Raw genomic sequence first — 72089 nt, 5'->3', positions numbered from 1 at the left:
TCTTTCCGGCTCTTTCCCAGATAGCCCGTATGTGTGTAATTTCCAGGGTGTTGTTAGTGAGCACATGTGGGTAAGTGATCAGAGTAGGTTGAGGTGAGTCTTGGATGTGTTGGGGGGTCAAATGTCTGGCTTTCAGGATCTTGAAGAGCTCTTCAGACGGCGGCTGCTCGCTGCTGTTCGCAGAGACAACTCAGGACAAACAACATGTGGATACGAAGAGGAGCTCCACCGACAAAGAAAATTGCTGCAAGTGATGTTAACACCTGAAATCAAGCTGCACAGAGCAGGTAGGTTTTCTTTCCACTGCTTGAAAAGGTGTTCCAGGGAGCAGAGTCTTTAGTCCATAGACGAACACAGAGTCACAGTGTTAGCCGCAGCTAGCTGACAAAAGTGCTATTTATTTTTCAGCGTACCAACGTGAACCGTGACACCATTGAATCGACTTTTAAATGCCTCACCATAAATGTTTTCATCCCTGTTCAACAGTAAATGTCAGTCATTCTACCTGTGAGCAACTATTTGAAACCAAACCGTGTTGAATCCATAGAAGTTTGATAACTGCCATGATGTATGGCTATAATACATTTCTGGAAAACTCTGTAAATGTAAGTTTGCTGGGGAATAGTGACCAATGAGCCTTTTTAACTTAAGTGATCGTGTAGTGGAAGTCTACTGTCTTTGAATATCAAATAAGAGCATTTTGAATGTGTATCAGTATATAAACATACCAAAATCATTTTAACCATCAATGAAGTACATTTGATAGCTTTTTACAATTAACACAAACAACGTGAATCCACAGTTAACTGTGCCTACTTGGTGTATAAATAAAAACATCACACGAATATCACATTTGTATAACACAAGAGCATTAACATTAGCATCACGGCCACGAGGTAGCAGCTAACTGGTAAGCTAACTAGCATTAGCTCGGTATATAAACTAACTGAAACTCGTAAAATACTATAAACGTTTCTCCACATAAATGACAGAAACTCTAAAAGTACATGCTTAACGGCTTCATGGTCAAAATGTGTCGGTTAAAGTTTTTAGAACAGTTATAAAACATTAAACACACAGGTATGATAGCCGGCTAGGAGCCCTGCAGTTGCGCTATTAGACCACCAGGTGGTAACAAAAAGTAACATAAAAATGACAGAAATTCTAAAGAAGTTCATTCTAACTCTGTCACATACATGCATACACAGCATAGTGGCCATAAGTTGTTTGAAGAGTGAAATCTCAAACATGTAGTCTTGTTGTAATAACTATATGTCCCGCCCCTTTTAACATATTGGGAATGCTACAGTCAGTCTGAGTGTCCTTGCTACAACGAGCCAATGGGCTTGGATCAGAGATGTCTTTGTCTTGTGATGTCACAACACACATTTTCGACGAGGGGGGCAAGGGACTGAGCATTTCATGTGGCTAATGCTACTGCTAACAGGAGGAGGTAGGAGAAGACGTGTTTCCAGGGACTTTAAATATTTGCAAATATTTATGCTTAAACATGCTCAGGACACCTGAAACACACTAAAGAGCAAATAAATCCAGAAAAAGAAAAATATGGGAGAAAAATCAGGTCAAGTATGGTTAATGTTTGTTAACTGTGTCCTGCAGATCTCCAGCAGTTGTTGGTGACTAAAGAAGAGCTTCCACTTGAGCAGCAGGAGTGGAGCCACGTTCTGGACCAGGAGGACACTAAGCCCCAACACATTAAAAAAGAACATGAGGAAGTGTGGATCAGTCAGCTTCAAGGACTGGAGGAGGCTGATACCACCAAGTCCCCCTTCACTCCTGTCTCTGTAAAGAGTGAAGATGATGAAGAGAAAACTCAGTCCTCACAGCTTCATCACAGACAAACGGAACAGATGGAAACAGGAGCTGATGGAGAGGACTGTGGAGGAGCAGAACCAGAGAGGGACTCAGATCCAGAGAGACCTTTACAACCAGAGACTGAGGTCAAGACTGAAGACTCTGATGAACCAGAGACTGAGGTCAAGACTGAAGACTCTGAAGAACCAGAGACTGAAGTCAAGACTGAAGACTCTGAAGAACCAGAGACTGAAGTCAAGACTGAAGACTCTGATGAACCAGAGACTGAAGTCAAGCCTGAAGACTCTGATGAACCAGAGACTGAGGTCAAGCCTGAAGACTCTGATGAACCAGAGACTGAGGTCAAGACTGAAGACTCTGATGAATCAGAGACTGATGACAGTGATTGGCAAGAGACAAACTGGAAAAAGAAGAAACGAAAGACTGGAAAGAAACTACATAGTTGCATTGAGTGTGGTAAAAGTTTTAACCAAAAGGCCAATCTGACCACACACATTTTAGGTCATACAGGAGAGAAACCTTTCAGCTGCTCTGAATGTGAGAAAAGATTTACCCATAGGTCTAGTTTGACATATCACATTGCAAGTCACAGAGGAGAGAAACCCTTCTGCTGCTCTGAGTGCGGTAAAAGATTTAACCGAAAAAAGGTTTTGACTAGACACATGTTAAGTCATACAGGAGAGAAACCCTTCCGCTGCTCTGAGTGTGGTAAAAGGTTTCACCGAAGAGATCTTCTGAACAAACACATGTTAGTTCATACAGGAGAGAAACCCTTCAGCTGCTCCAAGTGTGATAAAAGATATAATGAAATTGGACTTATGATGAGACACATGATGATTCACACTGGAGAGAAATGCTAATGCTGTTCAATGGAAAAAGTGATCCAAAGGAATCCAAGTGTATTGACTGCTGTTATAAAGAGATATAAGACAGTTCTATCAACAGAAATCTGTTGTTGCTGACTTATGAAGCAGTAAGTTGGGAGCAGCTATGACATTTGAATGTAAAAGGTTTATATTATACAGTTACAGTGTAAGGATCCTTCTTCTCTCCTGATATCTTCAATTCTTTCTGTCACTCTGTTTCCTTGGAGGCCTCTGTGTTGGGTAGCTCAAGTACGTGACGCAGCCCATGTTTAACCTTGTAATAAATAAACTGAGGGAGAGGGCTGTGTGCTGGTCTCTCTCTTTGTATTTCATGGTAATTCCCTATCCCCACCTGTGTCACACTTGAGATTAATTTGTGCCCAGGGTGGAGGGGTGGATATAACGGAGTCAGGTGCATGAGACGAGAGTCACAAACTTTTGGGAGAGCGGTGTGGTGAGAGTTTTTTCTTCACTGTATTTCTTACTCGTTCATGTCTAGATTGCTGGGTTTGGTTATTTTAGCTGAGACTGGGGAGACCAATAATTACCTCATTTCAATTTATTCAGTGGATTAGTTTTGTTCAGGCAGTTTTAGGGGAAGGTGCTGAGAGCGATGGCCCATTACGTGGTTGGCACAGCACTTTCCTGTTACGATGCACACTCGTGTAAGATGTTTGAACTTAGAGAGGGGTATTAAATACAGCAGTGTTCTTTAATGAACAGACTATGGTGAACAAATGAGGGTGGTGAATGGTGCAAAGTCCACGGTCTCCTGTGAGTGGTGATCCTGGTGAAAATCCTGAAGTCCAAATGCGTGAAGTGAGTGCAGAGTTGAAGAGCAGCAGGCAGGCAGAAAAACAGGTGAGTCTTGTTGTCACTAATGAACAGGGGAAAACACAAAGAGGATGAGAAAACAATACATTCCCTAAGATAATTAAAGAGAACCAAGATACAAGGTATGATCCCGCTGGTGTAGTCAATAATCCGGCGTTGAAGAAAGCTGCTCTGTTTGTGATGGTCAGAGCTGCAGTTTAAATATAACGTCTCACACTGGGGCCTGACTATGAAGCGAGTTCAACATATCCAGGGTCTCTTTTTGTTATGTAGTTTAACACACCCTGACATAAGAGTCTTGATTGTCAGTCCTACGAAGTTGGTTATCAACCTGATCCGGTTACCAAGAGTGCGTTCACGTAAAAGGGGCGGAGTTAGTGTCACTTAACCAATCACAATCATCACCACGTCTGCCGTCAGCAGATCGTCATATCTACAAACATTACATTTACAAAAACTACAACCTATATTATTACATTAACAATATAAAGTTGTTAAGACAAACAGGCTCACAAGAGACACAGCTGCAGTAACACCAGTTATAAGAGTCAGAGCAACACATTCAGTTCAGAGAAGAAACTGGAGTTATTATAGGCAGTTCTAAGGCAAACAAATGATGGAACAAATAAAAGCTGCAGTTTTTACTCACAGATTCGTACACTTACAGTGTATAACTTTATATATCCTGTGGATACTTTTTCGTGTTTTTGGGAAAATAGCAATGGAAAACTCACTCCAGACAGCAGGACAAGCCGGCATCGTTCACCCGATACCTGAGGAGCTGAGACAGAGGTACAGAGGCTGCAGAGCCGGCGTTAAGGTAAAGGCTAGGCTAGCGGCTAAGCGGTGGAAGCACAAGCCCTCGGTTCCGGTGATAGTTATGGGGAACGTAAACTGTCTAACCAACAAGACAGACGAGCTGGCTGCTCTTGTGAGGAACAACCGGACATTTAGAGAGTGCCTCACAGAAACCTGCCTGACTCAAGACACCCCGGACGCTAACGTGGATCTACCAGGCTTCACTACAGTGAGAGCGGACAGAGACACTAAACGCAGCAGCAAACGGAAAGGAGGAGGACTCGCGCTGTTTATTAACACCAGATGGTGCCACCATGGACATGTTACTGTGAAGGAGGCAACGTGCAGAAAAGACATCGAGCTGCTGGCCGTCCATATTACATGCCCAGGGACTTCTCCCACGCCGTTGTTGTTTACATTCCTCCACGTGACGTCATCCACTTGAACATCTCAAGACTACAAACACAGCACCCTGATGCTTTCATTGCCATCTCAGGGGACTTTAACCATGTTACATTGGACTCTACACTACCAGACTTTCACCAGTTTGTAAACCGTCCAAGAAGAACAGGACAATAGACCTGCTCTATGCAAACGTGAAGGACGCCTACACTGCCACCCCCCTACCACCTCTGGGGAAGTCCGACCACAACCTGGTCCTACTCAAGCCACAGTAGAAGACAAAGATCCAGAGACAACCGGTGACAACACGCACCTTCAGAACAACAACAATTAAATTCCTCCCCCTGCTGTCTTGATATCCTGCAAACAGGTTTTTTCAAAAAAGTTTCAAACGTCATGGCCCCAGATCTATTACAGATTGTAAACATGTCTCTTTCCTCAGGTGTCTTCCCACAGGCGCTGAAAACAGCAGTCATCAAGCCACTATTAAAAAAGAACAATTACAGGCCTATATCAAATCTTCCTTTTTTAGGTAAAATAATCGAAAAAGCAGTTTTTTAACAGTTAAATAACTTCTTGACATTGAGCGACTGTTTTGATGTCTTCCAGTCAGGTTTTAGACAAAATCACAGCACTGAGACAGCTCTGGTCAAGGTGTTTAATGACATCCATTTAAACACAGACAGTGGCAGACCCGGGCTCATGATGGAACAGCCATCTGCTAAACTGTGCTGGGCTTGAAAATGGATGGGGGAGATGGGACAAGATGCAGAAAGAAGAATAGGATAGGATAGGTGGGGGGGGGGGTGTGATAACTAAAGGCTCTACCTCCCATAGTACTTTTAGAGACTATAGGCACCACGAGCAGGCCTTCATTCTGGGAACGTAATGTTCTTGTCGGATAGTACGGTACAATTAACTCTTTAAGATACGATGGTGCCTGACCGTTTAGAGCTTTGTAGGTGAGAAGAAGGATTTTAAATTCTATTCTAGATTTTATAGGGAGCCAATGGAGAGAAGCCAATACAGGAGTAATGTGGTCCCTTTTCCTAGTTCTAGTCAGAACCCGAGCTCCAGCGTTTTGGACGAGTTGAAGGGTCTTTAGAGATTTACCATAGCACCCTGCTAAAATAGAATTACAGTAATCCAACCTGGAGGTAACAAATGCACGAACTAATTTTTCAGCATCATTTTGTGACAGGATCTGTCTGATCTTAGAGATAATACGAAGGTGAAAATAAGCTGTCCTTGAAATTTGTTTAATGTATGAATCAAAGGACATATCCTGATCAAACAGAACTCCTAGGTTCCTAACTGTGGTACTAGAGGCTACGCTGATACTACTAAGGGCCGTCATATCGGCAGAGAAAGTCTCTCTGAGGTTCTTAGGTCCAATCACTATAACTTCAGTCTTGTCTGAGTTGAGCAGTAAGAAGTTTCTGGTCATCCAGGTCCTGATGTCCTTGAGGCAGGCTTATAGTTTACGGAGCTGGTTGGTGTCTTCTGGCTTCATTGCTATGTAGAGCTGAATATCGTCTGCATAGCAATGAAAGTTTATGGAGCGTTTTCTCATAATACTACCTAGAGGAAGCATATATAATGTAAATAGAATCGGACCAAGCACTGATCCTTGAGGCACTCCATAGCTAACTTTGGTGTACATAGAGGACTCATCATGAACATGCACAAACTGAGATCTGTCTGATAAATAGGATCTAAACCAACTTAAAGCAGTCCCTGTAACTCCAAGCAATTGTTCTAGTCTCTGTAACAGAATCTGATGGTCAATTGTGTCAAAAGCAGCACTAAGATCTAACAGGACAAGCACAGATAGAAGTCCCCTGTCTGAGGCTAACAGAAGATCATTTGTTACTCTAACAAGTGCAGTCGCAGTGCTATGGTAAGCTCTAAATCCCGACTGGAACTCCTCAAACAAGCTGTTGTCATGGAGAAAATCACACAACTGATTAGCTACCACTTTCTCTAAAATCTTGGAGATAAAAGGAAGGTTAGATATAGGTCTATAGTTAGCTAGAGTTCATGAATCAAGAGTAGGCTTTTTAAGGAGCGGTTTAATTACAGCTACTTTAAATGACTTGGGTACATAACCTGCCACTAAAGATATATTGATCATATCTAGTATGGAGCAGCTAACGAGGGGAAAGACTTCCTTAAACAACTTGGTTGGGATTGGATCTAAAAGACAGGTTGACGGTTTAGACGCAGAAATAATCGAATTTAGTTCTGAGAGGTTAATTGGAAAAAAACAGTCGAGGTTAGTATCAGAATTTGGAACCGTTTCTGCCGAATCGAAAATATAGGAGGAATCTGCACTAAGTAAAGGTGGTAGGTTGCTAATTTTGTCTCTAATGTTTAGAATTTTATCATTAAAAAAGCTCATAAATCATTACTGCTAAGGGCTAAAGGAATAGATGGCTCAAATGAACTATGACTCTCTGTCAGTCTGGCTACAGTGCTGAAGAGGTATCTAGGGTTGTTTTTATTTTCTTCAATAAGAGACGAGTAATAGGCAGTGTGGGCCTGCCGTAGAGCTTTCATATATCTATTATGACTATCTTGCCAAATTAAACGAGATTCTATCGTTTTGGTGGAGCGCCAATTTCTTTCAAATTGATGTGACGTTAGTTTTAGAGTATGGGTTTCTAAATTGTACCATGGAGCTGATCTCTGTCGTTTGATTGCCTTCTGTTTTAGGGGGGCGATTGAATCCAGAGTAACTCTAAGTGAATCCACTGCACTATCTACAAACTGATCTAGCTGAGAGGGACGAAAGTGATTATAGGAGTTTTTAACTGGGTTAGAGGATGGTACTGAAACAAAGGCAGCTGAAATAGCTTCCTTAAATTTAGCTACAGCATTATCATTTAAATTTCTAGAGAGCACTTTTTTATTAAGAGGAGTTAAGGTTGGTAAGAAGAAATCAAAAGTTACTAGGAAATGGTCTGATATCAGAGAATTTTCCAGAAAAACCGACAAATTGTTAATTTCAATACCATAGGCTAAAACAAGATCCAGGGTGTGGATAAATCGATGAGTAGGTTTGTTTACACCCTGGGTGAAGCCAATAGAGTCCAATAGAGACATGAAAGTCGTGCTAAGACTGTCATTAACAACATCCACATGGATATTGAAATCACTTACAACAATTATTCTATCACTGCTAAGAACTATGTTTGATAGAAATTCTGCAAATTCAGATAGAAATTCTGAATATGGGCCAGGAGGGCGGTAAACTATGAACCGCCCAGACCACTCAGGTCGTCTGGTACAGGTCGGCTCTCTGTCCCCAGAGTCAGAACTAAACATGGAGAAGCAGCCTTTAGTTTCTATGCTCCGTATATCTGGAACAAACTCCCAGAAAACTGCAGGTCAGCTGAATCTCTCACCTCTTTTAAATCAAGGTTAAAGACTCACCTGTTTACTGCTGCCTTTAACTAAAATATTTTAATAAAGGTTTTAATCTTTTACTCTGCACTGCAACTTTTAAGTCCTTTTTTAAATTCTTCCTTTAATTAATTTAATTTGAATTGTTTTTACTTGAACAAATTTTAAGTTTTAATAATTTCAGTGATTTTTAACTTTTATGTGTATGTATATTTTCTTTCCTCTGACATGATGCTTTTGATGTCTTGTGTAAAGCACTTTGAATTGCCTTGTTGTTGAAATGTGCTATACAAATAAACTTGCTTTGCCTGCATTGTCTCGTGAGGCAGAGGAGGCTCTCAGAGACTGTTTTGAGACCACTCAAGCCCCTCAAGACATCGAGGGGGTCACACACTGCACAACTGACTACATGAACTTCTGTATGGACGTTGTGGTTCCCACTAAAACTGTGCGCTGCTTCCCGAACAACAAGCCCTGGATCACCAGCAATGCCAAGGAGATCCTTAACAGGAAGAAAAGGGCATTCAAAGGGGGAGACCAGGCAGAGCTGAAGCGTGTGCAGGGGGAACTCAAGGGCTGACTCCAAGAGGCAAAGGAGGAGTACAGAAGAAAGGTAGAGCAGAAGTTGCAGAAGAACAACGTGAGGGAGGTCTCGGAGGGCATGAAAACCATCACAGGCTGCAAGAAGAAAAATAACAATGCAGAAGACGGGGACCCTGAAAGAGCAAACCAGCTCAACTTGTTTTTTTAACAGGTTTGATTGCCCCGTTGCTGCAGCCAGTGCCTGTCCCCCCAGCACCCCTCTACACACCCCCTACCTCTCTCTCACTCTCTCCATCCCCTCCTACTGAGAGACAAGCTGACCGAGATGAGAGTGGACTCGCACCTGCTGAGGTGGATCATGGACTACCTCACAGAGAGACCACAGTACGTCAGACTGAAGAACTGTACATCTGACACTGTGGTCAGCAGCACCGGAGCACCACAGGGGACCGTGCTCTCCCCTATCCTGTTCACCCTGTATACCTCTGACTTCCAGTATAACTCTGAGCTCTGCCACATGCAGAAATACTCGGACAACACTGCGATAGTTGGTTGTGTCAGGGATGGACAGGAGGAGGAGTACAGGAGCCTGATCGAGGACTTTGTGACGTGGTGCAGTGCCAACCATCTGCAGCTAAACATCTCCAAGACCAAGGAGATGGTGGTGGACTTCTGAAGGAACAAACCACATCTAGAACCTGTTTCCATGGGGGGGGTCGACGTGGAGGTGGTCAGGACCTACGGGTATCTGGGGCTGCAGCTGGATGACAAGCTGGACTGGTCGCCTAACATGGACACTACCTGCAGGAAGGGACAAAGCCGTCTGTACTTCCTGAGAAGGCTGGGGCCCTTCCACATCTGCAAAAAGCTGCTGCAGATGTTCTACCAGTCTGTGGTGTCCAGTGTCCTCTTCTACGCAGTGGTGTGCTGGGGAGGAAGCTGCAAGAAGAGGGACGCAGCTCGCCTGGACAGACTGGTGAGGAGGGCTGACTGTGGTGGGTACAGAGCTGGACTCCCACCTCATCCACTGGCCCTGTTGGCTTGAGCCACTGCCTCAGCGCATCTGTTGGACTCCTCCTGCCGACAGATTTCGGAGACAACCATCTTCCTTCTTTCTTTTGGGGCCGCTTTGCTCCAGCGGGGTTGTCGTTCACCAAGCCCCAAACCTCCTCTTCCATGTTGGACTTGGCCTACAATGTCCCCAAAATGGAGGGCAGATTGTGCTTGCTGGACTGCAGTTTTTGCGGCCCATTTCCTCCCGGTCGACAGTACTGGAGCAGCTGCCTGAATCATGATGTCCTTTGATTCGTCTAAGGACACCTGAAGCCTCACTTTGGCACATTTAAACGGCTCCGAGAGGCTCAAGAGAGGCAGCTCAAGCAGGCCATGGCCATAGAGGGCAATGCGGCTCAGACAGACCCACACCCAACCACTTCCTCACATAGGAGTTGACCATTCTCTCTATCTTTTCAACTCCTGTAAGGGTGATGTCATACATCATGAGTGGCCACAAGATGCAGGGTAGTAGTCCAAATTCGAGGCACCAGATCTTAAGTTTACCAGGCAGCATGGATTTGTCGATGGTCTCCAGATCTTTCTTGAGTCCTTGTTGCAGTTGGTGAATCTGATCAGAGTCCTTGAGTTTTGAGTCGTACCATCTTCCTAAGCTTTTGACGGGTTTTTCAGACACTGTTGGAATTTCCTCTTGGTTTATATAGAACCGTTGCTCTGTCAGTTTGCCTTTAACTATTGAGATGCTTCTCGATTTGGATGGCTTGAATTTCACCCTGGCCGCATTAATGTTTTCTTGAAGCTTCTCTAGAAGGCGCCTGGTGCATGGTGCTGTAAACCATGTTGAATGTTCTTACCTTGTGGGACCCTGTTGTGCCTCCGAATGGCTCTCGTAGATGAAGAAAAAAAAAACTAATTCTATTTGGTGTGAGTCTTACAATGGAAGACTCCCTTTTATTGAGTTTTTAGTTATACACAACAATAATGAATCCAGCAATTGGTAATAAGTAAGCTAAATCCCTCCTGGGTGTAAGCTAATATAAAAAGCTGTCTATCTCTCGTATGTGATGCTCTGAAAGTTCAAGATGAACTGTTCAGGGGAAAAATCTCTGCTCTCGAGGATGAGGTAGTCCCGTAGTCTGGGGTTGGCTCTGGCTGCTCTGACCTTTATTTCTATATATATACTGTTGCAAGCGTGAGTACATGTGTGACATAATAATTTGCATAAGGCTATTGCAAAAGGCAGAAATAACTGCTGCAAAAGGCAGATAAATCTCCACCCGTCTTACACCATCAAAACATCACATCATCAAAACTGGCTCGTTACATGAACACAAGCAAAACAAGCGCTAAGCACTAAGTATGATCTACCTCTTGTCACTTCCTCTGAGCTGACATGCAATGTCTGACAATAAAAGTGTACGGCTATAACACAAGCAAAAGCATGAAGAAATATGAACTTCTTTTTCTGTTGCATCTGGCAGTTGACAGATGACAGGGCTGCGGGCCAGATGAAAGTTCATTTTGAGATCTCTCAACACCCTCCTTCACAAATGAAAAGGTCATCTTCATGAGGGCTGGGTTCTTCAAAGGTTCCTCAAAGGCCACGTACACATTTCCTGTGCCCATGCGTGGTCTTGGTTCTGGCCTAATCTCACACCCGGTGAGTCCAGTCTCGTTGAATCTCTAGATTTTCACTGAACAGGTGGTTTTGGTCCGCCCACAGAGGTAGAGGTTGTCTTTATCCTGCACATTTGGCTCTTCCTCTTTAATTCGTCCCTTCTATCGTCACTTAGGACTTCAACAAAACGATTCCCTGGCCCTAGTTTCACCAACAGGATAAGTTCACAGATGAGAGGACCCCAGGACAACTGTCGATTGTCCTGGCAGTGGGTCTGCCTCGCCAGTTATTCCCGATTTTGAAAAACTGTACTGTTTCCTGTTTCCTAATGCCTTGAATTTCCCTCGGGATCAATAAAGTATCTATCTATCCATCTATCTATCTATTTATCTTTTTTGCTGCAGGCACGTCTTCAGCAGGTTGTACTTTTCGTTTGAAATTGCACTTTCTCGCTCGGTATGGGTTAGGGGTTGGCCTCAATTCATTAATCTCAGCATCTCAGTAAGCTTGCATGAGTGCTGAATATTATGAAGTGTAAAACAGGGGGACGAACGCAACTCACAGCTGGACAGTGCATTTATTACAATCAAAGTCATTCTAACCATATTTTTGACTTTATTTCATTTGGTTTATGGAAATATTGAATGAATGTTTGTAGGTAATTTTACATGACGCTCTAATGCGTCGAATGCGCGCAATGCAGAGTGAGTTTGGGAGAGTGTTTGTGTTTGACAGAGAGAGACATATGCTGTGGGTGGCACAGTCCCGTTAGTGTAAAATATAAACTCTCGAGCATGTTTTAACCTTATCCAGCACAATTCAGACAGTCCTCCTCAGACTCCTCATTATCATCATCATCCTCGTCATCGTCAGACTCCTCTTTAGCGGCCTTTACGGCTGGTATAGCGGGAGCTGCATATTTTGGAGGCGGGGCTTCTTCTTCTTCTGAGTCATCATCGTCCTCGGCAGGTGGTGCTTTAACTGGGGCCTTTGCGGCAGGCTTGGCTGCTTTCTTGGGGGGTAGGGCCTCTTCTTCTGAATCATTGTCGTCTGAATTGGCAGCCTTGGCAGGGGCTGCCTTGGCTGTAGCTTTAGCTTTAGCAGGGGTCTTCTTTGGTGGAGGGGCCTCTTCCTCGGAGTCCTCCTCAGAATCATCATCATCCTTGTGAGACTCCTCTTTAGCAGCCTTTACGGCTGGTATAGCGGGAGCTGCCTTTTTTGGAGGCGGGGCTTCTTCTTCAGACTCATCATTATCTGAATCGTCAGCCTTGGCTGTAGGTTTAGCTTTAGTGGGGGGTCTTCTTTGGTGCTTTCTTTGGGCCTCTTCATCAGACTCCTCCTCAGAATCATCATCATCCTCCTCCTCCTCGTCATCGTTGGACTCCTCTTTAGCAACCTTTGCGGCTGGTTTAGCTGGAGTTGCCTTTTTCGAGGCGGGGCTTCTTTTTCAGAATCGTCTTCCTCATCTGACGACTCCTCTGCAGGTGCAGCCTTCACTGGGGCCTTCGCTGCAGGCTAAGCCTAGCAGCTTCTTTTACTCACATCAATTTCAACTGAAATGTCTGAAGAAGTCAGACAGGAACTTCTGTCTGCTGATGCGTCAAAGTTATTGTTCCACTCCGTGTTGGTGGTGCATTTAAGGAACTTACGTAAGTCATCTTGGGGGGTAGGGCCTCTTCTTCAGACTCCTCATCATCAGAATCGAGACACTACAGGTGAATAAGGTACAAAAATTAGCACACAGATAAACATGAAACTTCTACAGTTGATTACTTAAATCAAGACAAATATTTTTAATTGTACAAGTTTCCTGAAATATGTTTAAATATGCAAATAAAGCATTATTTAATGAAATATATGCTAATTTGCATAGATTCGGGGGATATAAATCTGAACATTGGAAATTGCCAGGTTCAAAATTATGTTTTCATTTTGTTAACATATTAGATAGAAAGGGATTTACAGAGGGGGTTTTAGATATCTCTTTTTATCACTTCATAAATCAGAAAATACTATCAACAGACCTAAAAAAAAAAGAAATTAAAAAAAAGATTTTTCGCCCTGTTTTTTGGAATAAACTGTTACATGAATCAGGCTATGAATGATATATCAACAAACCCCTCTATAAATCCCTGCAGAATATACCTAGGAATAAAACGGGAAAGCTTGGTGGAGATTTATGTGACGGAGTATGAGAAAAAACTCATTTTGAGAAAATGGTGTTTAAAGATTTACACTGTAAAATTTCACACATTTTCTAAAGGAAAACATTGGTAAGAAGCCAAACAACTTGTCAGTACATTGGTTATAACAATGTAGACCATGTCTAGCACATGGATATTAACAAATAAAACAGCACTGCCATGTGTGGCAGGGTGGGCGTGGGGATTTTGGATTTTCCGTTAAAAAAAAAAAAACTACTGACAACGCCACCTTGGGACTTGCGCCCCAGGAAATACACAAATATTGTAACCAAAACAGGAAAAAAAATTAAAGACAAAAGTTCGAAAACCTGAAGAGGCAGAGTTGTTTTATCAATATATATATATATATATATATATATATATATATATATATATATATATAAAGCATTTATTATAGTAAATCAAAAAGGAAAAAAATGCAATGTAGGTTGAACCAAAGCTGTAGGGAGGGAAAACGAAATAAACACAAGGACCACATACTAATTAGAAGTGAATTGAAATAATTGTTTATGTTAATACAAACTCTAAAATCAAATTTACTAGATATATTAAAATACTAATCACAAAAGAAGGAATAAACCAAAACAGAGGACAAACAAGACAGTCTTGTTGTTAGTTCAGCAAGAACACAAACATTGAAACAGTTAAGTCAGTGTTTCACCTGAGAACAGTAATGGAGCACTACAAATCCCAAAGAAGGGCAGTTACGATGCCAGAGGCTCAAAGGAGGGATAGAGCTTCTTGGCAGAACCATTGTCCATCGCATCAAGGACACCCACGCCATTGGCAGGTGGTCATAGACCTCCAAAAAGAAAATTCTTCTCAAACAGGAGAAGGCGCGAAACAAAGTGGAGTATGAAAGACATACCCTAAGCAACAACATCATCGAGGAGATGGAGGAGAAACTGAAGATAGAGCATGAAGGGAAATTAGATGGCAAAGTGGTCATCAGGATGCTCAAAGAAGTAGTCAAGTACCTGTGTCCATCCTTGTCCATGGAAGAGGACATGTCAAGACATTTCTCCAAAACAAAGGAGGAGCTCATAGGTGCTATTGTAGCACTCAAGAAAAATGAAAGTGAAGCCATGGGGAAAAGGATTAAGAACAAGCTACAAGGGACCTTTAGTAGAGAGCGCAAAACTGATGACCAGACACAGGCCTTGATGAAACAGCTCGAAGAAATGACCAAAACGTGTTATGAGCTGTCCTCCAAACTGACTGCACAGGAGGAGACCAATCAGAGCCTGCAGAAGAAGGTGGAAGACCTCCAGAAGGAAATGCAACTCAAAATGCTGACACCCGACAGCCCTGAGAAGGAGCTGGAAGAAGTCACACATCTGCATCTGGAGATCATCACCAGCAGGGGGACACCCTGCAGATTGACACCCTGACAGAAGAGAAAGAGTCCCTGGAACAGGAGATGAAGGCCCTCAAAGAAGAGGCCTTCAGCAGGGATACGATAAGTAAAGCACAGCTGGAGAGCTTGAACAACCAGCTGAAAGACAAGTCAAGCAGCTGTCTGGAGCTCTCCGCAAAACTAGTATCAAACGAGGAGCTCAATCAGATGCTGCAGAAGAAGGTGGAGAACCTCGAAGAGCACTCCAAGAGGGCTGAGACTCTCCAGAAAGAACTGGAGGAGGTCAGACTTCAGCTTTCAGAGACATTCAGCAAGAACCAGGATCTTGCCGATAATCTGGAAACGCTGTGTGCAGACAATGAGGACCTGGAGCAGGAGATGGAGGCCCTGAAGACAGAAGTCTACAGTAACCAAGTGTCCAAAGCGCTGGAGCTAGAGAGTTTGAAGAGCAGCTGTCTTGAGCTGTCCTCCAAACTCACAGTTCAAGTGGTGACCAGTCAGGCACTGCAGAATGAGATAAAGGACCTTCAAATGCAGGAAGAAAAGCAAAGGATAAGGGCGGATGGCCTCGATAAAGAACTACAGGATGGCAGGCTTCAGCTCGTAGATACAACAAACAAGGATCTGGTCACTCAGGGTCTCACACAGGAGAAGTTATCCTTGCAGCAGGAGAAAGAGGCCTGAGAGAGAGGCCATGGAGTTGAAGGGCTTACCAGAACATCTGCAACAAGAGATCAGCAAATTGTCAGCAGAGCAGGAAGCCCAGCAGATGCTGGAGGAGAAATCTGAGGTGCTTCAAACTGAAACGAAGCAGACACAGATCTCTCTGTGGAGGAAGATGAAGAAGGCCTTCACTCCAGCATGCTGCCGCCAATACAAGCAGCAGAAGAAGCAGATGGGGGACGGCATGTGACAACCCCCGACCCATCCCTACCCTGCCCTGCCCCGCCAACACACACAATCCCCCAACACGCTGGCTGTAGCAGGCCAAGCAGTCACAGTGAAAAAAGTCCTGATTGATAGGAGTGCTCCTGTTTCTTTCTGTCAGGACTTCCCATGTTTCCACTGCGTCTGTGTGGTTTTTGTCCAGGCGCTCCGGTTTCCCCACTCATTAATTTGGACTTAATTAAAAGATTTGGCACAAATTCAAAATAAAAAAAAAGAACTATAATACATTCTTGAAATAATTATTCTTTCTGTATAGTTGGATTTCTGTGGAGACTGCTGTTTGTTTGTACTGAGAATATTATTGTTATGACACGTTTTTTAAAATGACATTTGAAGCCATTTTAATTTCACCAAAAAAAAAAAAAAAAAAAAAAAGGACAAAAGAGAAGATGAGGAGAGGCTGCGTTCCAGAGCGGCATGGTTGAACTCTACCACAATCGTAAGACTTTCAACTGTATACAACCACAGAAAACCCCAAATACAGACACACTGATGAGCACCAGAAGAGCAACTATCCTCTGCTTTATGTCCATCAGAAGACTAAATGTCCACACAGATCTCAAAGTTCATCTATGAGTGTTTACAGGCTATAGTTGTACATTCCTACTCCATGTAGGCTGTTTGTATCCTCACTTCAATGTCCTGGAAACAGACTCATGATAAGGTTCATGTCCTTGGTTTTTACCACCAAATAGAAAATCTGTAAAAGTAAAACTGACCAAAAATGATTGAGATGGCACTTTATTCTATTTTTATAAATCCATCCTTATTCCATCCATCAAAAATAAAAAACAAATAGGCTACTGTTATTACAAGGCTATAATATGTTACACAGAGTTTTCCACAGAATGACGCGTGGAGGACACGCTTGGGGTGGACGAGCGCAACTCGCAGCTGGACAGTGCATTTAGTGCAATCAATGTCATTCCTACCAAATTTTTGACTTTATTTCATTTGTTTTATGAAAATGTTGAATATATGTTTGTAAGTAATTTAAAATGACGCTCTAATGCGCCCAATGCAGAGTGAGTTAGGGTGCGTGTTTGTGTGAAACGAAGAGACAGAGAGGAAAGAGAGACTATCAGGCTGTTTGTGACACTGTCCCTGAGAGTATTAAATACAAACTTTGGAGCATGTTTTGACCCTAATCACACACAATTCAGGCAAATAATCAAATAAACAAAGCAGCTCATTCAATTGTGCAAACATAAACGAGCAGCCACGGCTGTGTGGCGTACGCATGACTTTTATATCTAAATCACCCCCCCACAACCACTGTAGTTTCAGTTAGCTACTCGTTAGCAACCGCCTGTTCGCGTAAAAACTTTTAAAGTCACAAGTGGGGTCTTAGCGCACGTAGTTTATCTTGTAGACAAACACCAACATCTCTTCAGCTTGTGTTAACCACAGACCTTATTTCAGGCGTCTAAACACAAACACATTCAAAATCCACATTGACTTTTAGAGGTTAGAACCACGGCGCTAAAATGCTAACTCACTTCCTGGTTTTAGGACTCAAAACTACACCAGTCTATAGAGAGAGAGAGTTGCGACAACGGAAGTTCGAAATACTTGACCGTCATGTGACTCATGTAGACTAAAATAGGTAGATTTGATTCCATTGACTCCAAGTGACATAACCGAGATTTTCGGTAATTTCTCGTCAATAACTGAATTGATTTTCAATATTTATACATTATACCGTTATATGTAGGTGTATATACAATATGTTTATGTAGTTCCATTTAAGAAAATCCAACGTAAATTGGTCTTAAAGATTAGTGTTCATCCTCACAGCTATCATACCTGCTTTTTTTGTATACATCCAGTAAAATACAGGATGTTACTTTGAATTTACTTTAATGTTCTTAAATTGTATGCTATTAAGAGCAATTACATCCCAAATGTTTATTGATATACTAATAACCAACTAACTTCTATTTAGAAGGGCTAGTGTTTAAAATACTAATTTATTGTCTTTCATTTTAGTAATCCCATGGTAATAAAGGGTTTATGTAATCTTAATGATGTAATGTAATCTTTGATTTTCAGATAGTACAGATCAGAGACAGTCACCTGTGAGACTCATTTTGTCCTGGTCTGGCCATAGTCTATCAATGATTGTTACCTGACAGCACATCGGGTCAGAGGAGGACGAACATCAGCAGCATGATGATGTTGTGTTGTCCAGGAAATCCATTGCAAAGCCATTGAATTAAATTTGTTTACAATTTGTATGCAACCCTGAACTTCATAACACTGTATATAAATGAATACATAATATTTACTTCAGAGTAACTTCACTGTCTACTTTCTGTTTCGCAAAAGGCAGAACTACATCTTTGGCTTGCATGTGCAGTAATCTAAAAAAAAGGTGTCATTGAAAAACACATTTATTATGTTTATACATGTATTAAAATAGACATTTGATTTTTACTATGCACTTATGTACCAAGATGAATTCATAAAATAAATGTCTAACAAAGGCAGAAACATTAACAACTTGTCATGCAGAGCAAAGTCATGAAAGCCCTGCTGGAGAAAACAGCATCAGACTTCAAGGAAGGAGCTCTTTGTCATCCCTCCCAAGATAGAGGAGCTCTTTAGGATCACGACTGGTTCCTCCCTTAAGGAGCTCCCCAATGCAGTGAGTGTCTTGGAGAAAGAAGCTCAGTCACTCTCCAGCAGGCTTCCATCATGCTGTGAAGTACAAGAAAAAATCTACAAAAGATCTATACGGCTGAGTGTGCTCCAGCACACAGCCAGCATCACTAGTCTGCAGCGGAACAGAACATCACTTGTCCCCAGCCATCCTGACCTGCAGCATCAGTGGTCCTCACCATGTGGCATCATAGAAGTAGGAGTCCTTGAAAAGTATTTATTCAATTAGTATGATTATTTAAATAACTCATATAACATATTCAGTATGACTGCTTAAGTAATATCACAGTATAATACATCATTGAACACCTTGTCAGGTGTTTTATAACGCACCATGGTCCGTTCATAGGAAACCAGTCCTGTGGCATCACTGCTCCTCAACCACACAGCGCCCTGTGCTCCGACACGAGGTCACTTACACCCTAATTAGATCACATAATTAGTATAATTACTTGTATAATACAGTAATAGCCTATGATGCTTATAGTATTGAATATTGTTCCCCATTTAGCCTAGTGCAATTTATTTTCAACATTGTTTGTCTATTCTAAACTTCTGTGTGCTTTCAACCTCCCTTAGGGCTTCTAACTTACCTTTCCCTCTGCCTTGATCATAACTGTCTGATCTGATACATGACATTTACAGCTAAGAGAATCACAAAGCTTAAAACACCCGGTCCATAAATTACCTTTTTGTTTATGCTTGCTGTTTAGAAATCTCAACTCTGAATTTATACCAATATCACAAAATAGCTTTCTTCGTTGTTGTTTTTGTTAAGTTAACTTTTTCATGTTAGCTTGTTCTCCAAAATCCATTCCTCATTCCTCCGCCGTACAACCAGATGTCCCAATATTATATTGAATTTGTTATTTTAATTTACTACAGCAAAACAACTCACGTTTAAAAGTGTGTACTGTAATTCCACGTCGTTGGATGAAATGGCATTAATAAAATTGAACCTTATGGGTAACGCTGTGTATCACTAACTTTATCTAGTAAAGTTAGCATGTGCTAGCCTTATCTGTTTATCTACTAGTTTAGCGGGGGATAATCCACTAACATGCTTTAATGCACACGTTAATGTGTTTGGGATACGCTGATAGTAACAATAATAACAAGATTCAATATGATTTAAACGTCTTACCTTTCAAAAGTGCATCACAAACTGTCTACTCCAGTCTTGCTTCATTGTGCTGGATAGCCAGCTGTTCACTTCCGGGAATTATTGTGACGATCCATGAGCCGCCATTGCTGTAAAAAAACGGTCCATTGGCGTGAACGGAGATGTCGCAACTCTCTCTCTATATGGCTCTGGTCAAAACCATATATATATATATATATATAACACGAGATGAATCACCTGCGCTGTTCGCCGATGGGGAGCGACGTAGCAACGCGGCGGCCATCTTGGGTCAGGCAGCTGGCCCGCTCAGTTCATTGATGTTAAGGGTGCATGTACTATTTAAATAACCCAAACTCGCTCAATTTTCAACCGATTTTCAAACGGATTGATTTGTGATAAAAGTCAGACACATAGTAGTTAACTATCCCGTTTTGACCGGGAAACACCTGTTCCTTAATATCCAAAACTTGACCGGTATGGCCAGAGATGTGTATTTCTGCATAATTTTAAGAGCCTTTTTGAGCTCCGCCTGCGCTCCCACCAGGTTTGTTCCATTATCGGATCTGATGCGTCTAACCTGGCCTCTCCTGCAAATAAACCTTCTTAAAGCATGAATGCATGAGTCTGTGTCTAATGAAAAGGCCACCTCCAGGTGTACCATGATCTTTCATAAATAAACAGATCACTAAAGCAATGGCTACACACATACAAGGCATTTATTTTAAATCATTATTTCTAACATTTAATTGTCCCAGGTATGTTACATGAGTAACCTGTAGTATAATTATAACTAAATACATAACAGTGAAATATAGCCTCTGTATTTATTTTAGATATAAACATCAGTATTATTTTACCGCTGGGTGGAGCAGAGAAGGAACAGCATTTGTTTCTAATACCTTTAATGAAATAAAAACAATTCACAGAGATATTAAATAATGTACAATTCATTAGCTGAGTTTTTTTTTTCAGTATCCAACCACACCATGTCCATGTTCTCCTGCCGACTCCCTAAAGTAAACAAAAAAACAAAAAAAACCTTATAATTCCAATAATAATAATAATGTTAATAACAGCTAACAATGCACACATACACCTGTAACTAATTATTTAGCCTGACACTTACTGCATTGTATTTTCTTCAGGACCAGCTGAAACATGTAGACAACAGATTAAAGATCTTTAATCAAAGTTAACTTAGTTGACCTCAGATTTACATCTATGTAAACTGAGTCAACTTTGTAACGTAACAAGGTGCACCCAAGGGAGCCTCCAAGCCAAGTTAGACAGCTAATAAATACAACATCCACAGAGACAGTCAGACAGACACCAATGAGGTTGTATAAAAACGTTAATAAAGCCAGCCGTACTTTCGATCTCCGTGGTCAAGTCAGCCGCACTTAAAATTCGAGTGTGCAAGTATTCTCTGCATTATGGTAAATGCGGAGAAACGGCGTGTCTTTTTTTTTTCCGGTTTTCAAAATAAAGTGTAACACCCCCCTCTCAGGTGCAATCAGGTTACTACAGAAATCCCCGGCAGGGGTCGAATCAATGACCAAACAAAAAGGAAATGGACATAAAATCAAACAGAAAAGAAAGGTGCCAAAAGTTTATGGACCATGACATAAAATCACTGTGTCGCCATACAATAGCTGGCTCAATTATTGTCAGGACCACAGGAGCTGCACTGAGGAAGTGGCAGGAACGAAAAAACAAACAAACAAACAAAAAAGGACTAGAAACAAAACAAACTAACCCCAAAACAACATCAACACCAAAACTAAACCCACACAGTAAGAGCAGCAGAGGGAAATCTGCCCGACTCCCTAAAACAGAAATAAAAACATTAGTTCCCCAACCAAAATCCCATATACAATATAAATTAAAAATTGCAAAGCATGTCGGCTTACCCGTCCTCCCAAACTCAGGACAAACAAAAAAACAGCCGAGGGTCGAGTGGTCGAGGGTGTGCACCTTCCCTCTCCTCCCGGCTGGAAACCAACACGCTCCCTCATTGTTCCTCCCCCCCCCCCCCCCCCCCCCTAGCTCTTGTTATAGCGTGGACACCTGCGGCTTATAATCAAGTGTGGCTTATATATGTACAAATACATTTATTTACTTATTTTTAGCCGGTGTGGCTTATATCCAGGTGCGCTCAATAGTACGGAATTTACGGTAAACTATGTATAGAACTTACATTTAAAATCCCCCCCCCCTAAATTTTAGCGTTCCATGTACCCGTGCTGACTAAAAAACACTTTATATCAAGTACCTTTACTGCATCAGTGTGCAGAAATACCAAAAGAAAAGTCCCACATTTATATCACGTTATTGCAGATTTGAATGCATTTGAGATACTGTAAAACCACTTTGCTGAATAATTCTTGGTTATGGATGGTATTTCTGAATTCTACACAACGAGACTGCAAGTAAACTCAATATCAAGCAGTTTTACTGTACAAACGTGGAGAAATTCAAGTTTAAAATTCACACATGTATATGTAGAGATTGCATAATGTACTGTATTTGAGCTCCTGTAAAAATAATCGCTGAATAATTCCTGGCTTTGGGTAAAGCATTTTGATTATATTTCAAGAAGGACGACACAATTTCATTCAAATGTTTAACAAATAAAAAAGTTACACTACACACTGAACACATAATCCTATTTACTTTTGGCTTCACACAAAATGCAGTTCCAGTCTTCTCGGCTCTGCACTGTCCATTTGCAGACACTGTATGTGGAACCACCTGCAACAGCAGTCACACTGAATCTAAGAAAGGGGAAAATAATTGCTTTTAACTAGGGATGCTCGATGTTGGCTTTTCTACCGATTTCCGATATTCCGATATTGTCCAACTCTTAATTTCCGATACCGATATCACCGATACCGATATATGCAGGCTTTTTTACATCAAAACTGTTAGGTAACAACAACATAAAATATCTCCTGTGGAATTAACACATTATGTCTAATTTTATTGTGATGCCCCACTGGATGCATATGTAAATGAAACATGGCTTTCCAAATGTACACACTGAGAAAAATAAGAGAACAACTTAAATGATGGAAAAAAGTGCCATATTTATTTAGTGTTAGAGAGAAACCTCAACAACAAACAGCCTCAAACAACACCACAGACAATATAAAAAAAAGGAAGAGGCATATCTTCAGTCCATTAGTTGTAAACAAACATAGTCAATGAATGACTGGCCATAACTTGTCAAATAATATACTCAAACTGGGCTCAATCTCTTTTAAGAGTAACAAAATCCTCTCTCCTGATGCCTCCAGTACTCCAAAGGGCATCCTTTCGAGGGGATGGCTTCTCCTTGGTATGCATGCACCTAAAGAAAGAATAAAAAAGACAGGGAATAAACATATAATAGAATTCCTCCATTTCTTTAATAGAATTTCTATTATTTATTTTTCTTTGAAGCACTGACAGCCAAATGGTTATTGTATTCATTGCATGTAATGTATATTTTTAATGTGACGCACTCAGCACAGCAGATTAAATTTAGTTTGATGATTAAGTTTATCAATCACTGTCTTTTCCTCATGTGTCTCTCAGATATCATCTGAGAGGAGGCACAAGGAAGACATTCGACTTAGAGGAAAGCTATAGGAAAAAGCACCCAGTTTGTGTATGTACAGTATGTGGGTATGGTCTTACCCCCTGGCACTTGTCTTCACATGCTTACTGTCAACCCCTACCACTCCCCATCATGTCATCAGCCAGCAGTATATGTTCTGGGGTTCTTCACCCAGTGTTGTTGCCAGTTGTTCAGTTATTACTTCGGTCTTTCTGCTTGCTCCTGCTCTGCTAGTATTTGTGCGAACACGTTTGTCTCTCTGCTCCAGGATCTGCCTGCTTCAGGGGTCTTCATTCAGGTCCCGTTTACACGGAGACGCTGTGACATACGCATCGAAACGACCCCACTCCGGATTCGAAGTACAGACCGTCTACACGGCAGTCTTGCCTGAGTGAAAACGATGTAGTTCTCACGCCCGGCCAGTGGTGGGCAGTGGAACTTTACAACGCGACGCACGCGACACTCACCAGTACAACCACTTCCTACAAAACATCCTCTTCAGCAGCTAGTTCTCCCAAGTCTTACCTAAACGCTGCGTATGGTCGCCCTGTGCTCGGGTAAAGGTTGAAGAAGTTGCCGCAAGTATTTGGGCGGCGACAAACACAATGTGTCAAATCAAGGTTCTGTATAGACAGACAGACAGACAGACAGACAGACAGACAGACAGACAGACAGACAGACAGACAGACAGATAGACAGATAGATAGATAGATAGATAGATAGATAGATAGATAGATAGATAGATAGATAGATAGATAGATAGATAGATAGATAGATAGATAGATAGATAGATAGATAGATAGATAGATAGATACTTTATTGATCCAGAGGGAAATTCAGGGCATCCAGTAGCAGTATACAGACAGGCAGGACACAAGACATTGGTTACAATACACACCCGTTGTCCCCCCTCCCTCTGTATACAATAATCCCCCAAACAAGATTTAGCAGCCCCTATGTGACTAAGAGTAAAGGTTAAACCTGTGCAGTTAGCATTAGCATTAGACTTAAAACTTATATAGTATGTACATAACCTGTGAGGAGAGAAAAACGTGTGCTGGTTAAAAGAGACCGGTAAACAGTTAAAGAGCCTTAGAAAGTGCTGACCTTCTAGAAACTAGTTACATGTGCATGTACAGAGGTCTTTGAGGTAGTGCCAGAGGTGTGAGTACAGTCGTTAAACAGTCAATGCAGGAATGCAAATTGGCTCAGCAACATAAAGGAGCAGTGATTAGCATTAAGTGTCCAAAACAATAAGGTGAAACCAGGAGTGATTAGGGTGATTGCCATTAAAGTACCCAACTATTGAGGAACAGATTAGCATCAAGTGTTGAAGACAATAGAGTGAAACTTGACCTAGTTAGGGTGATCATGTCAACCATTACAGATGTAGCTAAACACAACAGTAGGATGAAACCAGACATGATTAGGGTGATTATCATTAAAGTGACCAGTGCTCAGTAAGGTGACTATCAATATGCATTACAGTGTCCAACTGGGGGCTGACTCTGAGGTCAGCAGTGCAGATGAGGAATGAGAAAAAAGTGAAAAAAAGAGTCCAGGGTTCACCGTGTGCTCCTTCCCTGCCGTGACAGTGAAGTGTTGTACAGTCTTATGGCCTATAGGGGGACAAAAGAGTTCTTGAGTCTGTCCGTGGAGCACGACTGTGACAGCAGTCTGTCACTGAACATGCTCCTCTGACCGGTGAAGGTGCTGTGCAGAGGGTGGTGTGTGTTGTCCATGATGGAGAGCATTTTGTCCAGAGACCTCCTCTCTACCACTGTCACCAGTGAGTCCAGCTCTGTACCCACCACAGAGCCGGCCCTCCTCACCAGTCTGTCCAGGCGAGCTGCGTCCCTCTTCTTGCAGCTTCCTCCCCAGCACACCACTGCGTAGAAGAGGACGCTGGACACCACAGTCTGGTAGAACATCTGCAGCAGCTTTTTGCAGATGTTGAAGGACCCCAGCCTTCTCAGGAAGTACAGACGACTCTGTCCCTTCCTGCAGGTAGTGTCCATGTTAGGCGACCAGTCCAGCTTGTCATCCAGCTGCAGCCCCAGGTAAGAAGAAGAAGAAGAAGATTCTTTATTTGTCATTGATACAGTACAGGTACAAGTACAACGAAATGGCTTTTTTTTTGGTCGAGGACCGGTCTGCAGCGATACTTCGCGCTGACCTTCATACGCCCAGGACGCAGCAGGGGGGAGCACAGGGGGAGCACAGGTACCCGTAGGTCCTGACCACCTCCACGTCGACCCCCCCGATGGAAACAGGTTCTAGATGTGGTTTGTTCCTTCGGAAGTCCACCACCATCTCCTTGGTCTTGGAGGTGTTTAGCTGCAGATGGTTGTCACTGCACCACGTCACAAAGTCCTCGATCAGGCTCCTGTACTCCTCCTCCTGTCCATCCCTGACACAAGCAACTATCACAGTGTCGTCCGAGTATTTCTGCATGTGGCAGAGCTCAGAGTTATACTGGAAGTCAGAGGTGTACAGGGTGAACAGGACAGGGGAGAGCACAGTCCCCTGTGGTGCTCCGGTGCTGCTGACCACAGTGTCAGATGTGCAGTCCTTCAGTCTGACGTACTGTGGTCTCTCTGTGAGGTAGTCCGTGATCCACCTCACCAGGTACGAGTCCACCCTCATCTCGTTCAGCTTGTCTCTCAGTAGGAGGGGATGGATGGTGTCGAAAGCGCTTGAGAAATCAAAGAACATGATTCTCATCACGCTGCTCCCTTTGTCCAGATGAGAGTAAGCCCTGTGTAGGAGATAGAGGATGGCATCGTCCACGCCCACCTTTGCCTGGTATGCAAACTGCAGGGGATCCTGTGCGTGTTGGACCTGGGGTCTGAGGTGTTGGAGCAGCAGCCGTTCAAAGGTCTTCATAACGTGGGATGTCAGAGCGATTGGTCTGAAGTCGCCTGGCTCACTGGGGTTTTTCTTCTTGGGGACTGGGGTGAGGCACGAGGTCTTCCAGAGCACAGGAACCTTCCCAAGCCGCAGGCTCATGTTGAAGACGTGCTGAAGTGGCTCCCCCAGCTCAGCAGAGCAGGCCTTTAGCATCCTGGGACACACCTTGTCCGGGCCTGCTGCCTTCCTGGGGCGGAGTCTCTTCAGCTCCTTGCTCACCTGGTCTCTGGTGATGGTGGGGGGGAAGGGGGATGGATTGTCTCTGGAAAATGTGTTTGTCCTGGTGGAGGTGTTGGGGGGAGTGAGAGGGGGGGAGGGGGTGTGTAGAGGAGTGCTGGGGGGACAGGCACTGGCTGCAGTGACGGGGCTGTCAAACCTGTTAAAAAACAAGTTGAGCTGGTTTGCTCTCTCAGGGTCCCTGTCTTCTGCGTTGTTGTTTTTCTTCTTGCAGCCTGTGATGGTTTTCATGCCCTCCCAGACCTCCCTCATGTTGTTCTGCTGCAGCTTCTGTTCTAACTTCCTTCTGTACTCCTCCTTTGCCTCTCGGAGTCTAACCTTGAGTTCCCCCACGCTTCAGCTCTGCCTGGTCTCCCTCCTTGAATGCCCTTTTCTTCCTGTTAAGGATCTCCTTGACATCGCTGGTGATCCAGGGCTTGTTTTTCGGGAAGCAGCGCACAGTTTTAGTGGGAACCACAACGTCCATACAGAAGTTCATGTAGTCAGTTGTGCAGTGTGTGACCCCCTCAATGTCCTCACCATGAGTCTCTTGCAGGGCACTCCAGTCAGTGGTCTCAAAACAGTCTCTGAGCGCCTCCTCTGCCTCGGGAGACCACTTTCTGAAGGTGCGTGTTGTTACCGGTTGTCTCTGGATCTTAGTCTTGTACTGTGGCTTGAGTAGGACCAGGTTGTGATCGGACTTACCCAGAGGTGGTAAGGGGGTGGCAGTGTAGGCGTCCTTCACGTTTGCATACAGGAGATCTATTGTCCTGTTCTTCCTGGTGGGACAGCTTACAAACTGGTGAAAGTCCGGTAGTGTGGAGTTCAATGTAACATGGTTAAAGTCCCCTGAGAAGGCAATGAAAGCATCCGGGTGCAGTGTTTGTAATCTCGAGATGTTAGAGTGGATGACGTCACACGCAGTCTCGACGTGTGCTCGCGGGGGGATGTAAACAACAACAACAATGGCGTGGGAGAACTCCCTGGGCATGTAGTAAGGACGGAGACCTACCGCCAGCAGCTCGATGTCTTTGCTGCACGTTGCCTCCTTCACAGCACCATGTCCATGGTGGCACCATCTGGTGTTAATAAACAGCGCGAGTCCTCCTCCTTTCCTTTTGCCGCTGCATTTCGTGTCTCAAATACAACGCGACACGTTTATACAACGCGAATAGCTGCTGAAGCACATAGCACATAGCACAAGCAAATCCGCCACCATTGTTGTTTATGTTTGTTCTGGACTACTGCGCATGTCCAAATGTATGGGGGGAGGTGTGGTGAGGTCATCGCAGGCAGAGAGTTCGCTCCGTCTCGTTCACATGTCTACCCATGTCAGGCACACCCTTTCATTAACCTCAGCTCCACTCAGCCATCACAGGACAAAGTACTCCTTATCTTTATCTTACAGTACAACTACCTTCCACATATTGCAACATATTTGGTACACATCATTTTGTTTTCTTTTACCTCTCCCCACGACAAAACAACTTCATGAATAATCTATATAAAATGACATCTCACATGATGTGCATTGTTTTGTCGGCACATAGAACAGTAAAAAGTTTCCTCTTGGTTGAGACCTTTTTTTGTCTCTCTACCTTCATTTACTGTCATCTCACTCTAATGCCCAATTTAGATAAAATGCTAAAATGAATCCTTCCCCAGTCAGTGAAGGTGGGTTTGATGCTGTGCACATGGCACAGGTGGCGTCTGTGTTAAACACTAATACAGAAATGCACGTTTTAGAACTTGAACACAAAATGCTTTCACACACCTGAGGCTTTCAGTATTTGCAGAGCTACATGTTTGAGCTGGATTTCCATTTCTTTTGTTGTGGTGTCAAAAGTCCTTATTGGAGGTTGTGGAAGGCCTCCCTGACTGCCTTCACCATCTAAATAATGATGTAAAATGTTAAGACTTCAAATGATAGCTGTCCTCCAAATCTTTAATTTTCATCTTACCATGTTGACTATGACCCCACACCTGCTCCCATCTTGTTGACTGTCCCTTCCGGTTTCATGTCCACCCGGTCTGTTTTGTTGTGGCGGGTCCTCCTCATTTTGAAGTGGTCTTTTTGTGAACTAAACATTTAATGATGAAACTCACACATACAATCATGTTCTCAATATAAGACAATGGTGTTGACCACAGCTTTATGGATTGGATATTGAAAGACTAAAGAACATGTTACATTATAAAGACATTGCATCATGAAATGGGTCATCTCCAAAAGTTGCTTATATGCCCTTTTTGGTCTCAATATGGCATCCTGATATTCATAATTATTTAAAGTCCAAGTATTTCTGTCTTTTTGGGGCACATTTGTCAATGATCCTTACATGCTCTTACTGCGTTGTGGCACACAATCCTGCTCTACATTTGTAATGAGCCCGTCAGTGTCAGTGTGGGTTCAGATGTTTTCTATTATGTCATGATTTTTTTTTTTTACACACAGATTCGGCCTCATCTTGTTTTTTTAAATATGTTATCATTAATAAAAAAAGTCATCATGTTCATACATGCAGGTAATTACATGCTTAAGCAATTTACACTGTCAAACTGATAAAAACAAATAAACAAACCCATACATAAATGTATACTGAATATATGATTTATATGTATCTCACCTGGAGCTGGACATATCCTTCTCCTCATGACAAGGAAGTATTTTCTTGCATGCTCTTTCCATTTCCTTCACTCTCTTATTGTCATTGTGGACAGTTGGGCTTTTTCTGCTGGCAGTACTCTTTATTGTCGTCACTATGATGTCTGCACATAATGGCAGTGGAAAGTTGAATATTCCGGACCTTACTGCTGGAATGGCAACAGAACATAAGTTTTGCTGCTGTGTGATTTGAAGTAGACTCACTACAGCCTTCCTCAAAAAGGGATTTTGACCATCCAATCATTTTTGGTGTGGGATTCCTCTGTAGACAAGGTCCCACCACATGAATTATTTTAAGATAGTCGCCGTTGTCGACAACAGCTTGTCCTGTTTGTAACTGTCTCTAAGGTCTCTCGGGCCTGTATGTCTGGTCCACCAACATCACACAATGCCTGTGCTAGTCCCCTGATGTTTCCAAGATTGGAATTGGCAGCATTCACAACTGCATCAACTTTAAAGTCAGTCAAGTCAGCTTTCCAAACTGACATTGTCGGGAAGCTCTGTTGACACTATCATGCAGTTAGTCATTGTGTCCTCCTAGTGTTATCACATTTATGATAGTCGTTATTCACAAGACAAGCCCTTAAGAAGATGGTTTTCCAACATAGACATAGTAATGATAATTGCAATGCAATGAAATACTAAGTAAAGTTACAATGCAACTACATTATGACAACAGTGCTTCATGTGATGGACAATGAAAGCTAATGTTTTAATAAATTAAAAATACAGAGCTGAGGGAGGCTGAAATACAAAAAAATCACAGGAATCATAACACTAAATGTAAACTGTGTATTTAAAACACAATACATTGAGCTATGTTTTGATATTGGTAAAACATCATGTGTAATATAACCTGAGTTGGAGCATGGACTGGGACGTCTGTGATTGTGTGTCCTCTTCCAGGGTAGCGTCTTTGGTCTTAGATGCTCTTGATTGACACATTGTGTGTCGTCTCTGAAAAAAGTCATGAAGAGGAGACAAATACTTCTAGTATTACAATGGCAAGTTGAGGAGTCCTTTATAAAATGTTATTTTCTGCAACAGCATGTGAGTCTGTGTTGTTTTAGCAATATAAAATGTATATACTTTTATACACGTGACGACGAATGAACCCTTGTTATAATGTAGTCGTGAGCTCAGTGAGCATCAACATGTTGACAGGTGTCACCGCTGGCTGCTGTGAGCATCACTGAATGGTTTCTAGTTGTCTTTGCTTTGTGGCTCTTTTTAAAACAGAAACTCCTCTTCTCTTGTGTCCTCTGCTTCCAACGTTCAAGGTCAACTCTGTGTTTCTTTTTTCAGGAGAGAGTACTTATGATTACCTTACTCTGCATCAATTAAAGTTTCAAGGTTAGAAAAGAAAATACTACAACAATGAACATACTATGTTTGTCATGATCTGTAATTAATGGTTAAAGAACAAATACATTGTACACTGCTTTACATATGTACTCTTTAAGCAGACTAATTCTATACATTATATCCATTAATAACAAAAAAGTCCCTTACAGATATACTTGGAAATCAATGTTTATAGTTTATCCTATGAATTGAACGCAGAGTCCTTGTATTCCCTTAAAAGGACAGTACTGACATTACTATCCCACTGGCTCTTCTACATGACTCCTTGGGATAGGTTGTCCTTTGTGAAGTTCTGTTAGGACCCAAAAATTCAAAACAAACTAACTTTTTGTTATTATTTTATCCAGTCAATACATGTACTGTACATAAGAGCAACACATACATGTATACATACATTCATAATTTAATTTATTGAAAATACCTGCGTTCTTTTGTTTGTACTTCTTTTCTATCTTTTTCTTAGCCTGTCATACAAAGGGCCTTCAATGTGGCAACTAAGGTCACCTAACAAATGAAAATACATCACATGATGAAGCGTCCATCACAGCAATAGTGACAGATCAATGAGAAAAATACAAAAAATAAAATGGGAATGAAAATGCAGAGGATAAACTCGCCTAGCATGATATTAGACCACCTGAGGTAGAAAGTACCTCTCTAGAGAGGGCACAAAATGTTTTGCAGAAATACACATTTTCTTCACCAGTCTGGTCCAGAACGCCATCGTGCATCACTTGCTGAAAGTGCCTTTGGAAGGGTGTTGGTCCCACATCATTCTAGAAGAAAAAATATCGCACTATTAGTTTTGTTGTAGTGTGGAGTACCAAAAAGGTAATGATTTTCTTTTCTTAACTTGTAACCATCTACATTATTCTATTTTACTTACATTCTAAATACAGAATTTTTTATATTATTTTCTTCTACCGTGTACATTCACACTGAGTCAAGTAACATAAAACAAGTAAACATATTAGTGATTAAAATTATCTAAAACTGACTACGGAAGCTTCTAGCTGTTTTTTAAACTTTTATTTACTGGTACAGAACTTGACAACACTAAGCCAATATAGTTACACCTGCCTTGCCTAGAAAAAGCAACAGCTCCCTGTCATAAATATTGTTACTTCTTTCATTATAAGTTTGGACTATTAGATCAAAATGCTATGTGCCATTTGATAATCTACCACAAAGTTTTCCTCCTCTACTCCTCTCTCATCTATTTTAGGGGATCCAGCTCTTGTCAAAAGTCCTTGTAGCTTGTGAAAATGTTTTTCAACATTTTGCCCGCTGCATGAGCTTGAGATCGCCACAGCAGTGCTGCGGACTATATCGTCAAGCTCTTGGAGTGTGGTGGCTTGTATCCTCAGCACAAAGACGTGCATAGCAAAGTGGTAGTTTTGGTAAACACTGTGGGAAAAAAAGAAAATACATAGTCAAAGTAAAATACATTGCAACAACATATCAGGTCAAACAGAAATACACAAACAAACCAGTTACTGCTTCCGGCAAAGGTCTTTAGTGTTTTTCATGATGTGGCTGAGGCATCGGTGTAGATTGGGTATGTCGTAGGCCTCTTTCTGTCCTTGCCCAGTGACAAAGTACACTGACAAAAGTCCTCTAAGACTCCTTCTGTCACGTTCGGAAGTACGAAAACAGGGGAGGAGGACCCAAGTGCAGAAATATTTATTAAACAAAAAGGCAAAACAAAACTTACTCAAAAAACTAAATCCAAAACGTCTCGAAACACGAGTGACAAAAAACACAAGAAAAACCAAAATCCAAAAACCACGATGAGAAACACAGGGAGCAGGGAGATGAACCACATACCAGGACAATGACAAAATACATAAGACAATGATCCAACAAGAGGGTAAGCAAACACAGAGACTATATAGACTATAATCAGACACAAGTGAGACTAATGAGACAGGTGAGGACAATCAGGGTCATCAAGACAGGAGGGAAACACAGAGAGGCAGGGAACCAGACAAGAACACTAGAAGACAAGTACAAAGTAAAAACCAACACTGACACCACCAATACCAGATATACAAAATAAAATAGGAAACACCAAAGACTAGACTTAAAACATAACAGGAAATAAACTTACAGGCAACAGGGAAACACTAAAGACCAAAGCAACCACATACAAGTAACACAGGAAACAATATTACAGACAACAGCGAATGACACAAAGAAACACAGGAAACACTGAAGACTAGACTGCAACTTCAAACTCTGGAAACACTAAAGACTGAAACTAAGAAATATACGGAACTCAAAACTCTGAACACACATCACAAAAGTTTTGTGATATGGCCTCCATGAGGCCAGAGATCCATCACATATGTACATCACACACCTTTTCTTGATATGCCTTCCATGGCATCTGATGCAGTCAGTCATGAATGACCCCAAGAAGAATGACACAGATGATATTGTGTGGTCGCATGTGACAAAGGTGGCCTCAGGGATTGGCGATCCACCTCTCAGAGGGTGTCTGACCACTATTTCATAAATGTAAAATGGTGGACTTTCACCCTTTGCTTTTTTAATGATGCTCCCTGTTGCATCAACATAAACAATGTCCTCCTTTGACCTTTCAGCAAAGAGCTGAATTGTCTCCAGAGACCACAGCATCACTCCCTTTGGATGTTGGAGCACCTTTTTAATTACATCCCTCCCCCCTTCCTGAAGCTCGTCTTCAATGGTTTTCTGGAGGCTAATCATTTCATTCTTGTCTCTGCGTAGTCCCTTCCTTGCACTCCAATAAATAGTCTTCAGGACACCCGTTGTTGGAACTTCGTCCCTCCACCCTGAGTCCTCCATATTCTCATCCAGTTGGCTTAGCTTTTCAAGGTAAAGAGAACGGGGTAGTTTTGAAGTCAGTGCTTTTGCAAGGACTTCCCTTTGTTTGCCAGTGACAGGCCTCCTTTTCAACTCGTCACGATTGTGTCTGACACAGTCTCCCTGGAAGGTCACCATTGCTTTTAATGAAGACTCACTGTCCACCTTCACCTGCACACCTACAGAACAGTCATTAAACATAGAGTTTGCCAAACAGGTGAAGAGTGGGCTGTTTCTAGAGGATGTGATTGGTTTGACATGATGGCGTTTAAATGCAAAACTGCAACAGGGATGAACCATGCGAATCCCTTTTGAGATAACATTTGTCCACTCAGATGTCTTGAACTGATGTCTTTGTTGTCTCTTGCGAAGATATGCCCAGTCCTCTGCAGAAATGAAGAAAAAAAAGCAAGGCTGCTGTGGCAAGTTCTTGAAAAAAAAAATTACGTATCTGAATCTTCTGCATTACCTGAAGAGGGTGTGTGATTGATTGAATTGTCTGACTGACTGAATGTGCTTTGGCGCCGAATAACAATCTGCAGCAAACAGCTGCACAAAACGGGAAAATACATTGTTTGTAGTTGTGTGTTTTGTATTCAAAGACCGAACACTACACGTAGGCCTTTGACAAGGATGTGACCTTGCATAGTTTAAATGTGCTGATTTAAAAGCTATAGGTTAAAAGTCCAAATTCTGATTTTCTTTAAATATATATAAAAAAGGTAACTGTAAAAATAATACTTACCCACTCTTTCCAGGCATTTTCAAATGATAAACGTATAATACACAAACAGGTCAATGAATTATCACTTAGGACTTACCACTCAACTACAACAACAACCTGTCTCAAGATGGGGGATTTTCTGTGAGTGGAAAAACCCCAAGATCTGGGGGAGATAAAAGTCACTGTATACTAAACGTTATAATAAACTCAAAAGAAAGGTCATTTACATATTGTGGTGAGCTGCATAGAAGAAAGACTCTTAGAACGAGATTTGGTCTCAATCAATGCACATTGTCCCAAGCAGGTGCTTATATTATGACAGAACATGAATTCAACAACAACAACACTACACTGCCAACAGCAGGAAATCATGAACATCAATACCCCAAACACTCATGGTTTACACCAAAGTCCCGAACACCCATAATGCTTTGCAGCATCCAGTCCCCGCGATTGGCTCTACGATCGCTACAATAGGTTATATAATATTTAGGTGACAGTTAAATGGATATAAATAAATGTGTTTATAAAAATAAAGTTTAACAATTTTTTACAATTAAATGTAAAGAAATCAGATAGGCTATAGTATGTCACCCATAGCAAGGAACAATGTTTTTACAGTAGCTCTAATACAGTAAATTATGCAATCTTTCTCGATAAATATGGGACATTGATACTTTAATTTCTCCACGTCAGTACAGTAAAAATCAAATACAGTAAATGATGCTGTCTGTGTATTTATGTGTGACTTTTAAACTTGAATTTTTCCAAATTGATACAGTAAAAATGTTTGATATTGAGTTTACTTGCAGTCTAATATGTATAGAATTCAGAAATACCATCCATATCCAGGAATTATTTAGCAAAGTGATTTTACAGTATCTCAAATGCATTCAAATCTGCAATAACTTGGTATAAATGTGGGACTTTTCTTTTGGTATTTCTGCAATCTGGTGCAGTAAAGGTACTTGATATTAAGCATTTCTTTTTTTCATCGCGGGCGCATGGAACACTAAAATGTCGTTTCTTCATATTTTAAATGTAGGTTCTATGCATATTTTACTGTTTTAAATACCTTTATTTTGAAAACCGGAAGAAAAGACACGCCGTTTCTCCGCATTTACCATAATGCCGAGAACACGTGCACACTCGAATTTTAAGTGCGGCTGACTTGACCACGGAGATCGAAAGTACGGCTGGCTTGACCGCAGTATTGAACTTGACAGTTGTCTCAGCCGTGATAACTTGCACAAAAAGGCTGGAAAACAAATATTTGTTTCACAATGAAGTTGTTTTTCAAAAACAAAAGCGGCAATTTCAACATGTACAAACATCATGTGTTATATCCAAGTATAATACAGTTTGTAATACGGGAAACCATTTGTAAATCCCTCTATATTTCATGGGGTTTAGGGTATTTTTGTTTAAGCTTATCGCTTACCTTTACCTTTAGCACGTCGATAGCCTGACCCAAGATAGTTGCCACGTTGCTACATCGGAGAATGAGTCATCTAGTGTTTTCAATGGTAAATGGACTTGAGCTTGTATAGCACTTTTCTAGTCTTCTAGTCTTCCGACTACTCAAAGCACTTTTACACCGCAGATCACACCTACCCATTCACACCCATTCCCACTGATGGCTGGTTATATGCCCATTTAGACATGTTGCTCGCAGGAGCTGGGGATCGAACCCTTCCGATTGGGGGACGACAACTCTACCAACTGAGCCACAGCCGCCCCTGGTCAAAACGATGTGATCGCCTTTTCCTTAGTTCTCTATGAATTCTCATAACACCTTCCCTAAGTCCTTTATGAATTCTCCTAACACCTTTCTTGAACCCCGTGACGTTTTCACGGGGTTAAAGTGGATAGTGAAAGTAGATAGGAGGGGCAATCCAATGCACCATTGATTCTGGTCTGTATCAGAAGATATGAATGAAGTACACACTCCTCGACTGTAGAGGGCAGTATTACATTCTACAGTGTAGAGGCTTTCGGGGGGGAAATGGAAGAAGAAGAAGAAGAAGATGGCGGAGCTGGTGCGGCGTGTTTTTTGAACTCTGTCTATTTGTCCTAATTTTACACGAACTTTACCATCCATCTCAATGATACTGATCGTATGAGTCCCTAATACAACATACCGACGTTTTAAGCGGAAAGTGCTCCGGAAATGACGACCAACAAGAAGCTGTGTTTAAGCCGCAGGAGCACGCTGATTGGCGGCCACGATGACGCTAAGATGGAGGTCTCTACGATGAACTCTTGTGAGTATTTGGATCATTTCTATTCTGAATGCTCTCGTTGTGCTGTGCTGTTCAATAGACTTCAACATAATTAGTTCACTAATATGGTTTCTTTCAGCTGTTGTTTATAAAACACTGCACGTTTAGACACATAGAAGTCATCAAATATCACTTAAAAACTGTTAATTGTTGAACTACTTTCAGGCGAGCTTAGCAATTAGCCTTTTTTTTTTACTACAACGGATAAAACACAATTGTTTATTGAAACTAAAACAATCTGGGGGCGTGTTTGCATTATCCCAAGAGACATTTGTCAAAATTATCTTTCAAAGATAGATTATAGCCATAGACTGTCTAAATGCAAGTTACTGCTGCAGTAAAGAACACTTCCAGAAAATGAGGGGGACGGGGGGAATGTTTACGACATGATAACTCGTGTTTTTAGCGGCAGAAAATGAGTGTGAACCCTACAACCAAAACTTAATAAGTGTATCTGGAGGAAATTACCTACCCTGCCTTTAACTACACTGTTATAAAAAAATAAAGTGAACACTAAAATACCATCCTAGATCTGCACGAGTAAAGTATTCTTATTAAATACTTTGTTCTTTACATAGTTGAATGTGCTGACAAACAAAATTACACAAAAATGATCAATGGAGTAACACTCAAAATTAAAGTGTAAACACACTACAGGCAGATCCAACTTTGATGTAATGTCCTTAAAACAAGTCCAAATGAGGCTCAGTAGTGTGTGTAGCCTCCACATGCCTGTAAGACCTTCCTACAACGCCTGGGCATGCTCCTTCTCCTGATGGATCTCCTCCCAGACCTGAACTAAAGCATCCTCCCCCTCCTGGACGGTCTGTGGTGCATCGTGGCGTTGGTGGATGGAGCGAGACACAATGTCCCAGATTTGCTCAATTGGATTCAGGTCTGGCCAACAGGCGGGCCAGTCCATAGCATCAATGTCTTCTTTTTACAGACACATGAGGTCTAGCATTGTCTTGCATTAGGAGGAACCCAAGGCCACCCGCACCAGCATATGGTCTCACAAGGGGTCTAAATCCCAGTTTCTCTGGACACTACGCTGACAGACACAGCAAACCTTCCTGCCACAGCTCGCATTGATGTGCATCCTGGATGAGCTGCACTACCTGAGCCACTTGTGTCGGTTGTAGACTCCGTCTCCTACCACGAGAGTGAAAGCACCGCTAGCATTAAAAAGTGGCCAAAACATCAGGCAGAAAGCATCAGAACTGAGAAGTTGTCTGGAGTCACCACCTGCAGAACCTCTCCTTTATTGGGGGTGTATTGCTAATTGCTTATAATTTCCACCTGTTGTCTATTCCATTTGCAGAACAGCTTGTGAAACTGATTGTCTATCAGTGTTGCCTCCTAAGTGGACAGTTTGATTTCACAGAGGTGTGATTGACTTGGAAATACATTGTGTTGTTTAAGTGTTCCCTTTATTTTTTGAGCAGTGTAGTGTCTTCAGTCTAGCACGAGTTCCTTCTTTTCTTTCAGAGTAAAGGTAGGTTTGTATCCAAAAAGGAAGTAAAAAAGTAAGTAAAGTGGCATAAGCTTAAAACAAAGTTACAAAATAAAAGCATTAAAAACTTTTTTTAAATGCAAAATAAGTGAATTGAAAACATGACTAAAATGTGATCAATTCCAACTCACTATTCATTTTCAGTCATTAAAATGAATTAATTTGACAGGCCTTATTAATATTGTCTTAAATATGGTTAATGTTTGTTAACTGTGTCCTGCAGATGTCCAGCAGCTGTCGGTGAGTAAAGAAGAGCTTCCACCTGAGCAGCAGGAGTGGAGCCACATTCTGGACCAGGAGGACACTAAGCCCCAACACATTAAAAAAGAACATGAGGAAGTGTGGATCAGTCAGCTTCAAGGACTGGAGGAGGCTGATACCACCAAGTTTACCTTCACTCCCGTCTCTGTGAAGAGTGAAGATGATGAAGAGAAACCTCAGTCCTCACAGCTTCATCACAGACAAACTGAACAGATGAAAACAGGAGCTGATGGAGAGGACTGTGGAGAGGCAGAACCAGAGAGGGACTCAGATCCAGAGAGATCTTTACGACCAGAGATTGAGGTCGAGATTGAAGACTCTGATGAACCTGATACAGATGACAGTCATGATTGGCAAGAGACAAGAGAAGATCTGTCACAATTAAACTTTAAAATTAACAAACTAAAGACTGGAAAGAGAGCACCACATAGGTGCTCAGAGTGTGGTAAACAATTTAACCAGAAAGGGTCACTGACCATACACATGATGACTCACACAGGAGAGAAACCCTTCAGCTGCTCTGAGTGTGGTAAACGTTTTACCAATAGAGGAAGTCTGGCCCCACACATGGTAGTCCACAGTGGAGAAAAACCCTTTAGCTGCTCTGAGTGTGGTAAAAAATTTACCCATAGAGGAAGTCTGGCTAAACACATGTTAGTTCACAGTGGAGATAAACCCTTCAGCTGCTCTGAGTGTGGTAAACATTTTACCCATAGAAGAAATATGGCCAGACACATGTTAGTTCACAGTGAAGACAAACCATTCAGTTGCAATGAGTGTGGTAAAAAATTTACCCATAAAAGAAGTCTGGCCACACACATGTTAGTTCACAGTGGAGAGAACGCTTATAGCTGCTCTGAGTGTGGTAAACGTTTTACCCGAAGAGGAAGTCTGGCCAGACACATGTTAGTTCACAGTGGAGAGAAACCCTTCAGCTGCTCTGAGTGTGGTAAAAGATTTAACGCTAAACAACATCTGGCCACACACATGTTAGTTCACAGTGGAGAGAAACCATTTGGCTGCTCTGAGTGTGGTAAAAGATTTAGACAAAAGGGGGATCTGAAGACACACAACAAAATTCACCAACGTGAGAAAGCAAAATTCTCGTCTAGTCTAATTTGACTCTTCATGTGTCCCAACTTGGCAGGCAAACTAATAGACGATTAATCACTTTATCTTTGTACCCCCTTGAATATTGGTAGCAGGTCTAGATACTCTTTAGATAATGAAAGACAGAAGAGTGGGACCTCTACTGTGAAGTATCTTTGAATGCCTATTTAACTTTTAAATGGATGTACTCTATGATGGCAGTGTAGAAGTGCACCATCATGCTCTTTGGCAGGTTGAACTTCTTCAGCCGTCACAGGAAGTACATCCTCTGCTGTCCTTTATTGATGAGGGAGGCGATGTTCAGCTCCCACTTGAGGTCCTTAGGCAATGGTGGTCCTCAGGAAACGGGAAGACTCTAGTAGACAACATGGAGTGATGGGGCTGGCGGAGGCTGCATTTTTCCTGAAGACCACAACCATGTCCGCTGTCTTCAGAGTGTGAAGCGCTAGGTTGTTGTTGCTGCACCAGGTCACTAGATGGTCAGCCTCCCACCTGTAGGCAGACTTATCCCCACTAGAGATGAGTCCAATGAGGGTGGTGTCGTCTGCCAGTAGTTTTCAACAGACTAGTGACTGGAGGTGCAGCTGTTGGTGTACAGAGAGAAGAGCAGAGGAGAAAGAATGTAGCCTTGAGGCATTCTTCCCCAGCTTCACCTGCTGTCAGACAGGAAGTGTGTGATCCACCTGCAGGTGGAGTCTGGCATGTTCAGCTAAGAGAGCTTGTCCTGGAGCAGGGCCGGGGATTATTATGTTAAAGGCAGAGCTGATATCCACAAATAGGATCCTGACTTAGTTTACTGCTGAGTCCAGATGCTCGAAGATAAATTGAAGGGCTAGGTTGAAATCTGTAGGCGTACTGTAGGGGTCCAGGAGGGCGTCTATGATGTCTTTGAGGTGTGAAAGCACAAGGCACTGAAAAGACTTAATCACCACAGAGGTCAGGGCGACAGGTCTGAAGTCATTAAGTCCTGTGGTCCTTGGTTTTTTGGGCACAAGGATGATGGTGGAGGACTTGAATCAGGATGGTACGTGCAACATCTCCAATGAGGCATTAAAAATGTCCGTGACGACTGGATACAGCTGATCCGCACAGTGCTTCAAGGTGGGAGGGAGACACAAATTCTGGTGCAGCTGCTTTGTGGGGGTTCTGTCTCTTAAATATCTTATTTACCTGATTGAAAAGGTGTCGGGGATAGGGCTGTTGGAGTGGACAGTTGTTGAGCGGCCTGTGCCTCTGCTGTGGTGGCGGAGGTATGTTGTGAAGGGAAGTCGCTGGTTTCCGGGCTATCCCATTGTCTATAAAGGACAGTAGAACTCTTTTAGCCCCGTTTCCACACAGCAGTCCGGTACGGTTTGGTTCGATTTAAGCCTGATCCCATTTGTGTTTCCACAGCCACCCGTGCCGTATTTGGTAAGCCGGATCCCGATGGCCGCTACGTAATAGCATCACATGATATTAGCTAACTAATAAATTCAACAAAGATTAAGAAAGCAACACAAACAAAACCAACAATGGAAGACATCCAGCAGTTCATCTCCTCTGTCACTGACATGTGACTCTTTATTACAAGAACTCAACCCAGCTTTGTTTCAGGGAAGGCTGTGAGCGGCGAGGACAAATACAGACGTAAACAATCAGCTGTGTTACAGTCAGTGGTTTAAACACGGCAGAGTTTTGTTTGCTGATGTCACACGGGAAGTGATGATTCCTTCGACCAATCAGTGGACTTTAGTGTTTAGCTCCACCTTTTCGGGTAGGCTCGATATTCTTGGATACCCAACGGAAGGGTCCCAAAAAGTGGGAATCTTTCCCGGGATTAGTCTATGGAAACGCTGTAAAATGCGTGTCGTACCAAGAAGAACCGAGCCGGACAGCTCGGTGGAAATAGGGCTTTAGAATAAAATGGCTCACCTTCATGAACGTTTATACATTAGAAGAATACTGCAGGAGACATGATTCAACATCACACTTGAGGTTCAGTGTCATGCTCAAACAATTGGTTGTACAAAGGGTTAATCTCTCATAGCTACCTACCAAAACTACCGAGACCTACTGGCCAGATGTTTAATCACAGGCAGTTGTATCTTAACCACATATGTGATGCACTGAAATCCTTGTGTATGTTATGGCTCTTGGGAATGACAATGAATTGCGATAAATGTATGACCATATCATTTCTCTAAATAAATCATTATGTATATAATAACATATATTTTTTAATCTTTTGTGTGTGCATTTTCCTGGAACAGTAGTATCACATGATATGGCATGTTGTGTAACGTTTTTCTGTCACTTTAGGAAAATGGCATAGGCTTCAGAGGAAAAGGAAAGTGCTTGTGGAACTAGGATGAGGGCACTGAATATGCTTGTGCAACTTGGACTATGATGTCCTGAACAAGGGACATTTCTTCACTTTTATTCAGAAATAACAGTTTCTCTACAGTTTTTGGTTTTAAGCGATTCTGGGCTTTTTAACAACCTCTCCAGCCTTTGAAACACGCTTTCCCAGGGTACAGAAGATGCCGGCGAGCACAAAAACAAACAAAGTGGGGTCCGGTAATTTTTGCCTCTCCCAGTACTCCAGAGGGTTTTCCAGCCTGCTTATATATTTGGCTCTGAGATGTAGCGCTGGAACTCCACAGTGGCATCTGCGGTCTTCCCCGCCTCCAAGACGCTGGTATCTAAACGATCCAAACGTCCATCAAATCAAACGCCCTTTCCTCCACAGCGTCACATGACACGACATCAGCTGATCATGTTCAGCTGTCAATCAGCCTAACAGCTGTTTATGTCCACACAAACACATACTGTATTATTTTTAATCAAACACACTATTATTCCTAATCAAACACTGTATTATTTATAATCAAACAAACACTATTATTTATGATCAAACACTTATTTATAATCAAACACACTATAATCAAACCACACTGTATTATTTCTAATCAAACACTTATTAATAAGCAAACACACTATTGTTTCTAATCAATCACACTATTATTTCCAATCACATGCACTGTATTATTCCTGTAGGTGCTAAATATATATATCAGTTGTCTACCACATGGGGGAGTGTAGCTTGGTGTGGCAGGGGAAGTGGTATATTGCACAGGTGTTAGGAGCCAGGTAATGAGGCATGGGTGACGGGGAGATCAGACGGTTTTTACCGCTGTCACGGGCATGCAGGATCATCACCTCAATCATCACTTCACCATCACGTAAGAAACCATAATGTTGTATGAGATCCGAATTTAAATTAAATGGGAACCTCACCCAACAGGAGACAGTGTTTGGACATTCATTCAGCGCGTCAAATCCCAAGATCTGTTCCCGCACCCAGCTGAGTGGCCGATCGTCTGATCGTCACTACACAAGTAAAAACTGTGATCTCACCTGGATAATGTGTACGATCGGGAAGGTCCTGGATAGCGGCTCTGTTTCTTCTTTGAATGTCACTAAAACATCCCGAAAGTGAAGCAAAGCACGACCAGGAGTTCCCAGGTGAGCGCCTTCACGCGGATTGAAATGTTTGGAACGGCGTTGCGCTGTGCACGCGACAGTGGGCCGCTTTGACAATGTATTCATTCAATCATGTCCCCAATGGTGTTGATCTGCTCGTATTCATTAAAATATAAGGAGGAAAACGCTACTCAAATGGTATTGTGATTGTGTGGCTTGGACACCGAAAGCGCACAGGTTGTGTGAGAGCCCTGTGTTGGAGCGTCTTCCATTAAAGGAGTAGTGCACAGTTTTTGAAAATGAATGAAATGCAAGGCCCAACAGCTGAAACGGAGTCTACAGAGACACAAGATGATGGCACTGGAAAAAGAACAAGAAAACTTTCTTTAAAAGGAATAACAATGACAATGGAGAGGCTACAAAAGGAAAGGAATACCAATTTAAAACAAGCCAGCAAATTAAAACCACAAATCACCACTCTTCTGGCTTCCAAGGAAAACTTGTCTGTTGTTCAACAAAATCTGAAACAGTTCAAAAGCTTGTGTCAAAATGCTACTGATCTCCATAACTCATTGTTCACTGGGTTTCCTCTGCCCCAGGAGGAGCAGACAAAGCAAGAAACATGGTTTAATTCCAAAAAGGCTGACAATGACCTATTTGTTGAAGAAATATCAAAATGGTTGAAAGAAAATGGTGGTTTACATGATGGTGATGAAAATGATGATGAAAATGTGAAATCTGTGTACCAAGACAACATTAATCCTGAAGACAATGTGTCTAATATGTCCAGCAAAAGGTCAAGCAAAAGAAGTCATTCTAGCAGATCATCTGGTTCTGGTTCTATTGCATGTGCACGCTTAAAGGCAAAGGCAGAAAAAGCAGCTTTGATGGAGCGAGCTGCTGCTCTGCAAAAGAGACATGACCTGGAGACACAAGAGGAAAACCTCAAACAGGAAAAGGAAAAGCTAAGGAAAATGAAGGAAAAGCTGGAGTTTGATACACAACTTGCTGCTGCTACTGCAAAACTCTCTGTGCTGGAAGGCAGTGACGAGGAAATGGTTTCTTCAAATGGTATGAATTCCTATGTGAGCAAAGGGCTTAAACAACAACACCTTGAACTTGATGCAACAATAAGGGAATTTGTACCAAAAACAAAAGCTCCAGCATTATATCAAAGTTCAAGAGCACCACATGTTTCATCTGCACATGATGTGAGACCAAAACTAAGAATGCAAACAAATTCGGTGCAGTATAATGGGATCTCACAAGCGGAGGACAGAACTCGCAATCTACAGTTGGCACCAAACACTGGAATGTCTCATTCAAATCTAAGGTCTGAATCTCAAAATGTTGTCACAGCGTCAGCTGCTGCACCCTTCAGGTCAGTAGCTGCACAGGAAAATAAAAGGCACAGGCTTCAATCTTCACAAAATATTGCAAATGTTATTAACCAGGATGCAGTTTGTGGAATCATGCAAAGGCAAAATGAAATTACAGCAATGCTTGTGCAACAGCAAATGGCAGCTACTCTACCACAAAGAGACATCACTGTATTTGATGGTGACCCCTTAAAGCAGCGGTGGGCAATCTTTTTTTTTACAAGGGGCCACATGAGACAGTCACATTTTGTCAGAGGGCCGCACCAACGATAACTTAAACTCTGCTCAACGTTGTCTTAATGTAAAATACAAAATGATATATTTTGAATAGCTGGTGCTGGCAATCGGAAGAATAAAAACAGTCTGTAAATATTTGTAGAAATAGGCTTTGTTAAATTGTGGTGTACAGGTCAAATAAGAAAATGCTACTATAGATGTAATAAACAAAAAAAAGTGAAATGTCGTGACATTTATTTTTAACTTTGTTATCTTCACAAGCAAAGAAAAACTTTATAACATGTCAAAACAATAACTTTGATTGTTTTTCATCTCATTCATTCACTTCAGTGAGAATAATCCAGTCTAGCTTCATCCAGTCTCTTAGTCTTTAGTCTTGTACACATTAGTCATTTATTACCCGTTTATTTTTAGTTCATTGTTATTTAATGTTAAATTGTACACAGAGAGCACAGGCTACCAAAAATAAATTCCCTTTTTGTTAAACATACCTGGCCAATAAAACTGATTCTGATTCTATCGTGGGCTTCAACAAGGACATTTAAATCTGGCTCTGTGAATGACAGCTGAGAGGTGCTCATCACTGATAGAGGATCTGTGTTTGGATTTGTTGAACTTCATCACTGAGAATGTTTGTGCACAAAGAGAACAAGCATCTTCTGAAAAATATTATAGTCAAAGTCCATCAGCTGAAGCTCCAAGTTTGCAGCGATGTCCTCAACCCGCCTCCTCACAGTGCGTCAGGAGAGTGGCACGTTGTCACGTGCTCCTGTTTCTCCGTCAGTGCAAAAGAGTCCAATTAACACTCCTTAATAAACTCTCCGTCAAAAAAGGCCTTACTGTTTCCGGCGACTCGTCCTGACGGCTGCATCTCTGGCTGTGTAACGTGTTGTAAAAACCCCTTGTTGGGTTTGCAGCTTTGCTAGCAACGTAGTTTACCTTCACTCGCACGCGCACTGCGTCCGTCCATACGGAAGTAATACGAACGTAGCGCCTTTCAAAATAAAAGCGTCAGCGTTGTATTGCATGCACGGCTTAAATATACAGGATTGATTTATGATTGGCATCGCGGGGGCCAGACAGGGATGCACAACGGGCCGGGTGTGGCCCGCGGGCCGTAGTTTGCCCACCCCTGCCTTAAAGTATATTTCCTTTATTAGGAGTTTTGAACATTGTGTTGAAGAGTGAACCACCAGCTATCAAGACTGTTTGAGTTATCTGGAACAATACACCAGGGGGCAGCCAAGACAGCTGGTACAAAGCTGTCTACACATGAGGCCAGAGCAAGGATACCAAAGGGCAAAAGATCTTCTGAAGGAGCACTTTGGCAACGAACACAAAATAGCAACAGCCTATACGGACAGAGAATTTGGATGGCCTGTTATTAAAACGGAGGACGTTCAGGCGCTGCAGGAATACACATTGTTTTTAAGAGGATGCTGCAATGCAATGAATGAAGTACAGTACATGGACGAGATGAACGTTCCATCAAACATGAGACTTGTTATAATGAAGTGTCCATACAGGCTGAGGGAAAGGTGGAGGTCTGCAGCAGGTGATATCGAAAGAGGAGGATATAGGGCCACATTCCCAGACATAGTGAATTTTCTGGAGAACCAAGTCAAAATCCTGTCTCATCCACTCTTTGGAGATATTTCAGATGTACGACCAAGTATCTTAACAAAGGCTGTAAATAGGAGCAATCAACTATCCAGAAGCAGATTTTCAACAACTGTTGCAGCTACTAACCATACTGTACCTCTTCAGGCCTCAGTTTACAGGACACCACAGCAACCCACAACATCTAAGGAGCCAGCCTCAGTATCATGCCTTTATTGTAAAGAGCAACACCCATTGCTACGATGTTCAGAGCTGAATAAAATTGCTCACAGGGAGAAAATAGATTTCATGAGGGAAAAAGGAATCTGTTTTGGATGCTTGAGAGTTGGCCATATGAGCAAAGAATGCAGAAGTCGTCTGACTTGTGACAAGTGCAATTTAAAACATCCAACTGTTCTGCATGTGTACAATAAAGAAAGGGTTAACAAACCACAGGAAACATCAGTCAGTAGCGCACTCGTCTCACTGTAGGCAGGTGGTTGCACTGGGGCCGGAGACAAAGACTGTACTCTTTCAATTGTGCCAGTACAGTTAAAATCAAAGAACGGAAGTAAAACATGGCAGACGTATGCCTTCTTAGACCCTGGAAGTACAGCAACCTTTTGTACCAAGCGTTTTAAGGAGAAGCTGAATTTGCAGGGCATCAGGACCAGTATTCTGTTGCGCACTATGGGCCAGGAAAACGTTGTTGAAAGTGATGTTATTAAAGGCCTCGAAGTATCCGGATTGAATGGTAACCAATTTGTTGAACTTCCAGAAATGTTTACTCAAGAAACAATTCCTGTGTCAAGATGCAACATCCCTACTCAGCGAGATATTGAAAGGTGGGAGTATCTAAAAGACATCAGGATCCCAGAATTGGCGCTGAGGTGGAAATTTTGATTGGGACAAATGCACCAAAACTCATGGAGCCCTGGGAAATAATCAACAGTAAAGATGATGGACCTTATGCTGTTAAGACCCTATTGGGGTGGGTCGTCAACGGTCCTTTAAGGGGCAATAGTGCTTGTCAGAGAAGCTGTTCAGCCATTTATGTCAATAGGATATCCATCGTCAAACTGGAGGAGCTGTTGGTTGCTCAGTATAATCAAGACTTCAATGAGAAGGCACTGGAGGAGAAACATGAGATCAAATCAAATCAAATCATGAGATGTCAAGGGAGGACCTAAGATTTTTGGATATCTTGGAGAAGTCTCTGTGTATACAGGAAGGTCATTACTGCACAGACTTACCCTTTAAAGTGGATGACATCACCATGCCAGACAACAGGTGCATAGCTGAACAGCGCATTCAGTGTCTCAAAAGAAAGTTTGAAAGAAATAAGATCTACAAGGATGAGTATACAGCATTTATTACTGAGATGATCGACAATGGATATGCAGAAGTGGTCCCTAAAGATCAGTTGCATAAAAAGGACAGCAGAATGTGGTATCTACCCCATCATGGTGTATACCACCCGAAGAAGAAAACCTTGAGAGTAGTCTTCGATTGTGGAGCCAGGTTTAAAGGAACCTCCTTGAATTGTCAACTTTTACAAGGTCCTGACCTAACCAATACACTGTTTGGTCTTAAGAAGGTTCAGACAGGAGAAGATTGCTTTGATGACTGATGTCCGGGCTATGTTCCATCAGGAAAAGGTGTCAGATAAGCATGTGGATTTTCTTCGTTTTCTGTGGTGGCCTGAGGGAGACACATCAAAGAGCCCAGTGGAACACAGAATGAGAGTACACATCTTTGGAGCAGTTTCATCACCGAGTTGTGCCAACTATGACAGAATGCTGAGGAAGGAACTACAGCTTAACCTGGAGGAGTCCTGTTTCTGGACAGACAGTCAGACTGTGCTAAGGTACATCAGTAATGAGACCAAACGGTTTCACACCTTCGTGGCAAATAGAGTGGCTTCCATAAGGGAAGCAACACGTTGTTCAATGGAGGTACATCAGCTCTCGAAACAATCCTGCTGATGAAGCCTCCAGAGGTCTGACTGCAGATAACTTCTTGGGATGTAGGAGGTGGATTAATGGACCAGACTTTCTTCGAAAGCCAGAGGTGGATTGGCCAAAACCCTTTAACCCACAGCCCATTACTTCAGAAGATCCAGAGGTGATTTCATGGCGAACATCATTATTGCAAATCCTGAAAGTGCGACTACTAAACTCCTAAACTACTTCTCTGACTGGGCTAAGCTAAAGACCTCAGTCGCCTGGTTCCTTCGGTTCAAGATAGTTTTCCTGGAGCTAAGTAGGAAAAGGAAGGAAATTATTGGTGCTGTAACCTCTGCTGGCTCAGCAATACAACCAGAAAAGGTGGACAAAGCCTTGAAGAAGCTTCACTACATGAGACATTGTTGTGGTCATGAATCAAGCTGCTCCACGAGGATCATGGATAATTGGAAGAGTGATGAAGACTTTCCCAGACAAAAATGGATTTGTACGTATAGTACAGTTGAGGACAAAGACAGGACAGTTGGAACGACCCATATCCAAGCTCTTTCTACTCCAAGAAGCAGTGTAAAGGTCATGACCCAATGAGTGAGTCAGGCACTGGAGATCCCTGACTCAAAGAAGATGGAAGAAGATTATTCTTTGTTGCTTCTTTTTTGTTTGTTTGTAATTGTTCATGTCTTCACAATTAGGGGCCGGTGTGTAGGTGCTAAATATATATATCAGTTGTCTACCACAGGGGGGAGTGTAGTTTGGTGTGGCAGGGGAAGTGGTATATTGCACAGGTGTTAGGAGCCAGGTAATGGGTGTTGGGAGATCAGACGTTTTTTACCGCTGTCACGGGCATGCAGGATCATCACCTCAATCATCACTTCACCATCACGTAAGAAACCATAATGTTGTATGAGATCCGAATTTAAATTAAATGGTTTGGACATTGATTCATTCAGCGCGTCAAATCCCAAGATCTGTTCCCGCACCCAGCTGAGTGGCCGATCGTCTGATCGTCACTACAATTCCTAATCGAACAAACACTTTTATTTCTACATTACATTTGAATTATTACATTCAAACAGTCTGAGGGATCAGACCATCATCCTCATCATCTTCAAACATTCAAACAGTCTGAGGGATCAGACCATCATCCTCATCATCTTCAAACATTCAAACAGTCTGAGGGATGATGAACAGAACATGAAGGATGTATGGATTTGATAGAAGTTCTAGAACTTCATATTTGGTTGTTAATCTTCATGTCAGACTCTTTTTAATCCCAGCTCATCACAGAGTGACTCTTTACAAACTCACTGATGTTCATCATCTGTTTAAATGTCCCACGTTTAGCCTCTTTTTAATGTCCCTCTTTTCTCCCCTATTAAACTCTGCTCATGTTGAGAAGTTTCACTGAAGTCTGATCCTGCGAAGTGCTTTCGGTGGAGGATGTTGAGGATGTGTACATATTCGGCTTCATGTTCACCAGGATTGTGCTGATTGGCCTTGGCACAGCCCTGGTGTACCGAAAAATTGGGAAGACGGCAGCTCTGGCGGGAGCACCGAGGCTGCCGGTCATGATGATCGAGATGGGCAAAGCTGTTGGAGCACAGACTGTGGCACTGGCAGAGCTAGGCCGAAGGATGGATGGAATCTGGGGAAAGCTCACTGCGATGCAAGGCGAGTTGAATCTGTTGAGAGCCGGACTTGAAAAACTTTAGGGGGAACAGACAAAACGTGTCCCCCCGTCCTAAAGAAGTTTTGTTGGATTTAATTTGGTTCCCACAGAAGGAAAATTTTCCTCCACGGATGGACAAGGACGGAGACACGCTCCCAATGCTACCCACCCCAACCCACCCCCACATGCACCTGTTGTTTCTGCCGGAGGAGCCCAGGCCAAGGACGTCTCCACTGAGTGGGACTGTGTTTTCGCAATGTTATCAGCGAACTCTGAGAGGCGTCGAGGTTGTCTCCACAGCACACGCAGTGTTTTTCGCCGGTTATCGCGAGTGAGAACATTCTGACCTGAGCGAGCCCGGGGAAGCCAGGCACACACGCACACACAAACATATGACGCATTCTCCTTGCACACACCCGTCTTCCACCCTTACACACTCTGCTACTGTATGTTTGTGTCAAGGGCAATGTTTTTTCCCTGCATTCAATCTGTGCCTCCCTCTACAGGCACAGCATGGAAGTAGTGTTTTTTATGCCCCCCCCTCCCCCTGCATCCTACATGTAACATGCCCTCCCCCTCCCCTCCCCAAAGGTCTGAGATGAAGCCAAATCAGCGCGAAATGTATCGTTGCAGAACCGGTCTCTTGTACCAAACTTGAATTTCCTTCGGGATCAAAAAAGTATCCATCTATCCATCTATCCATCTATCCATCCATCCATCCATCCATCCATCCATCCATCCATCAATAAATACATAAATACATAATTGCTAAGTGATATATAGCACTTGTTTTGGTTGGCAAGTTTCCCCTCCTACCGTGTGGTTTCCCGAGCTTTTGCCATTCCACGCTCCACTGTGCACAGTGTAGTGCACAGAGTTTTGAAGAGCGTAATCAGGCTCAAAAACAGGTTCATCCATTTCCACCTCAAGATGACCGCCAAAGCAGACTTGTAACTCCTGCTTACACTCTTCTGTCCACTTTTTACTACAAGCTTAGCAGTTTTTAACTTCTGCCTGTAGGTCGGGATGAGGTGAATCAGACAGTGAACAAAGAGTCCCAAATCTGCACAGGGAACAGAGCAATATGAATCCTTTATTATTTTTCAGCAGTGGTCCAGCGTTAGCTCCTCTGGTGGGGATATGCTTAACATGCTGTCTGTGTTTTGGAAGTTTGTGGGTTAGATGTGCTCTGTTAAAATCCCCCAGAATGATGAGCAGAGAGTCAGGATGTTTTTTCTCTACGTCTGCTATCTGGTCAGCCGGGTGCAGTGACACGCCTGAGGTGGGATGTATACAAACGAGGACTATAACAAGTGAGAACTCCTGCGGTAAATAAAATCAGAATCAGAATCAGAATCAGAATCAGATTTATTTGTCATTGATACAAGTACAAGTACAACGAAATTGCTTTGGTCAAAGAGGACCGGTCTGCAGCGATACTTCGCAGTGGGAGCATGTCTCACTCCTTGTCCATCCGTGGAGGAAAAATTAACCGTCTGTGGGAACCAGATTAAATCCAACAAACTTCTCAGTACTTTAGGACGAGGGGACACGTTTTGTCTGTCCCCCCTAGAGTTTTTCAAGTCCGGCTCTCAACAGGTTCAACTCGCCTTGCATCGCAGTGAGCTTAGCCCAGATTCCATCCATCCTTCGGCCTAGCTCAGCCAGTGCCACAGTCTGTGCTCCAACCGCTTTGCCCATCTCGATCATCATGACCGGCAGCTTCGGTGCTCCCGCCAGAGCTGCCGTCTTTCCAATTTTCCGGTGCACCAGGGCTATGCCAAGGCCAATCAGCACAATCCCGGTGAACATGAATCCGATTATGTACACATCCTCAACGTCTTCCACCGAAAGCACGTCCAGGCACATGACTCTCCATGTATCCCTCACGTAACCAGCCGGTTTACAGTTTATGAAAAACTCTCCAGATTTGGGCTACACGTCTGCTTCAACCCTGTGACATCTGTGCACCAACCTTGGTTTATGTAGCAGCATATTCCACCTCCTCCTGTCTTCTGAAAGAGAGCTCTTTTACACGGTCCGCTCTGAGGAGCTGAAAGTCTGCTAGGTGTAGAGAGCTATCCGGGGCATATTCACTGAGCCAGCTTTCAGTAAAACACAGGGCGGCAGATCTGCAAAAATCTGTGTTTCTGGTGTTTAGAAGCAGCAGTATGTCCATCTTCTTTGCCAGGGAGCGGACATTCACCAGGTGAATGGATGGAAGCGCAGTGCGTAATCCCTGCTGCCTCAGTTTAACAAGCGCGCCTGCTCAAGTATTCAAGAGTTGACTCGTTTGCTCCAGAATGGTTTGAAACCTGTCCTGAAGAAAACTTGAACAAATGGTTTTATTACAGGTGTTGTTGCTAAATGTTGACAGTAAATTTGTAGGTTTGAGTTTGTTTTTGTCTGTTGCATTGTGTTCAGTATACCAGGACATAATATTAATCTTACTTCTTAACCACAATACACATTATTTAACAATCTCCAACTTTTTGAACTCATTTCTGAAAACTTGAAGAAAATGGATTTGTCCACTCTTCTCCTTCTCTGTTTCAAAAGAATAGTGATAGCCCTTTAAAAGCATCTGGTCAGTTGTGATCCATTAAACAGTAATCCAAAAAAATCCAAATCTAAAAAATATACAAAAAAATATGCATGGAAGAAGCAGAAAAAAATATACAAAAAAAGGCTAAACCTATTACAAACAAATATGTGAACAATAAAGTAAATAATACAGAATGACAACCCGATGAGCCATCTGATAGCCGGGGTCGTGCAGTCTGCGGACGATCTTACATCTCATACGATTGGTTTGAACATGAGAGTTCTCTTATTGTAAGACGACACTTTAAATGAATCTTTCCCAGCTGACTCATTTACAGTTTTTGAGGTCCAGCCAGTATGCCAGACTAAATTCAGGCCTGTGTCCCTTTGGAGGACCATGACAAAAGACTCTTTATCCCAGCATGCCTTGCAGGTACTCCCAGAATGCTCTGCAACACCTAACACACAGGTTTGGGGTGAATAAAATCAGATGTCTCTCATGGTTCCTTCTCTTCAAATACTTCCAGCATCCAGAGAAGTCTACTCCTGCTTCACAGCACGCTCCTCTTTCTTTAAAGTTTTGGCGCGCAAGCAACCTGAGGCCTAAAGAAAGGACAGCGTTCTGAATCCCGAGCTCAGATCATCTATTGAACGCAATAGAGGGTTTTTTGGAGAGTGTCTTATTCATAGATTGAATTAAAACGGTATTTAGAGACCGTAAAGATTTGTTTATTTAAAAGGATCCTGATTAGCTAACGCCAAGACGACAGCTCACAATCTTAATTGCAAGATTAAAAAAACAACACTGAAAGCATTTAGGCTATTAAGAAAATTAAAAAAATGTAAAAAAGAGAAAAGCAACATACATTTTACTTGTCACATAACACAACCTTGCTCAATCAATAATCAACATGGTAAATGGACTTGAGCTTGTATACATATAGCTTCTTACATCACAGAGCACACCCACCCATTCACACCCATTCACACTGATGGGCTGGGTATGTGGCCCATCCAGTATCTATCCATTCACGCACATTCTTACGCCCCAGACGCAGCAGGGGGAGCAATTTGGGGTTAAGTGTCTTGCCCAAGGACACATCGGACATGTTGCTCGCAGGAGCTGATCGAGGGGCGATGACTCTATCAACTGAGCCACAGCCGCCCTGTTTTTTTTTAGAACAAATACAATCTTAGTCTCTTTTAAAAACCAGTTTCTCCCTAGATATTACGAATCTCAACTGGAAGATTGTTCCAAAGCACAGTTGACCTTTATTATGAAAAAAAATCTCAGGGCAAAATGTGACTTTATGTGCGCAATGTGACAATTTTTGCATCATGTAAAGAAAACTTTCAGGTAAAGAAAAACCTATTTTTCTCGTCTTGGGGCAAAATGAGGGTTGGATTCACGACCATTCAACACTACTACCATGTTTCTAATGATGCAAAGCTTAATGCAAATGGGTGAAGCATCTCTTTAATTTGATAAACACATTTTACTGTATAAAACCAAACATAATCGTGTGGTCACGATTATGAAAATCCCAACAGTTGGGAGTTGTTTTAACGGATTGTTCTATTCCATATTAAACTGCAGTTTGTTTGTTATCTACAGCTCTTTACCCTCGTCAAACACGGTTAATGAAGCTCACATTGAGGAATGAGTTCAAAGAAAGATTTAAGAGTCTGTTCCAAGGTCATAATAGTTTCAGATTTTTATTTTGTTTTGACTTTTGTTTTCAGTTTCCCTTGAAAGGATGGCAGTAGCGTGTCCTGCGATGCTGCAGAGGATTAGCTCCCGTCTCAGGGGAGGGGTTGGGTGTCTGTCCTTACCTTGTGGAGGTTTTGTGTAGGCTTCAAGATAAGTGGGGGTTTTCTCCTAGAGATACAGTCCACATAGTTTTTTTGATATATGGTCACATTTAAAGTAATCCTGTCAGTGCAAACTCAAATAAAAAAAAAATATGCCCAGTGTCCTCTGCACTCTTCATTCATCCCATCATTGAGATGTTCTTGGTTTTAAATTCTGACATCAGGATTCTTATTAAGGGTTAAAGGTTTTCAGTGAACTCGACCTGGACCTGATCTGACTGTGGTCGCTCTGTATCAGGAACTCCTTTTCTTTACCAAAGAGATTTTAGACACTCAACACAAGTAGATGAAAGTCTTTCTCACTCTCCATCAGTTTATTTTACCATTGAACAGGATTAGCATTTCTCTACATCATGTGTCTTGTTAGATTTCCCTTAAAATTTAAATCTTTGACCAAACTCAGAGCAGTTCAGTCAGATTTTTCTTAGTATTGAATCTTTTACCCCTCAGAGAAGTTGAAGGGTTTCTCTCCTGTATGAATCAACATATGTCTGGTCAGACTTCCTTGGAGGTAAAATCTTTTACCACACTTAAAGCAACTGAAGGGTTGTTCTCCTGTGTGATTTGCCATGTGATGTGTCAAACTAGACTCACACGTGAATCTTTTTTCACACTCAAGGCAGCTGAAGTATTTCTCCCCTGTGTGAACTAACATGTGTGAGGTCAGACTTATGCTTTGGGTAAAACTTTTATTGCAAACATGGCACCTGAAGGGTTTCTCTTCAGTGTGACTCATCATGTGACTGGTCAGACTTCCCTCAGTACTAAACCTTTTACCACATTCAGAGCAGCTGAAGGGTTTCTCCCCTCTGTGGTTTGCCATGTGATATGCCAAATTACACTTATGGGTAAATCGTTTATCACACAGAGGGCAGGTGAAGGGTTTCTCTCCAGAGTGAAGTAATATGTGTGTGGCTAGACTTCTGCTCTGGGTAAAACGTTTACCACACTCAGAGCAGCTGAAGGGTTTCTCTCCTGTGTGAACTAACATGTGTGTGGCCAGACCTCCTCCTCGGGTAAAACTTTTACAGCAAATAGAGCAACTAAAGGGTTTCTCTCCGGTATGAACTAACATGTGTCTGGTCAGATTTCCTCTTTGTGTAAAACTTTTACTGCAAACAGAGCAGCTGAAGGGTTTCTCTCCAGTGTGAACTAACATGTGTGTGGTCAGAAGCTCTTTTCGGTTAAAACTTTTACCACACTCAGAGCACATATGTGCTCTCTTACCAGTCTTTATTTTCTTATTTTTCAAGTTTAATTCTGACAGTTCTTCTCTTGTCTCCTTCCAATCATCACTGTCATCAGTCTCTGGTTCATCAGAGTCTTCAGTCTTGACTTCAGTCTCTGGTTCATCAGAGTCTTCAGTCTTGACTTCAGTCTCTGGTTCATTAGAGTCTTCAGGCTTGACTTCAGTCTCTGGTTCATCAGAGTCTTCAGTCTTGACCTCAGTCTCTGGTTCATCAGAGTCTTCAGTCTTGACCTCAGTCTCTGGTTCATCAGAGTCTTCAGTCTTGACCTCAGTCTCTGGTTCATCAGAGTCTTCAGTCTTGACCTCAGTCTCTGGTTCATTAGAGTCTTCAGTCTGGACCTCAGTCTCTGGTTCATCAGAGTCTTCAGTCTTGAACTCAGTCTCTGGTTGTAAAGGTCTCTCTGGATCTGAGTCCCTCTCTGGTTCTGCTCCTCCACAGTCCTCTCCATCAGCTCCTGTTTCCATCTGTTCAGTTTGTCTGTGATGAAGCTGTGAGGACTGAGGTTTCTCTTCATCATCTTCACTCTTAACAGAGACAGGAGCGAAGGAGGACTTGGTGGTATCAGCCTCCTCCAGTCCTTGAAGCTGACTGATCCACACTTCCTCATGTTCTTCTTTAATGTGTTGGGGCTTAGTGTCCTCCTGGTCCAGAATGTGGCTCCACTCCTGCTGCTCAGGTGGAAGCTCTTCTTTACTCACCAACAGCTGCTGGACATCTGCAGGAGACAGTAAACAAACATTAACCATACTTAGACTGCTTGTTGAACATTAACAAGGTCTGTCAAATGATTTATTTTTTAATGGCTGAAAATTAAGACTTAATTGAAATTAATCACATTTTGATTTTATAATTAAGTTGTGGTAGATTGAAAAACGCACTCTATTAACTTTACCACTGAAAAAGAATTTGTTGAAAAAGTCAAAGTAAATGAAAGCAGCTGAAGAGGTTGAGTATAAAATAAAGTGAGGCTGCTGGGAGCCTGAGGCATCATCATGTCTGCTGCTATTAATACAAATAAGACCATTACATGGTACCAGGACAGGGTAAGAATCACACAGAGAGGAGGAAGCAACACAACATGGATGAATTAAAACCGCCAAGTTCGTTGAAACTGACTGGAAATGTGGATGCTAATTGGAGGACTTTCAAGCAGCAGTTCATGCTGTACATTGCGGCTGTCGGAGCGGACAACAAGTTCAAATCTGACCTCTCCTTGGTTTCTGATTCTGTCCTATCTCTAAAATAAAAGAATACAAAAGCCAATAAACATATCAACACAAAGTGAGATGTTTGATGTCACTGGAGGGAGATTACTTTACTATTATTTTGCATCTCTGCAGTTAATGTCATTAAAACTCTCACTGTGATTCATGCGTTAACGTTTACAACCCTAGTTTGAATATTTTAATGGACCTGATCAAGAAAAGCATGAAACGTTGATGCTATAATTCTATCCTGTCCTGTGCACTTACATCTTTTTTTAAATTTGTTTTGTCTTTTCTTTAATAAATCCTTCCAATGTAAGCAGTTCTCCTTTGGAGATTTAGCTTCTTTTGAATATGTGGCCCTTCAGTCAAACCCCCGAGCCGTGTTCTTAAATATTTACAGGCCACCTAAATACTGTGCAAACTTTTTCAATGATTTCACTGAACTGCTATCTGTGATCTGTATTGACTTTGACTATATTATTATTGTTGGTGATTTTAACATCCATGTTGACAACCCCCGAGGACAAAGGGACTAAAGAATGTGTTACACTTTGGACTGACTCAGCACGTGACAGAGCCCACACACTCTGGACTTAATCATCTCCAAGCTTGTTGTTTCAGATGTTGCCCTCTCTGATCACTCCTGTGTTTTATTTGAGAGAACTATCTCAGGGTACAAAAATATTCAAACTAAAGTGATCACAAAACGGGGTAACACTGAAAACACAAGTGAAATCTTTAACCAGGTTTTCTCTTCCACACATGCCCAGACTAAAGACAGTTTAAGTCCATTAGGTCCAGACTAAAGAGTGTTTAAGTCCATTAGGTCCAGACTAAAGACAGTTTAAGTCCAGTAGGTCCAGACTAAAGACAGTTTAAGTCCAGCAGGTCCAAACTAAAGACAGTTTAAGTCCAGCAGGTCCAAACTAAAGACAGTTTAAGTCCAGTAGGTCCAGACTAAAGACAGTTTAAGTCCAGTCCAGTAGGTCCAGACTAAAGAGAGTCTAAGTCCAGTAGGTCCAGACTACAGACCGTTTTAGTCCAGTAGGTCCAGACTAAAGACAGTTTAAGTCCAGTAGGTCCAGACTAAAGACAGTTTAAGTCCAGTAGGTCCAGACTAAAGACAGTTTAAGTCCAGTAGGTCCAGACTAAAGACAGTTTAAGTCCAGCAGGTCCAAACTAAAGACAGTTTAAGTCCAGTAGGTCCAGACTAAAGACAGTTTAAGTCCAGTAGGTCCAGACTAAAGACAGTTTAAGTCCAGTAAAGTCAATGATGTTGTTAGCAGGAGCTAGCTGCAGCTAACACTGTGACTCTGTGTTCGTCTATGAACTAAAGACTAAATGCTCTGCTCCCTGAAACATGTTTCCAGCAGTGGAAAGAAAACCTACCTGCTCTGTGCAGCTTGATTTCAGGTGTCAACATCACTTGCAGCAGTTTTCTTTGTCGGTGGAGCTCCTCTTTGTATCCACATGTTGTTTGTCCTGAGTTCTCTCTGTGAACCGCAGCGAGCAGCCGCCGTCTGAAGAGCTCTTTAAGGTCCTGAAAGCCGGACATTTGACCCCCCAACACATCCAAGACTCACAGAAGGTAAACTACACTCAACACTGACGATAACATTACGTTGGTCATCTAACGTACCCGACACAATATGCAAGCCTTAAAAGAGTCGGAAATAAACGTTTCTTTGGCAAACCAGTTTATTGGTGCATTACCGCCACCTGCTGAGCTGGTGGATCAGAATTCTGGCTTGGGCAAACAATAATTAAAAAAATAATTAAACATATACATGGATTGTGCTGCATTAAATTTAAAGTCAGTAATTTAAAACGTAAGTTAAAAGTTGGTCACAGTTAGAGTTAATAGATCAAACGTTTTGATTTAATTTAACGATTACATGTTTTCTACATTACTTCATGGTGTATACTGCCATCTGCTGGTCACGTGCTGCAGTTGAGCAGACAGAAGCACAGAGAGATGATGTTACATTTGGAATAATCTCAAACAATACAAATGAGGAACTTTGTCTTAATATGATTCTGTGTCTGGCAAAATTCTTTATACACAAAAATAGATTCTTAACATCATCCCCTAGTTTTGTCTCCTTTCTGAATGATTTCGAACTGTATCTCAAGTCCTTAAAACTAGTTAATGGTAAAAAAATGATATGATATTTTGAAAAACTTTCCCAAAGAATTGGACAACTAACTGTAGTGTATGGTATCCCAGGTTACATACGTGATGGTGCGGACGCAAGGGTTGTGTTGTACCGGATGTAGGAGAATAAAGCAGCATGTGAAACGCTCCCGGTGTGAGTAATTGGATATTGTGTGAATGCAACATTAATTTCGGTCAAAACACTACACTAACACATTATATACCCTTGTATATTTCATTCATTATTTATCTCTCTGTATAATTTGTTATTTTCTTCTCAGTTCAGACCTCATTTATTGTTCCTTTAAGACTGTTATTTAATTTTTCTAATTTAAAATGAAGTGCTAAATATTGACAACAATTGTAAAAATGTTTTATATTAAGTTGCAATTTTATGTACTTCTTTTCTGTTTGAACCACAAGAAATGTTTAATAAAGTTTTTGGGGAGGAAAGGGGGTGCATTCGGGTGCATTGTCCCTCCTATCTACTTTCACTATCCACTTTACCTTACCCCCGTGAAAACGTCACAGGGTTAAGGAAAGGTGTTAGGAGAATTCATAAAGGACTTAGGAAAAGGCGATCGCGTTGTTTTGACAATCCGACCGCACTTTTACTAGGTGATTGTAATGATATGTGTATGTCTTTACAATGTTACACATCTGACCAGTAGGTGGCAGTATAACATGAGTTACAACAGGTTGATACAAGAGAGAAGAGAACGTGTTCGACACGAGTTGATAAAAAGAAAAGCAGCTAGTCCAGCTAGCTGAAGACGAAACAATGTGTTTTTATTAATACAAATAAGACCATTACATGGTACCAGGACAGGGTAAGAATCACACAGAGAGGAGGAAGCAACACAACATGGATGAATTAAAACCGCCAAGTCTGGAAATGTGGATGCTAATTGGAGGACTTTCAAGCAGCAGTTCATGCTGTACATTGTGGCTGTCGGAGCGGACAACAAGTCAGATGCTAGAAAAATAGCCATACTGCTCACCGTTGCAGGCACAGAAGCAATTGAAGTCTTCAATACCTTTGTGTTTGCTCAACCAGAGGATAAAGAAAAGCTCGACGTAATCATAAAAATGTTTGACGATCACTGCCTCTCGAAAAAGAATGAAACGTATGAAAGGTACGTGTTTAGGTACAACACCAGGGAGAGTCCTTTGACAACTTTCTCACTGAGCTTAAGCTAAAGGCACAGTCCTGTCATTTCAAAGATCTCAAAGACTCTATGATAAGAGATCAGATTGTGTTTGGGATTAATGATAAGAGGATCAGAGAAAAATTCACATTAGACAGTGCTGTTAAAATATGCCAGGATAGTGAGCTAGCAAGCCAGCACGTGTTGACCTTTGATGAGTCCACACATGTCAGTGAGGAAAGATAGTGAGGCTATTAACACGTTGTCAGTAAAAGGAAAACCCAAGTGGAAATTTAAGGATAGAAACAAAGACAACGAGATGTTTACTTGTAAGAGATGTGGTGAAAAGCACAAACCGAGACAGTGCCCTGCATTCAGAAGAACATGTGCAAAGTGTAAAGGACAAAATCATTATGCCAAAATGTGTCTCTCCAAAGACAGGAAGAAAGGACACAAGGTGCATGCTGTGGAAGAAACAGATGACAGTGATGATTTGAGTGAAACATTCTTCATAAAGACAGTGTCAAGTGACGACCATGAGAGCACACAGGGTGCTGATCAGACTGTAAGTTCAGTGACTTGTGACAAGTGGACAGCACCACTGATAGTCAATGGCACGATCATACCTTTTAAGATTGACACTGGAGCTAAAGCCAATTTAATAAATGAAGAGGATCTGAAAACATTTAGAGAAAAGCCTAAAAAGATAGCTGTCAAAACCAAAGCACTGAAGGCTTACAACAGGCAGTCAATCGACACAAAGGGACAATGTAGACTCAAGGTAACAGCGAAAGGCAAACAGTTCAGCCTATTGTTTGTCATAGTGCCACATGGGCATGAATCCCTCCTAGGAGACAAAGCATCTGAAACACTAGGATTGGTGAAAAGGATCTACCAGATTAACAGTGAGAACCAAATGATGGATAAACAGCACAGAGAGCCGAACTACATGCATGGTGAGGAAAGACTTTCCAAATGTATTTAAGGGACATACATTACATTACACGTACAAAATCCAGCTCAAGGATGATGCCACGCCTGTAGTGCATGCTCCAAGAAGAGTGCCTGCACCGCTTCGAGCCAGCTTGAAAAAAAAGCTGGACAGAATGACACAACTTGTCATAGAGCGAGTGGAAGAGCCAACAGACTGGGTTAACTCCATCACTTTTGTCAAGAAGAAAACTGGTGATCTAAGAATCTGCCTTGATCCCAAATACTTAAATGAAAATATTAAAAGAGAACACTACCAAATTCCCAAAAGAGAAGAGATTACCAGCGAGATGTATGCTGGATGGATGCTTCACAGGGGTTTTGGCAACTGAAGTTGGACCCAGAGAGCAGTAAGTACCTGAGAGTTGAAAAGAGTGGACTCAAACTAAATGAGAGCAAATGTCAGTTTGGAGTCACAGAAATGACCTTCTTGGGAGACAAGATTTCTGCAGGGGGGGTGGAGCCTGATCAATCAAAGGTGCAAGCAATATTTGACATGCCTCCTCCCACAGACAAGAAAGGTGTCTTGCGAGCTATGGGGATGATAAACTTCCTGGGAAAGTTTATCCCTAATCTGTCCAACAAGACAGCATGCCTGAGAGAGCTGCTTCAGCACAACACAGTGTTTGTTTGGACAGTTCGGCACGAGAATGAACATGGTAACAGCTTCACTTCCTGCATCTGTCATGTTGCAGCAAATTGTGAGAGAAACGGAAAAAGATCCTGTGCTGAGGAAAGTGGTCCACAATATCTGTAATGGCTGGCCAAAAGGAAGCTGCCCACAGTTCTATTCTGTGCGAGCAGACTTGAGTGTGGCTAATGGCCTTGTACTGAGACAGAACAGGATTGTCATTCCTTTATCCATGCGGCAGGATATACTTCATCGTATACACGAGGGGCATCTGGGAACAGAAAAATGCAAACGAAGAGCCAGAGAAACAGTTTACTGGCCAGGTATTAACAAAGACATTGACAACATGATAGGAAAATGTGACACATGTCTCAGGCACCACTACAAACAATCAAAAGAACCGATGCTGACTGCAGAACTACCAACAGCACCATGGCAGAAGGTGGGTACCGATCTATTCCACCTGAATGGTAAAGACTATCTCTTGTTAATAGACTATTATTCTAACTATCCTGAGGTAGCACAGCTTTCAAGTACACCTGCACAGTCTGTCATCACACATATTAAAAGTTTCTTTGCCAGACATGGGATCCCACAGTGTGTGATCAGTGACAACGGTCCCCAGTACAGCAGTGCTGACTTTAGGGAGTTTGCAAGGCTCTATGGATTCCAACATTGTACCTCAAGCCCCCTTTATCCACAGGCAAACGGTCAGGCTGAGAAAGGAGTCCAGATTGCAAAGAGACTGTTAAAAAAGGCAAGCGATGGTAACAGTGATCCTTACTTTGTTACTTAGCTTTGTTAAGTTACAGAACGGCAGCTCTTGAGTGTGGTGTGTCTCCTGCGGAACTCCTCATGGGACGCAAACTGCGCACTACACTTCCTCGCCTTTCAGAAGAAAATAACAACAAAGAACTGGTTTACAAAAAGCTTCAGCTCAAGCTTAAACGGAAAATGCACTACGACAAAACAGCAAGGAGTCTGGAACCTCTTCAGGAAGGAGATGTTGTGAGGATTGAGGATCCTGATTCTTGGAAAAGAAAAGCAACTGTTCAAAGCGAAGTAGGTCCCAGGTCTTTCAGTGTTTCGGAGAAACAGACGGAGTTTGTTGAAGACACAGGAGGATATTAAAGAACAAATCCAAGAGACTGAGTCTGACACTAGAGATGAAGTGACACCAAATATGAAGAACAATATACAAGATGAACCTGCTGCATCTACTCCAGTAACTGAAACATTATCTTTGAGAAGGTCCACCAGACAGAGGAAACCACCAGACAGACTAATTGAAGAATAGTTACATGAGTTTTGTTTTGAAGACAAACAGCGGTTTATGTTAGAAATAATAATGCTGAAGTTATGTTTGAAAGTTGGGATGTGATAAAAGTTTAAGTTTTGTGTTGAAGAGGTAAAATGATTGAATGTGCATTTATTCACAGTGAAGTAAGAGGACAGCTGTGATGTATATGTTCTTTACATGCATTTTGAATGTTAAGCATGTTTGCACTTGAAGACTGAAAGTGTTTGAAGATTTCTGTTTATGTTATACTGACCTGTTTGGAAAGGGGATGTAATGATATGTGTATGTCTTTACAATGTTACACATCTGACCAGTAGGTGGCAGTATAACATGAGTTACAACAGGTTGATACACAAGAGTAAGAGAACGTGTTCGACATGAGTTGATAAAAATAAAAGCAGCTAGTCCAGCTAGCGTGAAGACGAAACAATGTGTTTTTATTAATACAAATAAGAACATTACAGTGATGTCATAATAATGTGATGGCGGCGGAGGTTAGTGACGAGTCTGCCGAGGTGGAACTACAGTTTTCAGAAAATGGACTACAAAAAGCTCATCTAAAAATGTTTCCTGTGCCTTCTTACCAGTGAAATAATGCTAAAAACCACGAGGTGTAAATAAAAATAAAAGGCTTTATTAGATACCAGGAAACTTCACTGTGATGGTTTTATAACATCAACATCACGTTCACAGTTTACCTCTGGATTTAACATTGATCAAAATTGTTTAAGATAAATTACTGAAGTGCTAACCTCTATGATCTGCGTCTCTTTTCCTTTTCCTTTAAACAAGGTTTTATAAATAACAGCAAATCATCTCCTCAAACATGATACAAGAATGTATAAAAGCAATGTTCATCTTCTTCACACACAATAAAAAGAAATGAAATAAATTCAAAGGCTGTAAATAATTAGAAGTCAAATCAATGTGCACATTGGCTCAATCTCATGTCCCTGAAGAACAACCTGCAGTCTGTTTCAAACCAAAAGGACAGTTTCTACTGACTAAAAGATTTCATTTTGAATTGTCTATAATTATTGATTATTATTAAACAGTTTGGACTGAACCTAGCCTGTATTTAGACAACCAACTCTGTATTTTATAAACAGATATTTATGTGTCAGGATACTGAAAATGATTGATTAGAATCTAAATGACGAAACGTTCAGAAGATAAATAAGTGAGAATATAAAACGGACTCCTCTTCATCAGACTCTTTTTAATCCCAGCTCATCACAGAGCGACTCTTTACAAACTCACTGATGTTCATCATCTGTTTAAATGTCCCACGCTCCGTTTAGCCTCTTTTTAATGTCCCTCTTTTCTCCCGTATTAAACTCTGCTCATGTTGAGAAGTTTCACTGAAGTCTGATCCTCTGCAGCGTCCAATCAGTGAGTGATATACGAGAAGGGGGCGTGTCTGTCAGTGAAAAGACTTCCGTGAAGTCAGCTCTCGTGTCTCCTCGGTCATCGCTCCTCGGATCAGCCTCCTCTCTCCTCGATCCTCTCTCCTCCGTTCATTATAAGAGCTTTGGAACGATCCTCAACATGGCGGCTTTGGAACTACTTCCGGTTCGGCCGAGGACTGACCGAGGAGACTGCAAATAAGACACTTGGGATGCACCCTTAGTCTTCGTGAACGCTCGGATATGGGTCGAGTCGCTTTAAAAGTTGCGGCTGCAATGAATTGTGGGGCGGCACTTTCTTATCTCCTTTGGTAAAGGATGGTCTGGTGTTTCCTAAAGGAGGTTATAAAGGAAGCATTAAGCCACCTTTCCTTAACTTCTAGAGAATTCGAACGACTCTTATCATGGCCGCCACTTAACAGCTTCCGGGGTGATGGAAAAAAATGCTGGTGAAAGTGGATAGGAGGGACAATCCGAACGCACCCAGAGGGTTTGTCACTGCTGAAGTGGTTTTCTGTTAAGCTTGTGCCTTGGAGAACATTTGTCTGTACGTTTTACATGTAATTCATGATAAACTGTCGACATATAAACACAAAATTGACATGAGGATGTTTTAGTCTTACATATACTTTGCTAAGTATACTTTGCTCACTGATGTGAACTGTAGGAGGTAACTCTGCTTTGATAGCATGTGCATTAGTGTTTTTTTTAGCAGTATTAGGCTGTTGTATGTTTGCTTGTTTTTAGATAGCCATGCTTAACAGTAAACACTTATTAACTGTACTGACATATTGTTATTGTCTTTGTAATATTTAAGTTTTACACATACACACAAAAAAACCCAAGTAATATCAAGGTAAGACAAGCCTTGTGTTGAGTTTCTTCTGGCTGTCTAACTCTATACACTAGAATGTGCAGAAAGGTCAGTACATGTGTTCTTTTTAGGAATTTTATTAACTGTTTCTAAGTTTGGTCTCTTTTTTTTCTCCAAGATTTCCTCATGTAAAATAACTCATCAGTTGCTTAAATGTTTCCCCTAGTCTCTTTCCTTGTCGCTAATACAACTGACTCTGTGAAACTGGCTACAAAGAAAAGTTTGTCATCAACAGAGTTTCTAAGTCTCATGGAGGATTCTACTAGGCTTTGGTCAGACTGCTGCCCAAATCAGATTTTTCCCAAATCTGAAAAGAATCCGATCTAACTGACTGAATGTCCACATTACAAATTGCGAGTGACCAGATCTGATCTGCCTGTCCACAGTGACGAGGTCTGATCCACATTGGTTTCTATGGTAACAGGTTACGCCCAGCAAAAACAACAGCAAAATGGATGACAGAGAAGTTTGTCTATTTCTGACACAAACAATTTTACAGAGCTGTGCTTTACGACATGTTTGTTTTTGATCTGCGTCTTCGTTATTTTTCGATGGTGTCACATTGAGAGTGACACAGAAGACACATTGAAGCAACTGAGATGTTTAGATTAAGTCGGATCTGTAGGAATCCAATTTCAAACCACCTCAAGTGGTTTGAACCAGATTTGAAAAAATCAGATCTCATGGCTTTTTGTGTTCAGACTGACAAAAAATCAAACCACATACAATCTGGATGAGCTAAAAATCAGATTTGGAGATGCAATGTGAACAAGGCCTAAGTGTAGCATCTCTGGAGCTGTAGAATCAGACGAAAGCTTCAGACTGTCAGAGGTAAGATCTGTGAAATGTATGATGTAAAAAGAGCTCTTGCAAATGTGTACAAATAAACCATAACCATGAACAAAAATGTTATTAAAGCAACAATATATAACTTTTCCGCCCGAGAATGTTTGCTTTTAAGTCCATCTAACAGCTTAATCACGTTCAACAAGGAGAATGTAGTCTCTTGTATGTCTATACAGCGGCCCACTGCCTCAATATATTCCACTATATAATCTTGAAACGAGGTAATGTCAGAAGTACATACTGCTTTATGGCACCAGGAGTTAGCCAGACTGCCAGCTGTGGGTTATCTTGCAGTATGCTCGGCCCGGTTAAACTGGTTTCTGGTCCTGGAGTGTGATGTAAACAACAGCTCATCTGGAGGTCATGAACACTATTAAAATAAAACTGTCAACAATCATATCTTCTGTCATTTATACATAATACCCTTGGTTGAAATATGATTGGCATTATATTAAAGCTGTATGATACTTTTCAGCTTTTCAGGTTCCATAATAGAAACAATATGTGATAATAAAGAAAGCTAAGGACCCTGTAACTGCAGCAGCTTGTCAAGCTGTCACAAATGCACTGTACAGTCTAAATAGCAGGAAAATCTGAGGCGGTAATCTAACCAGTGTGTTTCTGCATTGTGTTAATTGTAAATTGATGCTGTGACATCAGGATTCTTCTCCATCTCTTCTCTTTTAAATCGTCAAAAGAAAAGCACAGGCAGAATTCCTCGTCCGCTCCAGATCTCACACAGATTAAAGAAGTGTAAAGACTGTTCCACAAGGCCATGCAATAACAATAAACACTCAATTTAGTAATAAACACGTATACACTAACATAGAATATAATGTAAAAAATAAAAAGGGATTATTTGAATCTACAAAATAATAAAATATGGAATAGAACACTGTAAAGAGTGTAAAGTGTCAGTGTGTAAAGTGTATCGGTAAAAAGGAAAAGGCTTCTGCTGAAATGTAGCAGAAAGGACAATATGGTTTGAACTAGGGTGAGGTTAGGATATTGTGGTGGAGCCAGTTACTTAAAGGTAATTGGTAAACGTCCTGATGGTCTGTGTCAGTGTGGGAAGGAGGAAACAGTCCGACGTGTTGTGTTTGTGTGGTAATTAGGCATTTAGTCAGGGAGGTATCTGACTTGAGACTCTCATCCTTCTCATTTAAGTCCAGACAGTGGAAATAAATGCCCAATGTGTTGCAGGCACAGTTCTTTGTTTCTTCCACACTACTGGCCTATATCAAAGGATATGAAATATTTATAAACTCCTAGAGTGTAGAGAGCAGCATTACACCCTACAGTGTACAGCCTGCCGGAATTCTAACAGAAGAAGAAGCTTCTGCGCATGTGTCGGAGCCTTGGCTGTGTCAGAGGACCATCACTAGCTCTGTCTATTTGTCCTAATTCTACACAAACTTTACCGTCCAACTCAATGATATGTGATCGTCTGAGTCTCTAATGCAACATACCGACGTTTTCAGCAGAAAGTGCTCCCGAAATGACGACCAACACGAAGCAGTGTTCAGGCAGCAGGAGTACGCTGATTGACGGCCACGATGACGCTAAGATTCAGGTCTGTACCGAAAGCTCCAACAGAAAAGATGCGAAGAACCCCCCAGCAACTATAAAGAAGGAAACTGGGCCAGACGAAGGTAGGGAAGGAATGAACGAAGTCCTGCACGCAAAAAACAGCTAAGTGGAAAAGTGGACACTATGTAGACTGATACAGTGACGCTAGCTACCATAGCTAAAGCAATTAGTTCAATGCGGCAGAAATAAAGGACTACAAAGTCCAGCTTCAGACCACAAACCGAGAAGGCTCCACTTTAAAGGTGAACAATGCAGAGTTCACAGAGTCCTGAAACTCTCTGCTCTGTAGTGAGCCCGCGCATTTATCAGAGCCTTTACGGTAAACAAGAAGAGGGTCGTGAGGACACGTGACACTGGAATGAAAGTAAATACTTCAAAATAAAAGATAGATCATGATACTTATTATAATTTATTATTACCTTGTAGGGAAATTCTGCCTAATGAACAAGTTATACACAGGCCAAAATACACCATCCTGTGCAATGATGGAGCAGTTTCTGAGGAGGAGTTTGAGTTTTTGTGTTCTGTGCCTTGCTTAAGGACACCTTGGCAGTGCTCAGGAAGTGACTGGCACCTCTCCAACGACCAAAGCCCCTACACACTAAGCTACTGCTGAACCTGCAGAATTTAAAACAGAGAGATCACTTTGCATTCTACATATACAGTAGATAGAAAGCACCAGTAGCATGTGATTTCCCTGTTTTAAACTGCACATGAAACTAATGTCTTGATGGGTTTGCAAATAATCACAATAACCTATGAAGACATTGCTTTAATGTGTCGAGTTTCAAGTCTGTCCACCTCTGTGTGTAAAGTTTCAAGTCTCTCCACCTCTCTATGTAAAGTTTCAAGTCTCTCCACCTGTGTGTAAAGTTTCAGTTTGTTTGTGTTTATATAGAGTTTTATACCATGAAGATTATCTCGAGTGAATCTGTCCAACAGTGTTCAGCGGTGGGTGCATGGCACAAGATCAGTCTCAATATTCATGACTGCAAAAAGAAGAATTCACAGTTGTATTTTGTTATTCACAGTATGTATAAATGACTGTCAACAGATTTTTCCATGCACACACAAATGTACAAGAAATGTTTCAGAAACGTTTTTCTGATTTTTTTTTAATTAATTAATTAATTTTATATATATACTTAATTAATCCCGCGAGGGGAAATTCGGTTTTCACTCTGCATTAATGGAGAGGTCTCAGAGTGAGGGGGCTGTCCACAGAGAGCGCCCCAGAGCAGTTTTTGGGGTTCGGTGCCTTGCTCAGGGGCACTTCGGCAGTGCTCAGGAAGTGGACTGGCACCTCTCCAGCTACCAGACCAGTTTCCGGACTTGGTCCGTGCCGGGACTTGAACCGGCGACCCTCCGGTTCCCAATGCAAGTCCCTACAGACTGAGCTACTGCCGCCCTCAAATTCACACAAATATGTATTGTTTTATAAATATGTAATAGAAATCCAGAAATATGATATTCACATATATTTTAATAACATATTTGGATTTAGTTACACTTAGAAACAAACTGTTCTGTCTGCATTTACAAACTTTTGGTCATCTGTGAACCTGACAGTGTGTGAGATTTGAGACTTGAGATTTTGACACTCCCGTTCAGTGCTCTGGTCAACAATGTGACTCACTTACACACCGATCAAACACACACTCTCCTCCACTCTGCCTTTCCTCACTACACACGCACATGCGCACTGAGCTGTGCACAAATGGGCATACTAGTGTAGCACTAGCTGAAAGTTTGCAGAATCACAAGTTTGTACTGTACAGATCCAAATATATTTTTAAAACATAGGTGGATATCATAACAAATATATTTGTTGATAGTCATTTACATATAACGCACAAAATACAATTGTGAATCCTTCTGTGTGCAGTCATAAATGTTTTAGTTACTGATGCCCTCACTTTATTTTTTACACAACCTCTTCAGCTGGTTTCATTTACTTTGTTCTTTTTTCTGTGGTTAAGTTATCAAGTATGTCAGTTTACCAGAAGTTCCTTATTTTCTTTCAAAATAAAAGTAGGTTTGTATCCAAAAAGGAAGTAAAGTAACCTCAGTTTAAAGTAACCTCAAAATTAACACATTACCAACTTTTTCTATGCAAAATCAGTGCATTCGAAACGTGATCAAAATGGGATAAAATCCAATTAACTATTAATGACTACACAGCCATCATTTGACAGACCTTGTTAATGTTCAACAAGCAGTCTAAGTATGGTTAATGTTTGTTTACTGTCTCCTGCAGATGTCCAGCAGCTGTTGGTGAGTAAAGAAGAGCTTCCACCTGAGCAGCAGGAGTGGAGCCACATTCTGGACCAGGAGGACACTAAGCCCCAACACATTAAAGAAGAACATGAGGAAGTGTGGATCAGTCAGCTTCAAGGACTGAAGGAGGCTGATACCACCAAGTCCCCCTTCACTCCTGTCTCTGTGAAGAGTGAAGATGATGAAGAGAAACCTCAGTCCTCACAGCTTCATCACAGACAAACTGAACAGATGGAAACAGGAGTTGATGGAGAGGACTGTGGAGGGGCAGAACCAGAGAGAGACTCAGATCCAGAGAGACCTTTACAACTAGAGACTGAGGTCAAGACTGAAGACTCTGATGAACCAGAGACTGAGGTCAAGACTGAAGACTCGGATGAACCAGAGACTGATGACAGTGATGATTGGAAAGAGACAAGAGAAGAACTGTCAGAATTAAATTTGAAAAAGAAGAAACTAAAGACTGGAAAGAGAGCACATATGTGCTCTGAGTGTGGTAAAAGATTTAACCAAAAGGCGCATCTGACCACTCACATGTTAGTTCATACAGGAGAGAAACCCTTCAGCTGCTCTCAATGTGATAAAAGATTTACCCATAAGTGTAATTTGAAATATCACATGGCAAATCACAGAGGGGAAAAACCCTTCAGCTGCCTTTTATGCAGTAAAAGATTTAACCAAAAAAGGCATCTGAGTAGCCACATGTCAGTTCATACAGGAGAGAAATCCTTCAGCTGTTCTGATTGTGGTAAAATATTTAGCCGTAAATCTAGTTTGACATATCACATGGCAAATCACAGAGGGGAGAAACCTTTCAGCTGCCTTGAGTGTAGTAAAAGATACTACCGACAAATAGATGTGACAAGACACATGTTAGTTCATACAGGAGAGAAACACTTCAGCTGCTCCATGTGTGGGAAAAGGTTTAGTACAAAGGGAAATTTGACAAGACACATGATGATTCACAGTGAAGAAAAAGCTTTCAGCTGCTCTCAGTGTGAGAAAAGATTTACACATAGATCTAGTTTGACATATCACATGCTAGTTCATGCTGGAGAGAAACCCTTCAATTGCTCTGTTTGCAGTAAAAGTTTCACAAAGAGAGCAAGTCTGGCCAGACACCTGTTAGTTCATACAGGAGAGAAACCCTTCAGCTGCTCTCAATGTGAGAAAAGATTTAGCCATAAGTCCAGTTTGACATACCACACTGCAAAGCACACAGGAGAGAAACCCTTCAGCTGATCTGAGTGCAGTAAAATGTTTAGTCCTAAATGAAATCTACCCAGACACATGATGATTCACACTGTAGAGAAATGCTAATCCTGTTAATGGTAAAAGTGAGCCAAAGGAATCCAACATCACTAATATTTATTCATAAGTATTTATTGACTAACAGATGCATAACTGCTGCTATAAAGGGATATAAGACAGTTCTATTGACAGACATCTGTCTCTACTTTGTTGACATCCATCCATTTTCTACCGCTTATCCGGGCCCGGGTCGCGGGGGTAGCAGTCTTGGCAGAGACGCCCAGGCCTCCTCCTGGAAGGACATGCCCGGAACACCTCCAGAGGGAGGCGTCCTCGTGGCATCTGGAACAGATGCCCGAGCCACCTCAGCTGACTCCTCTCGATGTGATGGAGTAGCGGCTCTACTCCTTGTAGAGCACATCCCTGTTGTCCTCACCCTAGCTTAAAGAGTGTGCCTGGCCATTTCAGCCACTGGTATCCGGGATCTCATTCTAAAGCATGACCTAAAGCTCATGACCATAGGTGAGGGTAGGAACGAAAATCGACCGGTAAATCGAGAGCCTCACCTTTCAGCTTAGCTTCTTCCCCACGATGGACCGATACAGCGACCGCATGACTGCGGATGCTGCCCTGAACCGTCTGTTGATCTCAAGCTCCATCTTCTTCACACAACTCATGTGTTACCTTGTAATAAATAAACTGCAGAGTGAGAGAGACTTTCATCTATTTGTGTTGAGTGTCTAAAGTCTCTTTGCTAAAGAAAAGGAGTTCAGCAGATCCTGATGCAGAGCGACTACAGTCATTGGTTTCAGGATTAACATGAAAACCTTAAACCCTTAAAGCATCCAATATTTCTCAGTTTTGGTGTGCTTGGGCGCAAGTAACAGAGTATTTGTATTCAACGGTTACTTTATCTATTGGCTGTGCCTAATGGCTTTGTGTAAACATGCAAGTTGTAGTTCGATTTGTAAGGTTAGAAACTTTTTGGATCTTTTTGTTGACTTTCTGCTTCCGGTAAAGCTGCTAAATATCACACAATAATGATGTTATAATTCAGTCTGTTATGAATAATATCTGCAGGGATGTTTATTCTGACATCAAATCTTTCTCATTAGGCATAAAAAGGATCATATCACTGACTTGTGAAAATAAATAGTTTGCAATCATCTATGTCAAAAGCTGCGTTACCATGGATTGTTTATGCACTGCTAACTGAAGTACGGAACAGGTCAGCCAACGCGCAGACTGGATCCAAATAAATCCAGTGAAATTTGATGCATAAAGTTTTATTGCAAATCAAAGTCAACCAAAAATATATGAAGACCATCCATTAACCT

At 41.9% G+C, this 72089-nt stretch overlaps 3 protein-coding genes across 4 annotated transcripts in view; 2 read left to right on the top strand and 1 right to left on the bottom strand.

Moving 5' to 3' along the window:
* The window catches only part of LOC306826536 (uncharacterized protein), a 3133-nt gene extending 93 nt beyond the window's left edge, over positions 1-3040 (top strand). The window contains exons 1-2 of the mRNA XM_079347905.1: positions 1-287; positions 1621-3040. The exon at positions 1-287 is cut by the window's left edge and continues 93 nt beyond it. Coding sequence (XP_079204031.1) covers positions 122-287; positions 1621-2696 — 1242 coding nt within the window. The 5' untranslated portion in view covers positions 1-121 and the 3' untranslated portion in view covers positions 2697-3040. The remainder of the gene's footprint in view (positions 288-1620) is intronic.
* Positions 3041-35922: 32882 nt separating this feature from the next.
* On the top strand, positions 35923-71696 carry LOC306826866 (uncharacterized protein). Of its 2 annotated transcripts, none has more exons than XM_079348409.1 (2): positions 35923-36198; positions 69482-71696. In XM_079348409.1, the coding sequence occupies exons 1-2, from the start codon at positions 36105-36107 to the stop codon at positions 70741-70743; spliced, it is 1356 nt and encodes a 451-aa protein (XP_079204535.1). In that variant the 5' UTR covers positions 35923-36104; the 3' UTR covers positions 70744-71696. The 2 variants fall into 2 exon arrangements, with proteins under 2 accessions (XP_079204535.1, XP_079204536.1); XM_079348410.1 differs by lacking the exon at positions 69482-71696 and adding an exon at positions 37953-41306.
* LOC306827382 (uncharacterized protein) lies at positions 53177-57964 on the bottom strand. Its single transcript, XM_079349164.1, has 2 exons — positions 57674-57964; positions 53177-55791 (listed from the first exon to the last, which is right to left on the bottom strand). The coding sequence occupies exons 1-2, from the start codon at positions 57837-57839 to the stop codon at positions 54266-54268; spliced, it is 1692 nt and encodes a 563-aa protein (XP_079205290.1). The 5' UTR covers positions 57840-57964; the 3' UTR covers positions 53177-54265.
* Positions 71697-72089: the final 393 nt, after the last annotated feature.

This window comes from Symphodus melops (assembly GCF_947650265.1).
Source record: "Symphodus melops genome assembly, chromosome: 7".
Classification (NCBI taxonomy): Eukaryota; Metazoa; Chordata; class Actinopteri; order Labriformes; family Labridae; genus Symphodus; species Symphodus melops.
This window is presented reverse-complemented; position numbering and strand designations above follow the sequence as displayed.

Excerpts from the sequence above, each read along its gene's own strand:
- LOC306827382 (XM_079349164.1), bottom strand. The coding sequence starts at position 57,839 with ATGTCCGGCTTTCAGGACCTTAAAGAGCTCTTCAGACGGCGGCTGCTC. Across the intron at positions 55,792-57,673 it reads AATCAAGCTGCACAGAGCAG|ATGTCCAGCAGCTGTTGGTG; the intron begins GTAGGTTTTCTT and ends TGTCTCCTGCAG.
- LOC306826866 (XM_079348409.1), top strand. The coding sequence starts at position 36,105 with ATGACGACCAACAAGAAGCTGTGTTTAAGCCGCAGGAGCACGCTGATT. Across the intron at positions 36,199-69,481 it reads GGTCTCTACGATGAACTCTT|ATGTCCAGCAGCTGTTGGTG; the intron begins GTGAGTATTTGG and ends TGTCTCCTGCAG.